The 72,089-nt window shown below is 38.6% G+C and overlaps 1 protein-coding gene across 1 annotated transcript; it reads right to left on the minus strand.

Annotated features, from left to right (window-relative positions):
* Positions 1–3,023: 3,023 nt before the first annotated feature.
* LRIG3 (leucine rich repeats and immunoglobulin like domains 3) lies at positions 3,024–50,408 on the minus strand. Its single transcript, XM_008003862.3, has 19 exons — positions 50,061–50,408; positions 44,291–44,362; positions 44,012–44,086; positions 21,961–22,092; positions 21,123–21,266; positions 19,952–20,095; positions 19,448–19,591; positions 18,911–19,054; positions 17,929–18,009; positions 16,954–17,025; positions 14,669–14,740; positions 14,019–14,182; positions 11,742–12,062; positions 10,000–10,281; positions 8,276–8,728; positions 7,320–7,478; positions 5,296–5,439; positions 4,923–5,198; positions 3,024–3,691 (listed from the first exon to the last, which is right to left on the minus strand). Exons 1-19 carry the CDS (start codon positions 50,294–50,296, stop codon positions 3,447–3,449), a joined length of 3,360 nt encoding a protein of 1,119 aa, XP_008002053.3. The 5' UTR covers positions 50,297–50,408; the 3' UTR covers positions 3,024–3,446.
* Between the last annotated feature and the right edge of the window lie 21,681 nt (positions 50,409–72,089).

Below are 72,089 nucleotides of genomic sequence, written 5' to 3' on the forward strand. Positions count from 1 at the left end.
TGGTATTCACGGGTATCAACCATCACATAGGCAGATATGGAATCTAGATCTGACACTAAGAAAAATAGGAATGAAAAATGAACTTGTAATTTTTACAATAGTGAGAATGAACTTGATAAATTATGCACATTTTAATCTACAATATAGACTTTTTTTTTTTTTTTTTTTTCATACAGAGTCTGGCTCTGTTGCCCAGGCTGGAGTACAGTGGCCGGATCTCAGCTCACTGCAAGCTCCGCCTCCCAGGTTTACACTAATCTCCTGCCTCAGCCTCCCGAGTAGCTGGGACTACAGGCACCCGCCACCATGCCCAGCTAGTTTTTTGTATTTTTTAGTAGAGACGGAGTTTCAATGTGTTAGCCAGGATGGTCTCGATCTCCTGACCTCATGATCCGCCCGTCTCGGCCTCCCAAAGTGCTGGGATTATAGGTTTGAGCCACTATGCCCGGCCTACAATATAGACTTTCATGTTTTATCTTAATAATATACCTTGAGTAAAATAGAATTTCTTTGTCAAAAGACATCCCATTCAGTAACAGATTTTCCAACAACAAAAAACCAAATGGCCCAAGTTATTGAGATAATTCAGAAAATATGCGGGCAAAACCGCTTCTCTATTAAAATAAAATACCAATGAAAATACTTCTGTACCATTTTAGCTCACATTTGAGACCAAGCAAGATAATTATTTCAGGACTTTCCTATTACACATTTGTTTAAGAAATGCTCCATGAAAAAGGTTAAGTTCTGGCACCTAGATATTTCTGGAGTATGAAAATTATTCAATTCATGAAGAAACTGTACCTCTCTTTGAAGACTAATTGTTTTCTTGGCAGGGTATTGTGTTATCCAATGTGTTAATAGAATGCTGTCTTAAACGATGAGTTCTAAATTATCCTATTACATAAATCTGATCACTTCAGATTGCAAGAGTGGGAAGGACAGCTCAGGTATTTTGCAAGGACATGTGGTTCCCATTCTCTTGAAGAATACCAGTATAGCACATCTATCATAATATTGGGTATAAATTACTTCCTATCACATTGAATTGAAAGAAATAAAGCCTCCCAAGTTGTGTACAAACACCAAACCACTTTCTTTTCTTCTGTCAATCTTTAAAAAGTAGTACGGCTCTATTGTGACCAATAACTTTTGGTTTCTTTCTGTAGAAAGGCTGTGAAAATAAATTATATATATTCCAGATACTTAACTTTCATAAAATTTTGCCAGAACTAAGGAATGCTTTTCCCCAATATCCTACAATTAGTGCTAATAGTGGAATTAAGATAAAAACAATACAGAAATTTTGTGAACATCTTTTAAGATATGTTGTACATGAACTCGTATCAAAAAGCATAGGATGATTAAACTGGAATTTTTAAGCATTCCTCCATGCAATGTGACATTTATCTACATTAGGCTTTTTACATTGAGTCTATGTTATTTTAGGCTATCGTACCACCTACTAATTCATTTTAATTCAATATGGAGTCTCAAAATTGTATATATTCTTTTCCTGGAAATTGTGAAAGAGAAATCAAGTTCCTACTCTTTCTCCAGACAGTTAAGATTACATCTAATTCATACATTTCAGCACATACACACAGTAAAAGGGTAAAATCATATTGATGTAGAGTGAATCTAATTTTTGAATTTCAAGCATTAATGATTTAAACCTTTGTGCTGAAGTATGGAAAAATTAAATCCTTTAAAAGAAGTTCATAATAACTGAAAAAGGCCCCATCTGGCAATAATGAAGACAAATTAACAATAAAATTTTGAAAATCTGGCAATATGATCAAGCCAAAGCATACCAAATTACTTCTCTGTACTTAGTCACTGGTGGCCCAAGGAAGGATCAACTTCCTGTCTTGGACTCTGACTCTGGCGTCTAAATTAAAGCAGGAAAATCGACTGCAATCTGGGTTCCAGGCTTCTGGCTCACAAGCAACAAAGCTCAAAACTTACTAAAAGCTGGAAGACTTTACCCTTGACATATTCTCTAAGAAGAATCCGCTTTTTGAATAGCTGCTTTCAGTTTAGTTCAAAGACAAGACAATGGCATAAATTCACACCTTGAAGGTTAGCTGATTTTTAAAGCTTATTGTGCTATATTAACTCCTTTTGTGCCAATTTATATTGAGCAAGAGGGTTTTTCTTTAAACTACACATATGAGCTAGAATTTACTAAAGAAAGTTTGATAATCTGAATTAAACTGAATTGCTTTTCCATTCAATTATTTTGAATTGTGTCATCTAGTTTTGAAACTATTGTTATATTCATTTTTCTGTGTATATATGCCTGTCATGTAATTACATTTTTCAATAAATACTGTTTTAAAACAAATGTTTTAAATAGTTTTATGTGCTTAAGTAACAAATTTTATACTTAGTTTTTAACCAAACCTTGATGATCAAAGAAAATATTTCGGTAATTGTTCAAGAATAGCTTAGAAGTACCATTTATATACAAACTGCTCTTCCAGCAGAAAATCAATAAAAACAGAAAACAATTCTAGCAGCATCTCATTATAACCTGGAACAGTGCATGAAAGTCCACCTCTGCAATAGCCATTTTAGCTATAGACATGTGCAATAAACCACTCGCTTGTTGTAAGAAAAGGGACGGCAAAAGTGAAACTACTTGATAAGCATAAGGCATTGGACCATGTAAACCATTATTATAATTAAAGAATCATGAATTGAGCAGTGATTGATGGAATGGTAGTTGTACTATATTACACCAGATTATAACAACAAATCTTTTTTTGTTCATAGGTTTAGAAATAAATTAATGTACCTTAAATCTCTGTAGCTCCTTCTCGTTTACAATTGTGCTTGCATATGCACAATCTGATTTCAATCTGTATTACAACAATCCTGGGAGGTAGAAAGAACGGACATTTTTGTTCGTACTTTAACGGGCTAAATAAAATTCCCATCAGTTTGAGACGTCATAATGTGAACTAATTAAGCCTAAGTTGTGTTGAAAATAATAAAAATTGTTATTGTATAAATGGGGCTTGGCATCAAATTGACACATTTTATTAAATATAATGTGCAAAATATAATGAAGTAATTTCTATTTAAAAAAACGGTACAAGGCAGATATTATTTAAAATGATTTAGTAACTCATTTTCAATAAAAAGAAATCTGGCATTATAAAAATACATAAAATAATCATGATTTATAGCATTAATTTATGTAAGATACTTTTTTGCATAAAAAAAGTTATAAAATAGTTTAAAAAGGTATTCTTATATGAGCATCATTCCTAGTATAAAAATTTTCATAACTTTTTGTAATTTTGGTTCATCTGTATAAATAAAGCATTTTTATCCTTTTAAAATTCATAACTCCATTTAAAAAACATAAGATTCTCTCTCTTTTAAATAAAAGTTCACTTGAGGTAGTATGTTAAGCTTTTCCTTTGGTCTCATTCAGTCTATGTGTCCAAGTCATACGACTGAAAATTTGGAGTCCTGTAGTTCTCTAAAGTCTGTTTAAAGGTACAAATGTGATTGTCTTCCTGAAAATCTGTCCTTTCTTTCCCATCTTCCTCTGACCCAGAGTCCAAGTCTGGGGAAGAATGAGCTTTCAAATAAAAGGCTCTTGGCTGACAATCTGATGACTGTCCAAAGCTTGAATAGGCATCTAGGTGAGGTCTCCTGAGAGCTTTTCCAAATGTACCTGAAAGAAAGAAACACCTTGAGCACAGGGGTCCCTTTGCTAGCATGTGAATCAATAAAACCCATTGTAAATGAAGAAACATCTTACCCCATGAATATGAGTAAGGGTTTTCTACAAGTCCACATTGTGGCACTTATACATGTACATCTGTGTTACAGACAGATCACTTCTAGAATGGAGCAAAAGACATTTGCCCTCCCTCATATTTACATCCACTGCACAAATGCATCTATTATTTATCACTTCTCGTGACCTGCAGTGATGTTAATGGTCATGCAATAAAGCTCCCCAATATAAGTTTCCCCATATCCTAGCTGAGAGCCCACCAATTTCGGTGAAGGGTGCGTTGGACAGTAACATCCAATTAACTGGAGCTAAATAAACAAATTTTCTTTCAAAATAAACCTATGTCCTGCCCTTGCTTCATTAACTGTAGCAAAATATTACTCAATTGAATCCAATTCTTGCCTCAGTCATACAAAGAATATTATTTTAATTTTTTCCAGAAAGGAATATAAATAATTACACTGTGATAAAACATAACATTTCACAGAAGTTGGGTAAAATATTTGAAAATTCTCCCTTTTTTTATTGTCAACATGGCAAGTTGTGGCTGATTTTCCCATCTCTCCATTCAGTGAAAAGATGACCTCAGCTCTTCCATCCTATTATCCCCATGCATCAGACGAAAAAATTCACAAGCTAATCTCAGTGCCAGCCAGCATCTAACACCACCGACTTGGACCTTAAGGCTGGTTTTCTTTGCCAAAGGTAGTACAGCTTGTCAGACTAACAGTTGTTGCTAGGTAGGATGCTGTTTTCCACCCTTCGACTGCGGGTTCAGTTGGAAGCCACCAGACATACTAAACCACAATCATGCAGAGCACACAACTCCACCCCAAAGGCCGTGGGAGCCCAAAACCACTTTTTCCACATGGCTGACAAGCTGAGCTCCTAAGTCCTCCCCAAACCCTTGTCTTGGAGTAGATGCCACACACAGTGCTACCCAGAAAGCTCCTGAGGCTTAGTTACAGATTAAACACATCATCAAGTAAAATCCCACCTCTGACTTTGCTTTTAGAGGCATTTACATGACCTAGTCGGATGTCATGGCCGCCTCATTCAAGAAACCATTTTTTAGCAGTTTGACATTCAAGGCTCTCATTGCTCTCTCACACACAACTTGGAATACGGATCCTCAGACGAGGTACCTGAAACTTAATAAACTTACCCATGAAAGAATTACTCGAGGCAACTGACGCTGGCTCTGGATTTGTGCTAAAATCTAAAGAGGACTTGTTTGGACACAGATTTTTCATTCCGGGTCCTTCATTTTGAGAGTAACTAGTGTTAAGTAGCTTCCTCACATGTGAGGGCCATGCTATATCACTGAAGCTCCGTTCGCAGGATTCTTCTGAAGGATGAGAACACGGGTAGCACTCCTTTTTCCTTAAGTACCTGGGCTCATAGTGGTCCATTAAAGCTGTTCTTGGATCAGGACTGCAACCTTTTTAATTTGGGGGTAATAACAGAAGGAGATTACGGTTAGCACATCTAGAAGTCTCTAAGAAACAGAACTGTACTCAGGCAAGAAAACTACCTACCTGTATGATACGTTTCAAAAGGATCTGAGCCATACAGATTTCCCTTCAAATACACAGGGCCTGTAGATCCCAAAAAGGGACAAAGGAACGGGTCTGTGGCAGCTTCCACGTCAGCTTCACTGCTGTTGTCAATATGGCAGGTCCCTGTGAAATGAAAGTCTTAGTTACTGATCCAATTATTCAAGTGCCATTCAACATTCTCCCTAATTTTAGCATTTTCCATATTTATAGATGAAAGTTTGACTAGAACATCACATAGACCAAAAAATTGCAAAAATTTACAGTGGGGTTTTAAAATTTTTATTAGAGGACTTGATTAGCCACTGTGCTAGGTGTGTCGGCCTTATTGCTCACCTGGTTTCTAAGGCAAACTGATATATGCGGATCCTGCAGCCAAGGCAGCCATGGTCTGAACCACATACCATCAGCACTGCCCCCTTCTAACAAAAGGTCCCAGATGACCAGAACCAGGATTGACACTTGGTCAATGACCTCTTAATGCCCATCTCAAAGATAAGCTCAGCTAAACATATCATCTCATGGGTATTTGAACCAAACAACACAGAAATGATATGCCATTTACTGCTGGACACAGCAGGCGAAGAATAAGTGATACCAGGGTTAGAGATGTTACGATGAGGCATGTGTCTGGGAAGCAGAAACTGGGCAGTCAGAGGTAGTGGGCTGAGAGAAAAGCAAATATGCAGAATGTGACGCAGTAATGCTGGTAGCCCAGAGCTGCTCTGGGAGCAGCCTCATCTCCAGCCCCAGCATGTAGGCAGCCTGGCATTATTATGCCCCAGTTCTGTCCCTTTAGGTTTTCCTTAAGTGTCTTTTCAGTTAACCCCATTATAGTTTAATGAGCTCTGCCACTAAATGGGTCTAACCAGAATACTCACTTCTATGCTCAGATCCTCTAACTGTATGCTATCTGTGGCTTGCCAAGCACTTTTAATTTATCTCATCTCTGATGAAACTGTGAAATTGAAAACAAATATACTTCTCTCCCAACTACAATGTCTAGCACAGAGCATATAATAAATACTTATGGGAAAAGTTGGTCATATATTTTAGAATAACATCGATGGCTTCCACTTGCTGAGCCCTCAATATGTGCCTAGCACCACATAGTTTTCCATTTTCATTTCATTTGCACAAGTACCTCACCAGAAAGTACTCCACATGCCCCACAGTACATGGAGTAAGTAGTAGGAATCGGTCTTGTACAAAACCTGTGCTCTTGTATTATGCTGTCTCCATTATTATTCTCGAAACCATGCAGCATTGAAAGCAAGGGTCAGAATTAGACTTCTCAAAGAGGCTGGGCGCGGTGGCTCATGCCTGTAATCCCAGCACTTCGGGAGGCTGAGGTGGGCAGATCACCTGAGGTCAGGAGTTCCAGATTAGCCTGGCCAACATGGCAAAACCCCACCTCTACTAAAAATACAAAAACAAAAGAAAGCATCAGCCAGGCATGGTGGCACACGGCTATAGTCCCAGTTACTTCGGAAGCTGAGACAGAAGAATCTCTTGAACCCAGGAGGTGGAGGTTGCAGTGAGCCGAGACCACGCCACTGCACTCTAACCTGGGTGACAGAGTGAGGCTTCATCTCAAAATAAATAAATAAAAATAAATAAATAAAAAATAGACTTCTCAAAAGAAAATAATGTAAGCCATTTGACTGTTAAGCCCATTCATGTAACCAGTTAATATCATTTAAGGAAGGAGAACATTCAGGGCCAAAGAACATTTATAACATAAAGGATATACGGACATCCTTAATATATGGAATAATTACATTTTTTTAAACCTACTCGTCTTTTTTTATTGTTAGAAACAAAAAATTTTTTCCTAGTACTTAAGAGAAGGGTATAGAACTATACAATTTCAACTTCGCTAGTGACCTTGGGCCAGGTCCTAAATGTCAGTGTTACCAATGTCTTGTGAAAATGAATATCATATCTGAGTCTTCCACCATATGACTTCAAAACAATTACAGCCCATGTTCATTTTAAACACTTACCACTACTGTCATGTTGTGGTAAGAAAAATCCAGCACCTGAAGATGTGACAAACTGGTGGTGGCTTCCACTTTCTGAAGACACGTACCCATCCTGCCTGTCAGCTAACGTTCCCTGAGATGACAAATAACTAGGAATATCTGCTGGCAAGTTGGTCTCATCTGTAATAAAACAGCAGCATTTTATTAACCAAGAATGATCGTAATTGTCCCATAGGCATCCCAGGGGAATGGCATAGACTATTTTGGTTTCTGTGTACATCAAATTAGGGGGGATCTACTGTGGCAAAACTATCTCGATTGTACAGTATTCTGGAATGGCAAATTAGGACTTTGCTGCTCCGGGAAGCGTAAGCTGACTTTCTATTTTATCACCCGTTGGATGCACCTCCCAAATTTCAAAACAACAAATGTTTAAAAAGATTTTTTAAAAGGCTGAAGGCTTAAGAATTTTCATGGGACAGTATCTAAGCTTTCGAATTAAGCTTGATTATTGCCATATTCTCTGCTTAATATTATTAATCAATATCTGACTTTGTACACACTAATCAAGTCACAGCCCCTCTTCCACTAATAAAATCCAACCTAAGTACATGCACACACATACACAACAAGACACACAACTACTGCAGAAAGTAAACCTCATCCTTAAAGGGCTGTTTCTGGTTCTCCATCACTATCTTATGAAGGAGTTAGAAATATTTTAGTAAGTGACTTGGATTTTATCTCACCGCCACAGGATATTCTGATGTCATTTTAACAGAGAGTATTAATCTTTAAACATCAGCTTTATTTGGGGCTGGAGTGTTATTTTTAGCGAACCATATTTCTGCAGCTTGAAAAAAATGAGTCACCCTTCTGAGATGAACTCAGACTGCAAGACACACGTTCTAGAAGTATTTGCAGAACCACAAATACACATGACTCCCGTGACCTGTGCCAAGCTTCTGTTTACACACCTGTGTTGGTAATGCTGCAATCTTCATTCCTCCGCCTTGTGTGATATATGATGACCACCCACACGAGCGACGTGCCCACCACACAGCAAACCACGGCTATGATCACGACACCCACAGTGGCCCATCCGTCATCGTCTAACGATGGGGCAGTCATCTGAGGGGAGTCGCAGGTCGGAGTGGGGATCACACTGAGGCGCACGTTTCCTCTCTCAGTGCCCAGGGTATTAGACATCTCACATGTGTATTTCCCAGCATCACTGACATCCGAGTCCACGATAATCAGAAGCTGATTGCCTGCTGCAAAAAAGTGCCTCTCGGTTACCACCAAAGGGCTATCATCTTTGGTCCAGTTCAATCTGGGGGGAGGGCTTCCTCCAGCAATGCACTGTAGGACGGCCGTTTCTCCCTTGGTTACCGTTCGGTCCAACAGAGGCCGCAAAAATGATGGCGTTTCTGAAATAATAAGTTATGCTTTTAATTTCCCAAATAAAATTTAGTTTCCATATCATAAAATGTAGCATTTAAATTTATTCAAATTGCAACCTAAAATTTTATTCTCCCACAACTTACTGGATAGGCTTTTTTAAGAGCCTAAACATATACAACATTCAGTATTTTACTATTCTGCTGTCATTAACTCATAACACCAGTTAAGCATAATATCTACTATTTTTAAAATCTCAACTTCCCTCACTTTTGCAAAAGTCGGGAAGCTGGTGGTGGCGGGGAGAGTGGGAAACAAAACCTTTTTTAAAAATAGAACGTATAAAAATAATTTCAAGCACAAGGGTATGTTGATAAATAAAAAAAAATCAGAATGCTTAAGTTTTTTAAGTGCAACTTTTTTGGGCCGGATGCCCAGGCCTATATTAAAACTCTGACAATAATTTACTTTTATTATTTAGTATCTTAATAGGTTACTTTAATTAGCTCTTTCAAAGACACATGAATAATAACTGTGTTTACATTTTTAAAAAGCATTTGTTTAGGTAAAAGATGAAAAAAATTTCCAGAGAGGTATGGTAGGCTGAGCGAAGAGAGTAAGGCCTTCCCAATTTGTTCCTACATTTTTAAAATATGTTCTTTATGGTGTTAAGACTACCAACATAGGCCGGGCGCGGTGGCTCACGCCTGTAATTCTAGCACTTTGGGAGGCCGAGGCGGGCGGATCACGAGGTCAGAAGATTGAGACCATCCTAACTAACACGATGAAATCCCGCCTCTACTAAAAACGCAAAAAAAAATTAGCCTGGTGTGGTGGCGGGCGTCTGTAGTCCCAGCTACTTGTGAGGCTGAGGCAGGAGAATGGTGTGAACCCGGGAGGTGAAGCTTGCAGTGAGCCGAGATTGCGCCACTGCACTCTAGCCTGGGTGACAGAGTGAGACTCCATCTCAGAAAAAAAAAGATACCAATATAGATAGCACAGTGGGAAAATTATAGGAGGGTGATCTCCCCTAAAAGGCAAAGCATCACAAATTTTGCTTGGCCCCTCTCTTCAGGATGGAGGGGACAGGGATTCATCTCAGTGGCCAGACTTGAGGCTGTCATGCAATCCCTAACTTCAAAGTGTTCAAGAGGCCATTTGCATTAATACTTCCTAGGGAAACGCAATGCCCCATAGATCTTCATCTCTCATTCTCACAACTTCTGGTAGTTAGAGACCTTGGATGAGCCAGTATCTTCAAGACTGATTTATACTACAGAATCTTACCAAATTCACCCACCTAGGACAGTCAGAGTTGCATTTGCAGAAATACTTCCTGCACTGTTCTGAGCTGTGCAGCTGTATACCCCAATGTCCTCTATCTTCACGTCCACGATAAAGAACACGTCATCCTCGGGCATCACATGCATGCGTCTCTCCCGTGCAGCTGGGAAGTCTGTGCCCCCATCCTTCTGCCAGGCTATCTGGGGGGCTGGGTGCCCCACAGCAGCACACTCCAAGCGTGCCATGGCTCCAGCTCGGATGGTGAGGTCCATGGGGGTCTTGGTGAATGAGGGAAGCACTGAAATCAGAGAAACAACATAGGCATTAGCCCAATGGAGTCTTAGAGATTCACTTGCATTCCTTTTTATTTATTATTTTTGTTTGTTTGATACTTACAGATTGTCCCTGACATAGATTGGGCAGGGGTTAATTCCAATTTCAAGTCAAGGAAACTAAAGTTGAGATGGAAAGATTAAAAGCCCGCTCAAGGTTACAGACACAGAAACAATGAAGTCAGGATAAAACACAGGTCATCTGATTCTCAGAATGAAGGTCTTCCTGCTATTTTCTGCCGCTTTTTAGTTTCCTCAGTAATGAACTGTGAGATCTTGGGCACATCAATTAATCTCTTTGTACCCTGACCATTCACTTCATCTATTTTTTTTTTAAGTCCCTCCTGGTAGCTCTAACATTCTGTGACTTTTGATACATGTTTTATTCTACAATTTAAACTCTAAACTGTTCTATGTGCCAGGTCACAGCCATTATTTGCTGAGTGAATGCATTAATGAATCATATTCAAAAACTTCTACCATGGCAGATACAGACAGTTAAATGATAAAGTGGCAAGCATCCTACTGTAAAACTGTATACCTACCACACAAAGCAAACAAGAATAGACTTCCATTAACAGTGGCTAACAGTGCATTAACTGAGTACTACACCTTGTAGCCATTTTGCTACATCCTTTACACACATTATTTCACTGAATGAGCATAATGCCTCCAGGGGGCAGGTCCTATTATCCCTAATTAAAAGATGTGGAACTGGAGGCAGAGACGTAATCTGCTGAAAATCACGCAGGAGTGGCAGGATTCACACACAGATCTCTGAATTAAAGGCACTGTGCGTCCAGCATGACGCTTTGCAGCCTTCCAGATCAGTATACTGCACTGTAAACTCTCAAAGAACAAAACATGGCCAGGCACGGTGGTTCATGCCTGTAATCCCAGCCAGCACTTTGGGAGGCCGAGGTGGGCAGATCACGAGGTCAGGAATTCGAGACCAGCCTGACCAACATAGTGAAACCCCGTCTCTACTAAACATACAAAAAATTAGCCAGGCATGGTGGCACACACCTGTAATCCCAGCTATTCAGGAGGCTGAGGCAGGAGAATTCCTTGAATCTGGGAGGTGGAGGTTGCAGTGAGCTGAGACTGCAACACTGCACTCCACCCTGGGCGACAGTGCAAGACTCCGACTCGAAAAAAAAAGAAAAAGAAAACAAAAGAGCAAAACATGTCTGGTTCATCTCTGTGTTACTCACCACACTGAGTACGGTGTCATCTTCAACATAATTGCAGGTTTAGATACAAATAACCAAGAATCTTAATTTTGTGGAATGAAAGGTAGGGAAAGGAAGAGTCAGGTGGGGAACTGTGAGAAGAAAAGACAGGGTTAAGATTAAGAGAGAAAAATAGGTGCTTTCTATTTCTAAAAGGTATCTTCAAATGCTAAAGGAAAAGTCGGATCACATACTATTTACTGTAAGCTTGGCTTTGACAGAGTAGGATGAACCAAAGTGATTGGAGATGACACACTGATATTTCCCCTCACTGGCAAATTCCACCTCGCGCAGCCGAAGGATGGTGGTATACTCCATCACCTCGCCGCCTTGGGCCCGGAGGTGTGCATAATTTTCCATTTCGGCGTCATGCAGTAGTTCATTGTCTTTTTTCCAAGCAAAAGTCATTGGGGAATCACTGCTGCTGGCAGCTGAGCAGATGAAACTCAAATTGGAACCTTTTATTGCCGACTGTGTTTCTGGCTGCACCGTGATCTGGGGTTTGGGAAAATCATCTGTTCAAAATGGAGAGGAGGAGACAAAACAATGTTAAGGCTCAAGAGTCCAAATACTACTCAAATCTGAACACCAAGAAATGCAAAAACAGCAGCCTAGGTTTTACCCTTTGTGTATGTTTTCCAGATGGACTAGCAGTCCCCGTGTTGAAATGAGAGTTTATAAAGTAACTCATTCATCTCGAATACAGATGGAGATCTATTTATCAATCACTATTACCTGAGAAAAGACTGTTACTTTGGGGCTATCAGAAAACCCACAGTTTATTCCTGACCCCTTATGCTGTGTATAAGTACAAGAAGAAAGCAGTTTAAAAACTTCCAGGCTCATGGATCATTTCTGAATGCTACTACTATCACGAAACTGCAATTGTTCCCATGTTCTCCCCAGATAAGGAGCAGCAAAATTAAGAAATCAAACATCAATCATGATTACTGAACAAAGACAGCCATTAACACTCCATTTACCAAAACAGAACCACTATTAAAAAGCAGTACTTTAAGTAGATCCAAAAAAAAAGAAAGCTGATAGCAAAAGAAAAAGCATCTCTAAAACAAACTGTAAGACACTGGCTTCGGCCTGGAGCTTTGAGTGGCCAATCATGCTGCTGTGCTACCCTGTCAAAGCTACATTATAATTAGAGCTAAGCAACTCTTTCATTCTAAACAGTTATTTTTAGTTCTCTGTTACTTTTTGGAAAAGTTACCTTTTCGAACTTCGGTTTCTCAGTGATGATGATGTAAACTCAGAAGGAAACATCTGAGATCTACCAAAGTGTACTATTTGGGTGCTACTACTATTTGAAAAAACTTTTTATGTGTGTTGAGTGGGTTATGGGGAATGCGTTGATAACTCCAATGCTGCTATTTTTCAATGTCTGCATACTGTAATCGAGGTGGTTTCTTTTCTGTATTATTCTGAAACTCTCATCTAATAAATCAATGTTCAGATTCACAAGGAAGTGAAAAAAACTATGGACACTATATATGTGTTTCAAAGTAATAGGGGGATCAGATCGTGGGACCAAAAAAACTATGAAATAAGGACCATGGGAAAGGAGCAGTTCAGGCCCTTACAGATGAATGCCAAAAGCTTATTCAGTTCCAAAAGCTACATCAGAGGTTTTATTTCCAGAAACTACTGGCACTGCTTAATGCTGCAACCTAAAAATATATATCGTGGACAAAGCAGTTTTAAGTAAATTTTTAAATGCCAATGCAAAAGAAGGTTCTTAATATTTTAACACCCATACTTAAATATAAGCAAATTCTGATTTATTGTTTTATAAAACATATTTACTTTTACAGAGGTCTCCATGGTAGCTAATAGTAAATAGCAGCATCATGTAATAGATAGAAAATTGCACCAGAGATGAATACTTTTCTTTTAATTCCAGATCTGCTACTAACCAGCTATGTAAAGTTTAGGTAACTAGATTTCTAATGCTGAGATTCTTGGATGCTAAAACAAAGGACCTTAAAATTATTTATAATAAATTCACATTTCCTATTACTTGTAAATGTTACCTACCAATAATTTTTTAGCACCCCATAAATCATTAATAATTATCTCTTTCATGTAAGCCTCCCAACAAGCCTCAGAGTTGGGAAGAGAAGAAAAGAGAGTCCCCACTTCATGGATGCAGAGACTAACATTTAGGGAATTTAAGTTAAGTAGAAGGGCTGGGATTATCCATCCATTCTCTCAAGATCCAATTTCATTCTTTTTCCACCACACCACCCTGATGCCAAAACAAAGATGAAGCAATTTTAGAAAACTCTCTTTCCCATCTGTGAAATTAAAATAATCAGCAAACTGTAGACCCATTTTCCTCCACCTCAGCAGAAATAAAAGCTTTATAAAGAGATCATAAATCTATTCGAAACCATTATTTGGATAAATGGGAGGGGAAAAAAGAAGAATAAATAAAAGGCAAGGGCAATACTTATACTCACCACACACAAAGCCATCTGGGCTAACAGCAAAAATGCTTCTTCCTTTTAGTAGCTGAGGATGGGCACAACTGGCATTTACAAAGCTCTGGAAGTTGTTTTCCGCCACCCACTGCGGGAGCCATTTTAGTTGGCAATCACACAAAAGGCTTGATGTATTTAAATGCCTGAGGAGAGTAATTATATTCAATTTGTTCTGTATGAAATGCAGATTTCTACAAGTAAACTAAACCCAAGTAAATATTAACAAAGCAATGAATTTGGAAACTGAATATACACATCCCATGGAATAAGTATTCTACGGTCCATTTTAAAATACAAGAAATGTATCTAGCATGATTTTCTGTTGTTCTTACTGTCCCATGGAGACAGAAGTGTTGATTTATCAAAAGTTCCTTACAACTGAAAAACTACTACTATATTGAGTGACTGTACTATATTTGCACCCACAAAGTTGCAAATTTAAAATAGAAAGAAAAACTCATTTCAACAAAAAGAACAAATAAATTCCTTTTTTGTTGTCTGGTATAAAAATTAAATAATGTTAAGAATGTGCCAGGCACTTTTTATAGATACATAAGCTAGGGTGACACACCATATGACAGTTTTCCCCTCTATACTTTCAGACTCCTAGAAGGAAAAGAAAAGCTTACAATTGTTGCAGTTTCTTCATTTGTGAAAATGCATTGCCTTGTAAAGACATGATTGCGTTGTCACTCAGGTCTCTGAAAAATCACCAAATCAAATGCATCAGAGCAAACTACCATCATTTCGTGCTTTTGGACAAAGTTTGGGCCCACACTGCCCACCCCATTTGCCAAACAAATACTCCCTCTATGTGTTGAAATACATGACTGGGGCAACCCCAGAAGAATCCACTGCAAAGCTTGTGCTGAAGAACCAGGGCATTTTGTATCACAGATAGGTTGTGTTTTAGCGAAAAAGATTCACTTTATGTCATCACTTACAGATTATTTTACTCATTAGGGCCCAAGCTGTTCTATTATTTTATTCTACTACTCTTTATTCAAATTAGTAACTATTAGAAACTTCTAAATATGCAAACAAAATTTCTCATAATTATGTTTTTATAAAACACCATTTGCACAGTATTTTTGAAGACAGGCACTCAGTTCAGTGATTTACATGTATTACTGCATTTATTCCTATAACAACCTAAAATATGATGGTATTACTATTTAGCTCAGCACAAAAGGGGAAGGTAAGGGTTGAAACAATTATTTTCAATTCCAAAACCTGTGCTTTTAACCATTAACCTAATTCTGTCACTCACAGCTCACTAACATAAACGCAGTAAGACGTTCAGACAAGATACACTTGTTAAAGCAAATACTTCAGGCAGGAAATTCATAAAATGAACATATATTCTGGGTTAATTCTCTTTTTACAGAGACTTATAAGCAGTCTGCATTGAAGTATTCACCAGAATGATTACCACTCTGTTTTTCTTACAGGGGTCAGAGTATACAAAGGGAATACTGAGCGAGACAAGGGGAAGAGAAGACAAAGAAAGAAGGGACCAGACATGGCTAGACGAAGAGGCTGGGGCAATCAAGGGAGACTTAAGAAAACTGAAGTAGAGATTAATACTCCACTGATCCACTAATTCCACTTTCCCAGAAATGGACTGGGCCAAATGACAAACCCTTTTGGCTAGTTTTCTTTTCAAAATAATTGGTTTCAATAAATACTGTAATGTAGGTCTGCCCTTCCAAAACTCAGCTTTGCAGAATCATTCTACTATAATTTGAACTGCTGCATTCACTGTCAGGATGGCTCACGATCCAAGTCTCCCTCAGAAGAACCGGTGTGCAGTCAGAAGGTGACAACAAAGTGGTTTATAGATAACAGCTAAATCTTCACTCTCAATACATAGCTCACATGGAAGAACCCAGTATGTATTTTAAATTGTAACTTCTTTGGTCCTGGTTAATAGATATTAAAACTTCTGGCTACAAGCATTCCTTAACAGTGATACATTACTTTGTACTTTTACTGCACAAGAGTAAAACATACAACCATGGTTATAAGCAGCTGGTTGATTCCCTTAGTTAAAGCATGCAAAATTTTGATTCCTATCAATGTTAGCTAGCTTTCCTCTCTTAGTGGCTGAAAATTTCTGAGCCCCTAAATGACATTTCAGAAATGTGTACCAGGAGTTACGAGTTACTGGGAGTAGCAGCAGAGTTTGTACAGGCAAGAGCTAGTGTGATGCAGGGGCACTGTGAAAGTAGGGGCAGCTCTGGGTTGAGTCCTGCTTCTGACAGTTACTAACTGATGGGTCAAGAAGAAACAAAAGAAAACAAACAGAAAAAAAAAAGAGAACAATGGTAAGGGGGTTGCATGTTTCATAATTAAACAACAATCAGAGACCAACAATTCTCAAAGTAGCGCTAAAACTCTCCTATGTCACCCTTAAGGATTGTGGAACATTGTTCTTTAAAAGCCAAGTCATCTCTTTAACTGTCCAATGGAATCAATAAACTCTTAGAACCTCTGCTTAACAATAAAGATAATAATAGCTATTGAATTGCATTCTGATTAAAAAGTAAATGAGACAACATACGTGAATATGTGGTACAATGCCTGACACACAGTGAATGAACTACATCTAGTAGCTTTTTAAAAAAAATTAAATAATCACTGTTTGAGAGAAACAATTAAAAACCCATTAAGGAGATACAGCTTTTGTCCTTAAATACAAAGGAAAGCATATACCTGTACACTTCTATATAGGTAGGTGGGTAAGTAGGTAGACAGAGAAAGAGATAGAAAGACAGGGAGATGTTTAAATATATTTTATGGAACTGGAAGGATGCCAACAAAATCACATTCCAGTTTGTTTTATCTTTCATGACACATAAGTAAAAACCATCTTAGAGATTCTCTTTAGGGTAACTAAATTCTAGCTACTCACAGATGCTCCAATGCATCCAAACCAGTGAAGGCTTTTTTAGTAATAGATCGGATCCGATTTCCTTGGAGTATCCTGGGGAAAAAAATTACATTGGAACACTTAATTTAAAAAGCCATTTTGGGGGTGGAACTCTCATAAACAGAACTGATTTTTAAATTATGTGTGAGCAATTCCATTTTCTTCAATTAAACAATATATCCTGTAAAAATGTGCCCACGCCATCTAGTTCAATAATGTAGTTCAACATGGTTTTCAAAGCATTAAACAAAGAGCCCAACAAAAATAGGTATTCAGTAAGTTACTCTGCTGATTAAGTTAAATTGTTTTTCAGAGTCCTTTTAGGAAGAGGCAGAGACTTTATTTCAAGTAAACTGTCTCAGAACACTAACAAAGCAGATAATGGTGAATGTTTTCTCCTTCCCCTCCTTCTCTGTGGATACCCTCCATCCACAGGAGTTTAGGACTCTAGGGAAGTGAATTTGAATATTGCTGGCTTAAAACATGCAATATGACCATCTGCAAGACCGTTTTATGGCTAATTATAAGATGTTTTCATCCCGTTTTGCTTGTAACCTACCACAGCATTATCAGTCGCTACTAGATTACTTCATTAAAAAAATTCCTGCGAGGACAGTACAAGATTGAGAATTTCAAAATGTGGAAGTGCATGCACTAACTTTTACGCAACGATAATTCCAAAAGTCTAAGCCCTCAACATAGATGAAAATGATTATGAGGATATTAAAGTAAATTACACACACTAAAGTGTTGAATAAAACACTTTCACCTAAGGAAGAAAAAGTTAATAGTATATATCGTGTGCAACAGCAGGCATTTGGGGAGAGGATAAAGGGTAGTAACCAGATTAAGCACCGATTTCATCTCTTCATGATGTCAACTTGTATAGCTGACTTCAGTGAAGACAAAATTTTTAAATCGAAGAGTGAGCTAAATTATGAGGCAATTCATACTCACAGCCGCCTCAGTTTGTCAAGCCCAGAGAAAGCACCATTCATGTCTTCAATAGTCCAGGAAATTTCATTGTTCTTCAGATCCCTAATTTTAAAAGAAGCATTCCCTTTGAGTGATAAGCTCAGAAAGCCTAATATCACCACCCAGGTGGCTTATCATTTGTAAAAAATTTCTCCTAATTTCCCACATTATCTCCACCTCTTTCAAAACAATAGAAAACTCTTTTTCTCCAACTTACTTCTTACACCCTGCCTGACTCCCTTAACCACATTTTAAGTTTTCCCCTAAAATCAGAAAAAGTTGACACTGGCCCTATTAATTCCTCTATCAAAATGACTACATTCTGAAAGATCCGAACAGTCTGAAAAATACATTAAACTTTAAAACCACTGTTCCAACCACACATGCAGAAGTTCGCCAAAGTATACAGCATGTCTTTCAATTATGTAATGCTTCACATCATGAACAGAGTAAAAGTTTCTGACAGAGCAAAAATCAAAAGCCCATTGCACAACCTTAAATTACCATTTGAGAAATTTTTCAAAGGTCAATTAATTCAACTCCCTTTTCTTTCTCTTAGGACGGAGATCAGGTTCAGGATATAACCGGCATGATAAACAGTATCTTCCTTCACTGCCCTTTGTAGACCTTTGTGCTCTAAGTAATTTTTAATCTGCATTTTATAAAGAAAACTTAGTGGACTTAAAATTGTTTCCCTCTTAAGCGGTGACCAATTTCCTGGAGATCCTGAGACGGTTAACTGTAATCACCAAAACAAACTGATTACTGTCCTTTGTAATCCCTTTACGAAACACATATGGATGAAAAGGATCCATTTTAATCAAACTGATCTGGGAAAGATTAAGACACTACTTCTGAGGCTGTACGCATTTCCTTGACAACAAAGGAAATCTGCTAGGAGAAAAGTGGGCACATTTAGGAACCAATTAGGTTCGTGTACTGACAGCAAAATGTGTTAACTTACAAAGTCTTTAAACTGGAAAGCCCCCGGAAGGCACCATCAGCAATGTAGCTGACTCTGTTGTTGCCAATGTGCAGTGTATTTAGTAAGCTGAGACCAAGGAAGCTTGAATCATCTAACCTTGACAAGTGATTGAAAGTTAGGTCCCTGTAAAGAAAAAAGAGAAAAACAAACAATAGCTTTTATTTTTCAATTCAATGCAATGATTCCTTTTCCAAAAGACAGGTAGCGTATGAACTACACTAATCCTTATTTTTAAATTCTGCCTTAATAATACCCAAGTAAATATTTCTAATCTCAGGAATTAAAACAGTACATTCTCTTTGCTTGAAAATAACCATCATTGCTTTTGCCAACGCACCACAGAACTGCAACAGAATTGGCTTCAACTTACCACAACAAAAATAAGACTAGGTTGCATGTGAAAAAAGCTGTCACCTTGGAAACTTTGTTATGAAAATTTCACAGATCAGTGGTAAGAAGCTCATGCCCTGGCATGATCCCTGCTCTCAAACCTGAGGAGAATAAAAGGCAACTCACAGCTCACTGAGCTTCTGGCAGAACTCCCAGGCATCAGGGCTGATCCTGTTGATGGCATTTTGGCTGAGATGAAGCTCCTGTAGCATCAGCAAGCCGTAAAGCCAGCCTTTGGTAATCTCTGTTAGGTTGTTATGGTCCAGGTGCCTACATTTACAATAAGAATCAAAAGCAGGATCAAAACTTCATTATCTAGTCTCTTCAAAGGGGACATATGATTACAACCTATTACATATTCCTACTGTTGTTAGATGTTTAAGCTTTTGTTATATGAAGACGTCAGCAAAATATATATATATATATATTCTTATAATTTAGGTGGTTATAAATTTAGGTACTTATAAATTATCGAACACATTACCTGAATCAAAACTGAATACTACATTATAAATAAGATTGTGGATAATTAGATTTTTAACATAGGATTTCACATAAGACCTACTGAATGTACACTGAGCATTCTATGATCATATTACCCGAGCAGGAACTGTGATAACCCACACTTACAAAATTTCCATGTTGCTCAGCCCCCAAAAAGCTCCATCCATAAGTTTTGTTACTCCATTTCTTTGCATTTTCAGAGACTTCAGAGCACCAAGCCCTTGGAATGTCAGTCCATCTACGTTTTTAATCTTGTTTCGGTTCAATTCGCTGCATTGAGTATTACAAGAGTTAGCTTATATGACAATTAAATTCTGGAGGTAGTAATAAAATGTGTCATTACTACAATATAGTTAAACCAGTCAGTGTTCAATTACATAGAGTGTTTTCAGTTTCTAAACATTTTTATTGCAAAGAATTTCAATTAGTTAAGCAGGGAGTGAATTTCCTACTGAAATGGGTCATGTGTTTTTGGAATAATAAAATACTGAAACTAGACTGCATTTCAATGTCTAAAGTCTTGTCCACTCAGAATAGACACAAACAAATTAAGATTTGTTTTTAAACAATCCAGAATGAGATTATTAAATGTTACACTAAAATATGAGGTCTATCAAGGAGCTGGGCCTCAAATTTATCCTGTACGATCTGTTTACAAGTTGGTTACTATCTTTCACTATTCTTTTTAGGCTTAATGCTTTCTCTTTATGCCAGTAGTTCTCAGCCTTAGTTGCATACTGGACCCAACCTGGGAGTTTTAAAAATTTCTGAAGCCTGGATCTGATCCCCAGAGGTCTAGGGTGTGGCCTGGGCAGTGAGATTTTTAAAAGCTCCCCAAATGTTTGCAATGTGCAGCCAAAGTTGCACTATTGCAGGAGTCTGTTCACAGATCGCTCTACCATTATTAACGAGACAGATCTTTACAGCCACTTAAGCTATCAGAGACTCCTGGAGTTGCCGGTATTATTCTCATAAACCACAGTTGTTGAGAGACCGCGGATGTTTTCAGTGCCACAATGGCACTTTTGTGCCGGCTTTGGTCAATGATTACACTGTTCACTCTTTCAGTAACAATCTAACGTGTCTTGTCAAGCAGCAGCTGGCACAAGGTGAGGAGGTGAGGAGGTGACATTTAAGACTCTTTCCAATTTGGAGATTCTATAGCTCCAATTCTCAAAGGAAAGGCAGCTACATTCTTGTTTCTAAACTCCTTTTTGCCACATTGTGGATTTTAAGGAATAGACACCAAGGGTTTGGAGGAGGTGAGAAACAGTATCTAAGAGAACATTTTACTTACAGGTGTTGTAGTTGGGGCAGTTTAAACATCTTGGGTGGGATAGCTGAGATTCGGTTCCTGTTCAGCTTTAACACAAGGAGTGTATTGGCCAAACTGTCAAAATACCCAGGTTCCATTGATGTGACTCGGTTGCTGTTGAGATACCTGTTGAAAGTTTAAAGATGAGCTTCTCCTTCTGATTTATTTGCAAGTTAAAGTGCAGGCCATCTCTGTATTAGAAGGAGTCTCCAGGGGGGAGGGGGGAGGGATTGCACTGGGAGTTATACCTGATGTAAATGACGAGTTGATGGGTGCAGCACACCAACATGGTACAAGTATACATATGTAACAAACCTGCACGTTATGCACATGTACCCTAGAACTTAAATTAAAAAAAAAAAAAAGAAAAGGAGTCTCCAGAGAACCTAACCATCAACAGAAACTTAAAAAAATTACTTTTTAGGTCCTCAAGGACAGATGCTAAGATTCACACATACTGCTGGGAAAAGAGTGATTAAAATATGTGACGGATGCAACTTTTTTTTTTTTATAAATATCCACTTTTTAGTACATTCATTTATTAATAAAACATAGCAATGGTCTGATTTTGATTTTTTTTTTTTTAAATGAGCACTTTTCACACCATCTAGGTTTTCTAATAAAAAATATGTAATTTTTTTGTAACCTGAAAGTATAAGAATAAACTGAAGATTGTGGTCATTCAAGCTTACAGCAAATTTCAAGTCAATAAATTATACTTTTGATCCATCAGTAGTAACGTAGACAAAATTTGTTATATTTTTTCATTATAATATTTTCATTACAGGTGAAAGTTTTTGCTAAAGAAAACTTCACTTACAGATATTTGAGCTGTAGGGGTGGAAACGCAGTTTTGAGCTCTGAAATATTGTTGCTGCTAAGGTCCAAAGTTTCAAGGGACTGAAACTCTTTCAGATGTTCAGGTAGTATTTCAACAATCCTGTTTCCAGCCCTAGAATTAAAAGAAAGCACCGTTAACCAGGTTAATGGTGCAACAATCTGAAAGAAGAAAAATATTTTCTATTCCTGACTGGTTCTTCAGAAATATGGAACTGACTAAACAGTACTTTTAAAAGTTAAACAGCAATACCATGGCCATTTTAAGTTACTCATTAAATTATAAATCATAATATTTGAATATGTAGAAAACATTCCTATATAAATCTGGGGTACTGTTTAGCAGCTATGGCTGTCTAAATGCTATGCACTTAAAGACAACGGTTGGATGTTTCTTTATTCTATTTTTCTTTTTTAAAAAATTTTTTATTTATTGTTATTTTTTAGAGACAGGGTCTCACTCTGTCACCCAGGCTACAGTGCAGTGGCACACTCATAGCTCACTGCAGCTCAAACTCCTGGGCTCAAGGAACACTCCCACCTCAGCTTCCAAGTAGCTAAGGCTACAGGTAAGTGCCACCTCACCTCGCTAATTTTTTGTACAGTGGGGGTCTCACTATGTTGTCTAGACTGGTTTCAACTACTGGCCTCAAGCAGTCGTCCAGCCTCAGCCTCCCAAAGTGCTAGGATTACAGGTGTGAGCCACCACATCTGGCTATTTTTCTTTACAGCTCTTCTCCCTTCTCCTTAGTATATGGTATACAAAATGCCTAACACCAAGGTGGCATACCAGGCACTGATGAGTTAATTCCCTATTCCTTCTTCTTGATTCCTAATCTATTTCTAATTCTTCTGTTGAAAAGTGCCCATATTACAGGTGCTAATGAATTTAAAATACTTGTCAGATTGGGGATTTTTTAGAACCATTCTAGAGAGATCCTCTTTTCTTTAAGAAACAGCAAGTTTTGCCGGGCACGGTGGCTCAAGCCTGTAATCCCAGCACTTTGGGAGGCCGAGACGGGCGGATCACGAGGTCAGGAGATCGAGACTATCCTGGCTAATACAGTGAAACCCCGTCTCTACTAAAAAATACAAAAAAACTAGCCGGGCGAGGTGGCGGGCGCCTGTAGTCCCAGCTACTCGGGAGGCTGAGGCAGGAGAATGGCGTAAACCCGGGAGGCGGAGCTTGCAGTGAGCTGAGATCCGGCCACTGCACTCCAGCCTGGGCGACAGAGCGAGACTCTGTCTCAAAAAAAAAAAAAAAAAAAAAAAAAAAAAAAAAGAAACAGCAAGTTTCAAAGCACTGCCATAGTCTTCAATAGCAATGAATATGCTCCAGCCCTTTCAATAGTACAAAAGTATTACATAAGAGCACTCCAGTTTGAATAATCCCTTGGCATAATTAGATCAAAACATGTTTTACATTAAAAGTCTTAAACATAGACCATGATGTCCAGTATGGCAGCCACGAGCCACATGAGGCTCTTCAAATTTAAATTAATTCAAATTAAATGCTAACAGTTAGCTCCTTAGTCACAGCAGCCACATTTCAAGTGCTCAATAGCCATACACTCCTGGTAGCTATCAAATGGTACAGCACACCTACAGAATGCTTCTACCATTGTGTAAAAGTTCTATTGGTGAGTGTTCTACTGAACAAATGGAAAGAAACAAACAGAAAAAAAAGAGGTCATTTCAAAGTTCTTAAAAAGTCATCAATCAATACAGTAACTCCCGAGGGAAAAATGCAGCATTAAATGACAATTTTGTTAAAACAGCAATCAAATGGATATGCAAGCCATCTTGTCATATTAGATCAGGAAGTTTGGTCTTTTTTAGACCATCTTTTGGCAGGAGAAAATAACATCAAGGTAGAAAGGATATCTACAAATCATAGAAAGTTCTCCTCTTTACAACGCAAGGAACAATGAAACAATCTGAATGCTCTAAACAGAATTCTGTGTCTTATGTAAGTCACACACTGGTGTTTGTACATGGTCTGCAGTTAATCTTCAACTAAAAAGAAAACTTGCAAAATATATCTTGTGTGGTTTTTGTACCCACAACTGGATTTCTATAGTGTTCTGAGCTCTTCCGCATTATTTTAACTCATCGGTCTCTCACTATCGCAGTAGGTTTCCAAGCGAGCTGTACCTCTTATATATTTTCACAAAATCTTGTGCTGCAAGCTGATGTTGAACTTACACCACCGGTCTTCTCTGCCATACTGAGATATTCTTAGAAGCAGAATCCTCTCTATGTATCACCCTAAGAATGTGTATAAAATCTTATAATATTGAGGATCGATTAAGTGCCAAGCCCTCTGCTAAACACTTTTCATATATTATACCCTTTAATGATAATAACATTTCTCTGGTACAGACATTACAAAACATTTTAAAACCAGGGCTTTTCACCTAACAAGTTCAAGCATTCCCGAGTCAGCTCAAAGAATAAGCCCGATTGTTCCTGAAGCAATCCCTTAAGGCATCTTTCATAGAATACAGAGTATGAAAGATACTCTGGCATTTAATTTCTTATACAGGTATGTACCTCCCTTGAAAAGGCCCCTACTTCCCACCTTGCAAAAATGCTGAACTTCTGGTTTTAAAATGATCTGGGAATCTACCCTGGCTCACTGAGCCATCATCATGCCAACACTAAGAATGCCACAGAACAGAGACCCTCCCAATCTGTGCTTGCCCACTTTGCAGGTGAGAGGGGGCCCCAGGGCTTGCATGTATTTACCATCTACTAGCGTCAGATGGCTGACTTTCTGTCAGGTGCCACCTTCTTCACAAGAGAATAAGGGGAGAAAACGGGCACACATCTTATATTTAAAGAACAAATTCAGAAAGCTTCTCGAAATATTGTTAAAACCCTTCTGGCACAGTATTTTTAAGGACTGTGGGTGGATTGTCTTTTTCCAACTTTAAAATCCAAGTCATCAGAAAATCTAATGTCAGGTAACTAGCACAGACAATGTGTATCTTAAGAGCTGAACTTTATGATGATAGTAAAGTTTTAAAAAAGAGATGATTCAGGCCGGGCACGGTGGCTCAAGTCTGTAATCCCAGCACTTTGGGAGGCCGAGACGGAAGGATCATGAAGTCAGGAGATCGAGACCACCCTGGCTAACACGGTGAAACCCCGTCTCTACTAAAAAAAATACAAAAAACTAGCCGGGCGAGGTCGCAGGCGCCTGTAGTCCCTACTCGGGAGGCTGAGGCAGGAGAAGGGCGTGAACCCGCGAGGCGGAGCTTGCAGTGAGCCGAGATCTGGCCACCGCACTCTAGCCTGGGCGACAGAGCGAGACTCCGTCTCAAAAAAAAAAAAAAAAAAAAAAGAGATGATTCAGCAGTACTACGTACAAGTCACAAACGAGTATCAAGCCCTTCAGATTCCCATAAAGTCTTACAGGCTTTTGTTTAGAGTCAAGTCAGCCATGACCTCTGATTTTGACCATTTCCCACATCTGGATTTGCCTGCGTATAAAGTCCTTGATCTAGCTGTGAGGTATAGGGTAATGCAAGTGAGACAATTAGTCAATTCCTAGGTCCCGGGGATGGATTCCATCCAGAAGACAAGCCACAAGGCCTTAGGGTCAGGGTGTGTGGGTTAAATAAAACCACACTGCTCTAGGGGACCAAAGTTTTCTCTTAAATGCATAATCCAAATGTTTGCATTAGCAGGATGTCCTCCTACAAACACTGGAGTCACTCTGAAGTGCCCGAGTGCCCTCCCTCTATCCCCTCCCCCATCCCTAGCTCTATCTCCCTTCAAACTTTGCATCTGGTTTGGGTCCCCAGGCTGTCTCAAGCACATATAGCTACATTTGTATTTAACAACAACAAAAATAAAACACTCAGCTATGGATGCGTGCAATAAATAAAGCAAATCAGTTGGTGGTGGGGGCGGGGAGGCCCACAGGTGTCTATCACGTTGGTCAAATAAGGCTACGAGTTAGATAACAGACCATACAATCTTTGGTTTATATATTCGTTTGTTTATAAGGTAATTATGAACAAGGTATTAAAACTGCCAATTACTTGAGTGACGAATAAAATTTTCCTTGCAGTAAAAGTATGCTCCAGCCAAAGCCAGCAATTTCCTGAACTGCACACCTCCTAAATTGCAGTGTGAAAGTGCTCAGTTATAGATGGCGCGTGCACAGTGCTGTCTTTGTCAGCACTGCTTCCTAGCACAAAAATCCCTTACAACTGCCAGAATAATAGTCCTTGTATCACAAAAATTTAAATCTGTCCTAATGGAACTGAATTAAATCCAAATACCCGTTTCTTATTAGCTCTCAGACTAACTAGCAAGTAACCACCTGATATATACCACACCAGTTTAAAACAAAACGAACAAACAAAAAACTTGCTTTGTATAATGAAGAGCGCTAAGAATGGGAGACAACTACCTTAAAAAACTAGATTAAAAAATCTTTTTTATCGTCTAAAATCCTCAAAAAAAAAAAAAAAACATTTATGGAGTTGGTCAAAAATATCCAGTTCTAGAAGACAAAGATTCAACTCAACCCCAGTTTTCATTTTTCTCCAAATAGGAATAAAGCCCAAACTTGATCAACACATTAAAAAGCACTGTAGTTAATTAATATTTTTGGCAGGAAACGTGCAACGCTTGAACAAAAACAGAACTCCAAATACCTTTTTCCATTACTGAATGTGGAAATACCATCTTTCCATTGTTCAAAAATCACAAAACAAACTCTAAATACTGGAAGGTATTTCAGTCTCGTACAAATCCATCTTAGAGACTAGGAATATTTTGGTCTTCTATGTTTGTTGATAGTACAGGGAGTTCCACGGTTAAATAATTTCTGAAGTGAAGTATAATTAGTCCCTTGTGGACACACAGACCTGGGGACTTGGGTTGGTCAGGAATGCCAGATGGTTCCCTCAGGCTTCTAAGAGGCCACTGGAAAAACAGGAGTCCCAGGTATTTTAGCCTCGGCTTCTTGGGTCCAACGATAATGGTTTCATTTTGCTGCCCATTTCACTTTTCAGCCGACTTTGCCAAATACCTTTAAAATGCAGAGGCAAACATGGCTTGCCATTTTCATCTGATGATATTTAACTCTGAGAGTGCTGGAGTTCTACATGAGCAAGATGGACATGCCCCTTGACCTCACAGAGCTTAGTCTAGTGGGGAGAATAGCAGGCAACAGGGAGCTGTCCACAGTGTGGTAAGTGCAGCAACAGGAAAGGAAGAGTGAGCAGTGGAGGTACTGTGAACAGACTTCTATACAGCGGTAGGGAGAATGTTGGAGGTCAGCAAAACTTCCCAAAGGAAGGGAAGAAACGGCCACACTGAGATCTGCAGGATGAGTTGGCTCAGCAAGGGACAGTAGAGGCTAGTGCTCCAAGCAGAGGCAAAGATTTGGGCAAGTGAGAGCAGAGCAAGTCTTCCCCTTGAAGAAATGAAGGAACACCTGATGGCTGAGTACAGAGTGCACAGGTGGAGACTGGAGAAACAAGAGGCTCAAGAGTGAGGCCGCTGGGAGACGAGAGCTGTCAAGTTGGGCCCTGGAAACCACATCAGGCATTTGACCTTTATCTCAAGGTCAACTGTGGGGAGGGGGCCAGAGGATGTCAAATGGTGGGGTGACAATATCACATGTACATTTTAGAAAGGCTACTCTGAGGCTGTGGGTGGAAAGACTGGGATGAGGAGGGCACGACCAGGTGCAAGGGCACCAATTGGAGGCTCCTAACTCCACGCAGGACAGATGACAGAAGGATGATGGGTGACCTTGATGCCCACTTAGGGGGCGAAGCACCACACTTCCTCTGGTTTCCAGGGCACACACTGTGCTTTTCTCCTTCCCTGACATACAGGATCAGTTCTTCAAGCTCTGCAGCCTCTGGCCACAGGGACCCAGTTCAGCTCTACTGGAGTTCTCATTCACTATCCATTACCATTGCACTTGGTGCTTCTGATATGGGAGGTTTTCTAAGACACAGAGTGCAGACTAGGGTCCCCTGTGCTCAGGTGTGAGATGCTACTGCCCAGAACAGCTCAATACTGGCATTTTAATGCGTCTGTAATCACTACGAAAATGGATAAGTGCGTTATTCTCACATATAAGAACTGTGCTAGTTTGTCTGGATACCCTTAACACCTGCCTTGAATCTAAATCTGGACTAAATTAACAACAGTAAAATATAACTTATGAAGTTAGTGATATGACCACTTAGTGTGATGATTGGTTCTACTTCTTGATTCACTGTAATCTCCAGAAAGCATAACTGTCTCAAAAGAACCTTCATGCTCTCTTAAGTGGATATGAATGGTGTTAATTTAATTCCAGGGTCTGAAAGGAGAACCACAGAATGGAATATTCTTTGTCAGTGAGGAACCAGAATATCAGGTTTTCTCACGCTGGAATTTCTAAACCAACCAAAGTGTAGCTTCCTGTTGAATAAGGGGTATCTGTCAATAGTTTTAGCTGTCTCCTCCCTAGTACGCGAGATAACAGGCAGCTTAAGACCTTGTAGCTGTGATGTGTAAGGACATGCAATCTAGGCAATTTAGAGAAGGTATCTGCATGCAGCATTTTCCTTTTAGAGGATGTGTGCACTGAAATTTAATGTGAAGCCATTTTTTATGTTTGCAATACCGTCTTTTCTTAGAATGCATCACTCTAACCACATCCCCTAAGTCCAATTCAGTGACTGCAACTAACGAATTGCTGAATCTATGGTCATCCCATACAAACAACCATCAAGCAAGCAGATTAAATGTATGGACTGGTACAGTCAAGCCTGGCCCCAAGGAAATACTAATTTCTATATATAACTTGCAAACAACCAGCTTAGCACCATTTATAAAGGAATTACAAACTGTTAAAGAAAACACTACATTCTACCAACACATTCAAGGTCACTTATATTTCCAACAATAACCCCCACTCCCTTCCGAAAAGCTTCCCTGAAAACTATCTTGGCTGGAATAACTAACACCCCATAATATCAGGCAACTTTTAACAGAAATTTGGCAAGCAAAGAACTCCTCTCATATAGATAAAAAATAAACAGTCTCTGCTCATCTCTTTTCTAAAAAGATAATTAAGAGGTTTCATTAAAAGAACACATGTTTAGACTGGTCCATTGGTACTGTGGCATCAAAGAATAAAGCCAATGGAGGAAACTTGTGTAAGGAGACAGATTCTTGATGAAGAATTAAGGACACTAACCAGCAAACGTGTGTTGGTGTAAGAAGCAAAGAGTCAGGCCGGGGATGGTGGCTCACGCCTATAATCCCAGCACTTTGGGAGGCCGAGGTAGGTGGAACACGAGGTCAGGAGTTCGAGACCAGCCTGGCCAACATGGTGAAACCCCGTCTCTACTAAAAATACAAAAAAAAATTAGCCGGGCATGGTGACATTCACCCGTAGTCCCAGCTACTTGGGAGGCTGAGGCAGGAGAACTAACTGCTTGAACCCAGGAGGCAGAGAGGTTGCAGTGAGCGGAGATCAGGCCACTGCACTCCGGCCTGAGCAACAGTGTGAGACTCTGTCTCAAAAAAAAAAAAAAAAAAAAAAAAAAAAAAAAAAGCAAAGAGTCAGTTCTTTCAGCAAAAAGCCAGGTCAACATAAAATATAATTATCCTTTGGATCACAAACATAATAAAGATGGCCACATATTAATATTTTAATATAGAGGTCCAGCAATAATCAGTGTCTTATTCATGCACTAGTCATAACACATGTTAAAAATGAAAAAAGAAATATGAGCCAGGCTCCACGGTGCATGCAAGCAATTCCAGCTATTTGGAAGGCTGAAGTGGGAGGACTACTTAAGGCCAGGAGTTCAAATTCAGCCTGAGCAACATAGCAAAACCCTGTCTCTTAACACAACAACAACAAAAGATCAATAAAAGAAAAAGAAGTCAAAAGCCCCATTCATACCACATAGCAAACAGCCCTTCTTTGATCCCCAAGTATAAATTCAATCTAGTCCTTTATGTAAATGGGAATTTAAAAAGCAAATCCTGGAAGACAACAGGATAAAGAAAACATTGAAAAAATATTTAATCTGAAGTAATTTATGTACAATAAAAATGGACTCTACTCTGATTTAGTAAACTTAAAAAATTTTCCTATTTCTTCTTTGGGGCAGAGGCCTTCCACAGTCATTTTCACAGTTCGGACCATTGATCTGGTTTGAGTCTCCCCTACTAGGCTTGCGATCTACTTGTGAGTGGAGAGAACCTCTGATTTATCTTTGGTTCCCCAGAATTCAGGATAAAATAAATGAGTTCAAGACCCTAGAGTGAACAAACTAGAGTTCAGACACTCAAGAGCAGCTGTAGACTGCACCATAAGGATTTACCTTAGCTATTGTTCAAAATGCATATGAACATCAGAAAACAGAATGTCCATTACTGCTGCCAGCCAGAAAGTGTAAACATAAAACTGTGATACTCTACATTAATCAACCTGCTGATAAGATCTGACACAATAACTCAAACTACACCTCCCCAGACAGGAATTCTATTCCGGGTTTTGTGTCTTGATCTATTACGTTTTTGTGAACCTTAGTTTTCTGTCCTGTAAACAGAGGGAAATGAAATGAAATGAAATGATATCTTCCAGCTCTACTGAGTTGTGACTCTAGATCTGGATGAGAAACACTGCGAATGACCAGATTTGCTGCTGAGAAGTCATCCAGCTGCATCATGTAAATACTGCAGCCTCTTGTAGAACCTACCCTCCCTCTTGGGGGTTTCTTTCACCTCTCTTCTCCTAGGAGTCCCATTACCTGGATGTCTAGTCTTCCTCTTTCTCAGCTTGCTCCTTCATTTTCCTGGGGTCTATCTTTTGTTAGTTTTGCAAGAAACCACGTGTAAAAGCTGTCACTTCCTGTTTGAAAATATCCTTATAGGATTTGGGTGTGTATAGTTTAGGTTATCAGTCCTTTTCTCTTAGGATTTTTTTTGAGATGGAGTCTGGCTCTGTTGCCAGGTTGGAGTGCAGTGGCACGATCTCGGCTCACTGCAACCTCCGACTCCCTGGTTCAAGCAATTCTCCGGCCTTGGCCTCCCGAGTAGCTGGGATTACAGGCACACACCACCACACCCAGGTAATTTTTGTATTTTTCGTAGAGATGGAGTTTCACCATGTTGGCCAGGATGGTGTCAATCTCCTGACCTCGTGATCTACCTGCCTCAGCCTCCCAAAGTGCTGGGATTACAGGCGGAAGCCACCGCGCCCGACCTCTCTTAACATTTTGAAGACATTGCTCATGGATGATTCCAGCTTGGAGAGCCAGAGGCCGTTCTGACTCTCTGCACCAGTGTTTTGCAAACTTTAGCACACATCAGAATTGGTGGGCAGGGGCTTCTGTTTCACTAGGCGTGGGTGGGGACCAAAGAAGCTGCATTTCTACCAAGTTCCCAGGTGATGGTGATGCGCTAGGAGCACAGTCCTCATAGGACCACCTTTGCCTTGTTTTCATTGAGACGTCACTCAGCAGGTCCTTTCAATCTAGAAATGTATATTCCTCAGTTTCAGGAAATTCAAAATTTTGTATCTTTCATAGTTTCCTCCTTTCTATCTCCACTGACATCTCTGTGAAATTCCAATTAGGTAACGGCTAGCCTTTTTAGTTCATCTTCCTGTTTTCTTATTTTTTCTTCCCATGATTTCCATCCCTTTGTTTTTTGGTCCTTTTTTCTGAGATTTTCAACTTTCTCCCAACATTTTTATTACCTTTTTAAAGTGTCTGGTATTGTATTGTTAACTTTTCTGAATATTCCTTTTACTGTTTTTTTTTCACCATGTTTTTCTGATTTTGTGGACATAGTACCTTTTCTTTTCTCTCCAAAGATATTAAATTTGTTTTGATGTTCCTTTCTCTTTCCATTTGTCTCTGATTCTCATTCCTCGTTTGTTTCAAACTCTGACTTCATTGTTAGAAATATTCTCAAAAGTCTGATGATCACTGGCTACTCATTTATACTTAATAAAAAGCAGCACTAAGAGCCTCCTGAGGCCTGTGTGTGGTATGGGCTTGCTGAATAGTGAGTGCCAGCACAGGTGAAGGAGGGACCTATTTCAGGATGAAATGGCCACATGTCAATTTCTGTGAATCTTCTCTCAAATTCTCCAGTCTCCAGTCTGGTGAGGACAGCTTGGATGCTACCATCTGGGAAGGCTAACAGGAAATAAACTGAGGGGTGGGGGTGTTGTCTTCAGTATTGAAATTTGACTTAATTTTCCTGATTTTAGAAGATGTGGCCCCCCTCAATCATTACCCCAACACAGCTGGGCCTGTGTCCTGAATCCCAGAGACTTTCTATTTAAGGTCTCCCAAAATTAAATTTCCAAACCTCTGTGTCATGGGAAAGATAGTTACTGGGCTTTGAGTTTTGGAGGAGAAACCTGGAGGTCTGATTACTTCTATCTTGCTATACAAAAGTTTTAACCAATCCTGTTTTCAGTCCTACTCTGCACACTATCTTTACAGGTTCTAAATTCCTAAGCCACTTTGAGGTTCTGAAGCATCTTTTTTCTTTTGTTTGTTTTTTTTGGATCAACTTCACTTTTTCTCACTTTTAAGTCAGTTACAAGTTATCCATTTGCTTGCAAAATTTGTATGGCATCTTCCATTTGAACTATATCCTTTCTTCGTGTTCTCTATTTTCTCTTTGCTCACATTGGTATGCACTTTTTTATTCCTTTACTTTTATTTTAAAGGGATTTTTAGGAAGGAGCAGAGTGAAATAAATGCACTCAGTCCATCACGCTTAATAGCACGCCTTCAACAGAAATTCAATGAGTAAAAACTAGTTTTTCTCTAAACACCAAAATAAAACCATTAAGTTACTGTAGTCTGTTTTACTGAAAAAAAAATCAACTTAGATTTGTATGTATTTTTTAATTAGCCTAAAGAATTTTCACTTCAGATGATAGTACAAACCAGAAAACACTGCATCAGTTACCATATAGACGACTGATTCCATATAAACACATCCAGTTAAACTAATTTCATTTTATTTTCTGATATGGTGCACAGACCAATGGACTAGAATGCAGACACAGAATAGCTTTATTTCACCTGAGTATTTATCTTGTCCTTGTGAATAAGACATAGAAAATGTGGTGACAATTATCATACAGGCAGGTGAGTTCATATCCCTAGTCTTTATTCACAGGCTGGCATTAACCTTTAGGGAAGCAGCTAGTGGCAGCTACTGTGGCCCTGTGCTGTCGACATTTGTATGAACATAGAGATGTGAATGGTCAAGTGCAAACACCAAAAAACTAAAAGTGTAATTCATATGTTAGATGAATCGTGATCCAAAACCTCTCAACGTACTAAACAGCAAGATGAGAATTGAGCTGGGATAAGGCAGTGTTTTAGAATTTTAATCAAGCGCTTTTACAAGGCCTATGTGAAAGCAATTCTTGTGAAAAACGACAACAAGCTTACTGACAACAGCTGACCACAAACTCAGTATGAGCCAATAATACAACATGGTGCTTAAAATGCTAATATAATCTTAAGCTTCATTAATGGTCGGTATTCTGGTCGAGATGACCCCACCACATTCTGTATAAGTCAGACCACATCTCAATTATCTTGTTCCAGCCATTGTGTTTATACTGTCATGCCAGACAGGTGTGTGCTGGGGCGGACTTTAAGGCTCCAGACTTGCATTTTCCAGTATAACAGCCACTAGTTATGAGTGGCTATTTAAATTTACACTGAAAATTCAATTCCTGGGTCACACTAACCACATTTTAAGTGTCCGATATTCACATGTCTAATGGCTACCACCAGGTACAACACAGATACAGAATACCTCCATCATTGCAGAAAGTGCCATTGGACAGCACTTGTCTATACCCCATGTCATACAAGAAATGGGAATGAGAATTTGACCCAGGAGAAGGGAATGCTTTAAGAAAATCTTGTATTTTAAGACTTACAAGAATTACGCAGAAAAGAGAAGTTGCTCTCTCCAGCACACAGAACTACAATAATAGGGAGAAGCTGCTGCCGAAGGGCAGACCTCTGCTTAACGTATAAAAAACCTAGCAATTAGAATTAGTCACTACAGAAAGCCTGCTCACCAAGAATGACCTTCTATTCTTAGAAGTGATTAAGGAGAGAGAGGTCAGACAACCACCCTTCCAGGGATTTCTCTATAGAGGAAAATGTCTCTTCTGATTCCAAGTTACCAGAATTTGCAACAACACACTAACCTATCAACAAATGGTTATCACCAGTTATATAATATAATACAGCAAGCTGTTCCTAACTCCTTTCACCTTTGCTTTAAAATTTACATGGCAACTGTACTGAGGAAATTAAGACAGGAAAGGCCAGAGGAGAATAAGAGAGAGACTTATACAATTAATTCACTACTTCCCTGAGTCTGTAAATATCCATTCATCTTTGAAGAGTACTGTCCTCTATCCTAGGTTGATACTTTGTGTGGGATCACAAAGTGACGTGACTCAATTCAAAAGCATCTTATTCTAAAAAAAAAAAAAAAAAAAAAAAAAGGCTCATTTTGATTCTATTTCATAATTTCTAATTTTAAAAATGGTTAAAATTGCTCATGCACACTAAAAGTGACAGTCGAAGAATGTTTACCATGTTTATCCTATGCTGTATGGTACCTGCAGCATGAATATCACCTTAATATTTCATTTTGCCTTCCACCTCACTCTAGAGACTGCTCTATCTGCTCGATAAAGCTATACGAGAGACAGGGAGACAGCAGGCAGGTGATTTTAAGTATTAGAAAGGAGGTGTTTATATTTATAATTGCCTTTTCTTTCATGTTTTAAATTTAGTACTTAAGCAACTTTCAGCCAAAAAGAGAGGAGGTGGTACTGCTAGAGCTCTGTTTCATTGTTTGGGTCTCCCTATCAGATGAGAGCCCGGAACCTCTGCCCTATAGAAGTCAAATGAGAAACCAAAATAAGGAAGAGAAGAGGGAAAAATAACTAGGCCAGGATAGAGACACATGTTGAATCTTGCCATCCCAATCATGAAAAGAAACTAGCTGTAGCTTTATTGTCTTGTCGCTCTTGGTAGAACAAGTCTCCTTTTGGCACAGAGAAGTCTCTTGGTAGAAGTTGTACCTGATACTTTAAAGCACCAACTGAAATGGCTATTAATAGAATGAAGGTGAGAGAGGGCATGAGAGAATGGTGTAGGTTCAGGATAAATATTGGTAATACAAGAGTTTTTGTGGCGAGCTATACTGAAAAGTCAAGTCAAGCAAGAGGGAAAGAATTTTACGGGCTTCAACACCACAGAAAGGTTGCCCAAAATGGGTCACTGTCAAATCTAAAATTGTCGTTACCTTGGAAAAACCAAGTCTTATTAAGGAAAACAATGGATATGCAGGGACAGAAAAGTTACCCATATATATTAATCTGGACTAAGCCATCCATTTGTTCATCCAACACACATGTACTGAGCATCCATCATGGGCCAGGCACTGTGCTACATGCCAGGGTTGCAATGGGGAAAATAATAGACATGATCTCAGCTGCTATAAAATTTCATTTTGGTGGGGGAAACTTTTTAAAGAATAACAAATAGATGAACAAAAAATACAATTACTTATATGATGATAAAGTAGACATTATAATAATGGAGATATAAAAATGTATAAAGGGAAACCTAAGGGTGTGATTTAAACAGAGTGCAGGCAGGGTGAGTATTCTAGGCAGTGGGAAATGCATATGCAAAAGGACCCAGGGCTGGAACAACCTAGCACATCTGGAGAACTGAGGGGTGACTACAGAGACTGCTCAATGGGCCAACAGGAAGCAGATCATGCAGAGCATTGTATATCTTGAGGATTCTTCTCTTCACCTAAGAGCAATGGGAACTGTTGAAGGGTTTAAGGAGCTATGCAACAATCACAAATTTGTGTGTCACATACGGCCATTCTAAATTGAGAATTCAAAAACCTAGCAACCTTGAATTCTGGGGACCAGTTTATAATGTGAAGATAAACTTACAGTGTTTGTCACAAATACAGCTCTGTGTATAGCAAACTCTCTTTTATGTGTAACTCATCTAGAAACATTTTAAAATCCAATAAAACATTACAACTTATCATATTAAGATGTTTATGTGTTTATTTTGTAAGACTTGAGCTTCACAAGTTTATTTCCATTAAACGTAATATCTGGTCTGTATGTACTGGTGAAGGCTGCAGTCCCCTGCTGTGGTTTTAACGTCGCTCCTCTCCAAAACTCATGTTGAAATGTAATGCTCAACGCGGTCGTACTGATAGGGCCTTTAAGAGGTGATTGCACCATGAGGGCTCTGCCCTGATGAATGGATTAGTCTATTTGTGAATTAATGGGTTAACAGATTAATGAGTTATCATGGGAGTGAGACTGGCAGCTTTATAAGAGGAAGAGAACCTGAGCTAGTGTGCTCAGGCCCCCTTGACACAAGATGCCCTACACGGCTTAGGGACTCTGCAGAGTCCCTACCAGCAAAAAGGTTCACCAAATGAGGCCCGTCAACCTTGGACTTCTCAGCCTCCACAATAAGAAATAAGTTCATTTTCTGTATAACTTAAAGATGTTATAGGTATTCTGTATAGCTTTCTGCAAAGGTTTCAGGTCTTCTGCTATAAGCAACAGAAAACAGACTAGGACAACCTCTAATACAATGATGTCCTTTACATGTGAAGGAAACAGCCCATTCATCTGCATCAGGACAGCACACGTTCTAGATACATCTGGCAGTAAAGATGGTCAAGTTCCATGGGTTTCTCTATACTAAGACGAGAGTATAAGGATGGGATATGGTTTCTGTCCACTTCATAAAAACAAAACTCCCCCATTTCCCCAGAAACTTAAGTTCTAATTGTGGCTAAAGCTGCTCCTCAACTTCCATAATTAATATGACAAACGACCACTTTTCAAATACTGAGTTATAAAAGTTCTGTTTTTTAAAAAAAGGTAGCAATTCTTTGAGCTCTACTGCACAACGTTACTAAGAGACATCATCACTTGAAAATACATTTAATGCTTGCCTTCCCTCTTTGCAACTTCACCTCTGAATTCAGAGTACATTAAAATATCAATATTACTTTAAAGTTATAGGTTGAGTGTGATGAATTAAATAAACTCTGTGCCATGTACCCAAGCAACAGTCTCTCGAATAAGAGTTTCCCAAACTTGTTTTTTTAATGGTCTGATTTTTGGAATGTAATGAGAAATGCATGCTTATGAATGAAATTCTCACTTAATATGGTGCTGGGTTCAGTATATAAATAGTGGAATATTGCAGATCTGATTTGTGATCACTCCAGCCAACTCTACCCTATTCATCATTCATAAGCCAACGCTCCTGTGACTCCCACCTCATGGCCGGTTTCCCTTTGTGAGAAAAAAAGATGTGGTCCTAACACACAGTAGGGCTCAGAACACTGAACAGCTCCCAGGGTCAATGGGTAAGAGGCATTTGGCAAGTCCTAATTATTTATTATCAAAGCCACATTTGTTTTTATCCACTTGATTTTGAAAATTAAATGACTTTAATGAATGAAAATGAATGACTTTTTCTTTAATGACTATCAAAGAAAAGGAGAAAAGCAGATTCTGTGCTTAAGTGTAGTCATTTTATTCCCGTTTTTTTTTTTTTTTAAAGTCTTCAATGAAGACTCTCCAAACATGCAAATCACCTAAGCATGGAAGAAGCTTCCTGAGCTGATCCCTACCAACTCACACAAGTTTCCTTCCTTCTCCTCCTCACTTCCCCCATGCTCCGCACATCCTGAAATCTATGCGGTGGCCCAGGCATCCTCCACTGTCCCGGGCACACCCCACGTGTGCTATGTCTTTACCATCGGTCTTCTCTCTTGTTCAGAACACCTTGAAAGTGGGGGCCAAATCCTATTTTTCCTTTGTTCCCTAGCACTTAGCACATAGTAGGCATTGTTGCTGGGCATTCTGAAGCGCTTGAAATTCACTTTATAGATACACAAGCCCTCAGGCTACAAATATTGCTGTTATTTATTAACTGAGTATCCACCAAAATTATTAGGAACTATTTGAAGAGAGTGGAAGTTTTCCTGAAAATTCACCCCCAATGCAAAGTGGTTTTTCCTTCCCTCATCTCTTGCTGCCAGGATAATGTTTCTAAATCCTGCATTCCTCCTGTGACCCTCCCATTGAAGAATCCACTTTGGCCCACTGCCTCCAGTCTCTGCTCCTCTGCCAAGCCCACCACAATGCAAAAGCAGCAGCTGCCTGTGCTCACACTTTCAGAACTCTTTCATGTACATTATGCCATTTGATCCTTTACCGGAACCCCAGGAGAGAGATGTGCAGACATCTTAGACTGTTTTCACAGATAAACAACGAAAAGTTAATTAAGTCTGCCTAAGGTCAGACAGGTTAGTAGCGTGAGATGAGACGAAAATCTGTGCTTCTGTGAGTCCAATTCCCAGCTCAGGGCTCCCCTCTATTGCACAAGGGCCTGTGATTTCTCTTGTCTACTCGATTCTTAGTGAGCACCTTTCTGTGCGTCTGAGACTGCAGTGGGCTGAGGGGATTGAGAGCTCGCTAAGACAGAAGTCGGACCCTGGAAGGAGATGTGTGACCATGCCATTAGAGACTACACATGCTATGCTTGTAAAAGCTTCAAAATTGGAAAAGAGAAATCGCCATTCTTGGGATTCTACAATAACCATTCATGACATACAAATTGCCAGTACTTCCTACCACCCAGTATTGATCTCTGTAGCATAGCAATGGGCATAACTGTCCTACTTTCCTGCACCCCCAAAGCATCTCCAATACAGAAGGATGCATGATGTGATGGAACCACATCTCGCGGCATTAGGTTCCAAACCAGCAGATGGGGGAAAACCATGTATCATCAACACACTCTTGAAGATCTCTTATGACTCCAGCAAGGTACTTTATGTAGACAGTCCTCCCCTCTCAATGACTCTAACATGGGCAGTTCTCCTTCAGTGTGGGAAGAGATCAATTTGGAAAGAGGAGGGTTTTGTCACTGTTGCGCATTTTAAATTTTTGGTTCAGGGTATGTCAAAGTAGTTCAGAAGTGTGAAGGGCACGGGGGCTGTGAAAAAGCGGTATGTCTGAACACCAATGTCACCCTCAGTGGGCTGAGATATTCATGCTTAGAAAGGCATATGGGAAAGGAGGCTTTTATTTCCCACCTCATACATACTCCAGGGCATGCACTCACCAGCTTAGGGTGGTGAGCTGAATCCTTGTGTTAAGTTACTTCTCTTGTTCTTTTTTTTTCCTTTTAATTATTATTGCTATTGTCAGAATTTATTATTGTTATTTTCTCAAGTGTGCATAGTTGAACACAAGTTATGTAAAACATAGGGATGTTGTAGCCACTGTAAATCTTTAGCCACTGGTTTAAACTAAGTGTACAGAAGGAGATCTGTCTGAATTACACTAAGTACAGCATGTGGTTATTCTATGAATATTCTTTAATTCATACATTCATAGATAATGTAATTCATACATTAATTAAGCACTAATTTATGCCATATACCTGCACTAAATGCTGGGGAAAAGAAGAGTTAGCTACTGAGGCCTCAAAATACAGCAGAGGAGAAAAATATAAACAAAATTATTTAATTACTATGTAAGTTAGATATACAAGGTAAGATGGGCCCGAATGTGGCAGGGCAGGCTTAGCAGAGATGACCCAATGTCCCCAGAAACACACACAACTCCCTCCCTCACTTTCAGTCCCTGATTCAAGTATCTTCCTCCTGGCAAGCCTTTCCCTATATCCCCATTTAAAACTGTAAAACCCCTCTTTGGCCACATTCTTCTGACACATCTTCCCTGCTTATCCCCTTCTGATCACATCTCTTACTTTTGTGTTTCTCCTTCCCTGAGAAGGTCAGCTCTATGAGGGCAGGGATTCCTGCCTGTTTGCTGAGTCCTAACCTCAGAACAGTACCCAGAACATAGTAGGATTTGGTAAATATGTGCCTTTCCTGACTACATTAAGGCACAACTGCCAGAGCTCTCTAATCCCTTTATTCTCCTTTCTTTTCCTTCATAGCATTGATCATGAACTGATGTTATCTTTTCTTTTGATGTTTATTTACTTATTTATTTTTCTCTCCTCACTAGAATGGAAGCCTCAGGCCTCAGGATAAGAGGGAGTTTGTATGCTTTTTCACTGGGTGTCCCGGCACTTAAAAGAGGGCTTGGTACATAGCAGATACTCAATAAATTGCAGTTGAATGAATCATCATCCTTATCACAGCTCACATTCACTGAGCACTCAGTACATGCAAGACAGCTTTACCTGTATTTTCTGTATCTTCACAGTAACTCTATGAGATAGACACCAGCATTATTCTCATTTTAGAGATGTGGAAACACGGTCAGTGAGTAACTTGCCCAAGGTTACAACCCTGGCAAAAGGTGGAGCCAACAGTTAATTCCAGGCCACCTGACTTGAGCTTTACTTTCAATCACTGTTCTACTGATGTGACTTCACTGGAGAACAGGCCACCATGGCTTCTCAACTATCACGTGGTTTCATTATCTGCCCCTCTAAACCATCCTCCTGCCACCTCCAGGTCATCTGCCACACGAAAGACAGTGTGACATTTTCAAATAGCAGATCTGATCATGTCACCCTGCTTTACATCTCTTCAATGGCTTTCCATTGATGGAGTACATGTTTTGGTGTCCTACCAGCAAAGGTCATCAATATATATAACAACCTCTCTGGAATGATGACAATGTCACCTCTGGAAAGATGACAGGCTATAAGACAATGATGGATTAAGAAGAAATGCTCTACTTTTGAGATAAGAAATAAAAAGAAAAGGCTTACTTGATTATGATATGACCCTTATCAGTAATTCTAGAAATATGTATGAAATATCTGATTAGAATATTGCATATGTTAAAATTGATACTCCTGGGCCCCACCCAAATCTACTAATTTAGAATCTCTAGGGATAGTGTCTGAGAATCTAACAAGTTCCCTAGGTACCTCTTTGACAGTCACTGACCTAACACTCTTCAACTCTAGGACACCAGGCCAGCATCTGCATGGTGGGTAACACTATGTAAACCATTAGCATCAAGACTAAGATCCAACTAGCTCTAATAACCAACAAGGCTCTTTTGTTCAACTACAATGTTGTAGAACTCACGGATTCAAACTTCCCTAACCCAGGGCACAGGTTTCAATCATGTCCAATGCTCGAGCAGGTCATTCCACATCACACAAAGCCAGAGTTCGTACCTTCAGAAAAATCAACTCCCTTATGTAAGCCAGGTCAATAGAGTTTTACTGTAAGATATGTTCACTCCAAAGATTATTCCACTACTTTTAAAATATCTCATCCTGCTATAGCTAGGATACTGGGAGAGAAAAATTTAAAAAACATACAAATCATGCCTTGCACCTAGCATATTGGTTGACTTCTCAGCTAGTTCTGTGTGGGATTCAAAGGAAAGCATTTCTATTCAGGCCTTGTACATGCTAAAAGATTCCTAAAAAGGTTAGAGATGAGCTTTGTTAATGGGAAGATTATCCCAGATTGCTATCATCCCAGATTCCCTGATATTATGAGAATAGGTCCCTAACTGAATTCGTCTCTGGACATGGGGTTCCCTTTGATCCAATTATCAGCTCCTGGCTTCTACAGCTATGAGAAGACAAAAGTCTCACCAGGACAGTCTTCTCTGCGTGCAGCCCCTCCAGCTGGGAGGGGTCTTCATGGCATAGAGTAGAAAGAGTATGGAGCAGTAATATTAAATCCTATGATTAAGACTTCAACTAATTACTCATTTTCTTTAAACACAAGTTTTCAAACTATTTAACCTGTGCAAATAACCCATAAAAATGTTTTCCTCTGCAAAATGTAAAAGACACAAAAAAACCCACAAAAACTCTTAATATGAAAGTCAAATCATTCTAAAAACTATTTTGAAAGATATGAGATTTCATTGTGGTGCTACAGCAAGTTTTCAATCTGTGTCATGTTATATAACTTAAGAGATTTTCTGTTTTAAGTCTCAGAAAAGTATTTCAGAACTCATTTTTAGCTTTATTTTCAAGTGTTTCTATATAAAAGAAAATGTTTTCCTCTACACAACACAGAAATTAAAAGCGCTGGAGAAACAATGACTGTGTATTACAATATCCAATGAAGCCTGCAGGAGGAAACAAAACATTTTTAGATGAAAACAACCAGAGAGGTAAATTTTTCAAGATATTTCATTGGTATAAAAAGAAGTTTTTACTCTCCACATTGAATTATCAGACCCATGATATAAATTACTCTTCGCAGAGTCTATGTAATCCAGGTAACACACTGGATGTATCATTACGTGAGATGAACAAAGCAATCACTGGCCAGACGTACCATAACTCAGTAAGGAGAAAGAAAGTGAAATTATTCAGGGTGATTTCACACCCAGCACTTGCTACAGTGAAACACAAAAACAATATGGAGAAGAGGACAAATTTTGAAGGAGCACAAATTTCTAACTTTTGAGAGATCACTGTAGCTTTCTAAGTATAACGTTAAAGTGTAAAACACTAGGTTACTTATAATTTTCTAACTTCCTCACAAGTGCGTAATGCTTTCAACACTATACCATGCCAAAGAATAGACTGCTTTCCCCACCCCGCCCAGATTACAAAACTGCACTGCGGATCCTCTCAGCCATGAAGTACGCCGCGACCCTCAAGCTCTCTTAAACATACTGACAGAATCTGCCAATATGCAGTGCGAGGACAGAAAGAGCAAAGTGGAATTTAAAAAGGCCACCTTGGTCAAACAAGAATAGCTGCAGATGTTTACGATACCAAAACCAGCACTCCATTTAGATTCTAACATTTTAAGCAATTGTAAAAAACAAAGAAAAAAGGTATTTATGCTAGCATAAAAATGTTTTTTAAATACAGTGTTTATTTGTCAAATACCAACTGCTTTTTCTTTCATTCCTTTCTGTTTCTGATCTTTGGAAAAACCACATCAGTATCAAATGTCACTTAGCTCTTATTCAAACAGAGGAAAGCAGACACAGCGGCTGCACCCGTGACTTGGCTGACCTGGGCCCTCAGTAAAAACAAACCTCTATAAATTACCAGATGTAAGCAATTGGGTAGTGATCACTCTATTAATTGAACAGCTTTCCTGAAATTTACTGTATAATTTCAACCCTCCCAACACCTCTCTCAGAACCAACTAACAATGGTGGTTTTTTCCCTAAGTTGCTTAAAGAAAAACATTTTTTAGCATCAGAAGCTTAAATATATTTTTAAATTATTTAAGATTAAGGTGGTAAGCTTATTAGATTTTAGAAATTAAACCACAGGCATTCTAAATGCTACCTTTAAATGCTGAAAGTCAAAATTATTCCAAAACCTACGTCGATGCATGTGTATACACGTTACCTACATTAAAAACACAGAAAACTTGGTACAACCTTAATTGTATTTGAAAACTCCTATTTGCAAAATAACCTGCAAAGTTATTTCTGTCTTCAGTCACATATTTACTTTTTTTGAGTTGATGTCTCCGATTTCCACTGCAGGTACCACACTTAAAAGAGGATACTCCAATGGCTTCTTCTCAACTCCAGTTTCTCCTCACAAAACAACTCTGATCATTCTCCACTAGGAACTAAGTAATACATAATCCACAGATCCCCATGTCAACCATTGAGCAATACCAGAATTAAAGTCCTAGTCTACAGAATATGATCAAATACACATTTCTATGGTGTAAAGCTGGCCTCTTTGAATCTTGAAGACCAGTTCGGCAATGACAGCAAAGTGTAAAGTGTGTTGTTATAAGAATACATGAAATTTAGGGGTGACAGAGTTAGAGGCTAGAAGACAAGTTAACCAATTTAAAGAGCGTATCTTTATTACGCCCTGAAGAAAATATTCAATTTTTTCTTCGAAGATCTCTATGCTAGTCCCTATGCAACTACTACTCAAGGTTCCTGTAAACATACACGAGGAATTCTGCTGATATTCACTTACAAGGAGAGAAGTGTAATATTTGCCGAGACTGGTCCCAGATTTGGAATGGTCTCCAATTCATTGTTGTTCAGTTTCCTACAAATGCCAAAAAAAGAAAAAGAAAAGCTGATTAGGTAATCTGTCATTCACAGAGGTGAAAACTTTACATATTATTTCAAGATACCTCCCAAGTTAAAAGTTTTGAATAACTCACTATAATCCAAGTATTCCTTACAGTTAAACAGCATAAGGGGTAATGTATTTTACTCAAATCTTAAAAGCAAAATAATGAAGACTCACACTTCTCGAAGGCTTTGAAGGTGGCTCATGGAACTTGCCTTGATGAAAGATAATCTGTTGTGACTTAAGTCCCTATAAGAAAACAAAATTAAAACTGTAAGTCATTTCTAAAAATCACTGATAGTGCTAAGTGGGCTCATGAAGTGTCTCTATGAACACTAGTGGGAGCAGGAGAAATAACTGGTCTATTATGTCCACAAATTAGATGGCAACCAAAATGCCAAACTCAAAAATACAAGCTCCAAGGACAAAATTAGTTTAAGGAGACTGGCAGATTCAAATACTTTAAGCCCACAAACGTTTTAAGAGATGTTTTTTGGCACACGGTGAACAGATCTTTTGTGAACTGGCAGGTCTGCTTCACCCTCCCATCTCCCCACTCCCAACCTGATATGATGACATCATGGTTTATGAAAAGGAGCTAATTAGGCAGGTTGCTGAAACTAAAGCCTCTATAGAATTCTTTTCATTGTTATACATTTAAGCATCGATGTCCTTATTGCAGTCAATGAAAACAGAAATTGCTTTGCATACATATTTGTTTCTCTGCGTTAAAGCACTAAATTTAAAGTATTATTTTGTGTGTGAGTGTTGAGAGGGTAGAAAACAATCTAAACCCTCTGCTTTCTTAAATTCCCCAAATTTCAATATCTGGTAATATATAATTTAAACCACATCACCATCTAACAAAGTTCAGCAGATTGCACAAAAACTTGTGAACAGATTTCAATCATTAAAATAAATGTGCTTCTTACTCAATAACTCAATTTAACTCAAGTAACAATTTCCATAGAACATCATTACTATTAAAAACAATAACAAAATCATACATATACAATACTCTAGGCTAGAAAGTCATCTCATTTAAGATTCAAATATGGAATAAATTCCAGCAAATAGTCTTGGTTATATTCCCCATATGTGTTAATACATTCACTACGTGCCTTCAAAACAGTGTGATAAAAATGAAATGGTTCAAGAGTGATGAAAAACCAGGCTAACAAACAGCATGGCTTGAAGCTTCCCACTGAAAGAGGTTATCCAACCCATACTAATCTTTTCAGTGTTTAAAACAGAGATTTTTAAATAACCAAAGTTGACTGGAGAAAAGCATGAATTATGTGTTACATGCGTTAAGTATACCCCTTCTAAAAAGTAACTAAAGAGAAACCACCTCCAGAGAAGCAAGTGTTACTCAGTGTTTAGTTAACAATTAGAAATCAGAGATCCTTTCAGTCTTTGAGTTTTTGTTTTGAGAATAAACCTGGATTCTCTTTTTCACCTAAAAAAAAAAAAAAAACTGCAAGGTTTATTTGAAATATGCTTGCCCAAAGACCTACCAGACAGTGACAGACATGAGTAGATTTGTTCTGGTAGAGTTACAACACGAAAAAAATCTGGCACAGTCTTTAAACTATAAAAATCCTGCAATTACAACCACTGCTGTGCATGCTCACCACGCTGGCTGGAGCCAGACACTTTCCCTCATCGCCCAGCTCAAGTCCATCTGGAGTTCATCAAGGAAACCGTGAGCCCAACAACTCACGTTAGGATTCAAACAAAACCTGTGTGCTTTTAGCACCCCAGACAGTCACAGATTTCCCACATGGTTTAAAAAACAACCAAGGAAAAGAGTCTTTCACCTGGGAGGTAGCCTGAGTCAACAGAAAGTCTCATTTGGACCCACTTAACTAAAGAGCATTGTGCCAGCGTAAAACTGCATCCCCTATTGTTTCAGGTCTTAAAAAGAAAGGGGGAAGCAATCTGGCATTAATATTTAACACAGGTGATTTTCTTTTTAATTAAGAATTAAAAAAAAAAAAAAAAAAAAACCCTAAAACTGAGCTCTCCATTTCGTTTTAAGGATTATTTCACAGGGCAATTCTGTGAGAAAAATGAGATAGAGTGCCTAACTTTTTTTCAACTAGTAATGGGATAAGATTCCTCCTACAAAAGACCTGTAAAAAATAAGAAACTGCCTTCAGAGACCAGTGCACATGCTGGGGACCCCTCATTTCTGATCCAGAAGCAGGAGCTGGCAACTATGAATATTTCAGTTATTGCAACACACTTCCATTCCTGAGTTTTGTGTACTATTAAAACTACATTATATGTAAGAGGAAAAAAAAAAAACGCCCCTTAAATGACATTTACTGCCAAATACTTACAGCTATGAAAGTTTTAGTGTACCTAAATTTAGATTTAATATAGTTTACATTTGAGAAATGATTACTTTCCAGTTAAAGGATGTCACATTTTCCTAAATCTTCCTTATATTGTTTTTACGGCTAGACCACTAAAAACAGATTCAAGTTGTACAATGTCGATGTTTTCTTAAACCCAGATCATAAAACATTCAATAAGAAAGGAGATTATTCATGTTTAGAGTTCCATTAATGAACATCTTCCCCACAAAACTTTTACAAAAGCTTTTTGTAGTGGGGTTAATGAATGGGAAAGGTAGTAAGACACAGAAGTGTTAACTATGTACCCAGAGCTCAGCTGGCCAAAACTTGAAAATCAAACTCTTTCTACATGGTTAGACAGACTTCTCTCTTCCTGCATATTAGCAAATGAATAAATATATATGAAAATAATCAATTTGCAACATTTGGTTCAAGCTATCATTTTCTTCCTTTTAGCATTTGGAAATCTGACTTCCAAGTCAAATTTTAAATGCAAATCCAGCACAGCTTCTTAATCAATCCCACTGGGGCCTGCAGAGCTGCTAATTCAGCAGAAATCTGGAAAGCTGAAAAACAAAAAGCCAAGCTATAGCTGTTTTAAGACACTGATCCAAAGTGACTCATAAATCAGCCTGTTATATTCAAGTTTTAGTCTGGAAAATATAGAAAAACAGCTGTGAAAACCATAAGGACTATTACCCCCACCCCACCCCCAATTCTGGTACGGACCAGAAGATTTATAACAGGTCAACACTAGAGAAGTCACACCAGCAGAAACTACCTTTGGGACTTTCGCCTGGGTCCTGTTGAGAACTCAAACATTTCTACATAAGACAAATAATTCTGAAATGCCAGTGGGAATTTAATAATACTGGAAGTTCTCATTGGCAATTTAGCAACTTTTCCGTCTCTGGGCTAAATAACATTCTAACAAGCATTCCTCTTTAGGTTGAGAACTGTTTAAGCACAAATTCTAGACAAACTCTAGCTTGCCTTTAATGGCAGTTGTGAGCAAGGCTTTGCATGGTTACTGGGTTGTTTTTTTTAGACAAAGGCTCGCTCACATAGTTACTCTTTTAAGAGGCACTTTCATTAAAGTACTAGAGGTTATTTTCTAAAAGGAGTACTGATACAGTATCATTATTTTACTGCTCAAACTATTCAACTTTTCACCCATGGGCCTCCTATAGTAATAAATCACAACCAAATAAAGTGGAAAAAATACATACACATGTAGAGATTTTTCTTAAACTTGCAAATTCAACAAAACGAAAGACAGTTACTGAACTTTTTCTAAAAAGTGCTTTCATAAGCCAGTCCAAAGACAAACTTCTACTATTTTGATTACCTGAGGAAAGAGAAGGTAAGATACGTGGAAGAAAAACATGCATTTTTCTATCTATACCTGAACTCGGAAATCATCTCGTTAGGACGATTTTTCTAATTAAGAAAAACTTTAGTAGCCTTTTGAAACTCCTATTCTAAAATACCAAATAACAGAGAAAGTAAAACTCAATTCCACGTGTTTTTCTGTCTCTTTCAAAAGTGGAGAGAGGAGGCCTCTAGAGTTTTAGGTACAAACAAAAAAAATATTTACAATAAAGAATTCAGACCACATGGTTTGGTGACACCTACAAAGATGGTTAAAAGTCACAGAAGTACAAGAATGACAGAGCTGTCCAATGAGTGATCACAGTGGGGTTCCTGACAACAGACCGAGAGCTTATTTATACAAGTGGAACTTATTTTCACATACATTTAAGGAATGTGGACTAGTATTGAGACAATTTACTGCTGGCGGAAATGTAATTAAAGACTGTGCTAACCAAATAAACTCTAATTTGTTTTTAGTGTGCCACCAAATTATCTGCAAAACAAAATCCTAATTAGGTCAGCTACTTTTAAGATAATGTTTAAATAGGTATCGAACCCCTTTTGGTTCAACTCAACTACTAATCAAGGGCACCACAGATTTTCTTTTTTCTAAACATCTAAATCCACGAAAAAAAAAAGTACTGCACACTAGCATGATCACAATAGACAACTTGACATTGAAAAACTATCGAATACAAGTTAGATGCCGTGAATAATCTAAGCATTTCTAAATATCCAGGAAGCACTGTATTCATTTTCTCTTTCTCATCACTCTATTATTCCTAAGTGTTCACCTCCAGTCATTTCCATGTTCAGTTCCATATGTTGTCAATAGAGCCATTCACATTTCATGAATAAGGCAGCATGACCTCCACAAGAGGCAATTGAACAGAATTAGCCACAACTAATTGAAAGTCTCCCTGCTTTCCGTTAAAGCCCTTATCTCCTCTTGCAATTGTAATAAAAACTACTAAATAAAACGTCCCATGATAAGAAATTAAATATCAATCCAATACTCTCTAATTCTACTTTATTAAACTAAGGCTTATTAAAAACACAAGGAGTATACTTTCTGATGGCCAACAATTCTACATTCACAGAAGTTATTTAGATTAGCACAATAATTTTAAAATATAAATTCTTAAACACCTGACCAAACCTCCTACCACGATTAGGGCATTGGAATAGTTCACTAGATTTGTTTTAAGAACTTAGAATTTTCATTGCAATTCTGCTAAGTCAAAATTTAAGATTACGTATGAACTGCACTTTATTTTAAACAGAACAACTACTTCAAAAAATACAAGTTTTGAGGGTATACTTCCTACAGTACTCCTCCAATTTTAAAACTGGGACTGAGGAAGAATAGAAAGATGACATTTGGAAAAGATCAGCATTTCCAACTAAATTACATTTTCTTTCTTGTTCTTCACGCAGTTGGCAGTGATTTCAGGTTTTCAGACTTCCCAGCTAAAATCCAAACACTTGCATAAGAGCACCCTGCGCTCTCCCCTAAACCGTCTGCTGAGGAGCTACAGAAATCACGCCCTTGATTCTGAATAATTGAGTTCCTTCCTTTCCACAGCTACTGACCAGTCTTTACAATCTGGTTGAGGAGTGGGAACTTACGGTCCGCTAATGTGAAAGCAAGCAGAGGGAGAACAAAAGTACGTCTACCATAACTTGGATAGTGACCGAATTCTGTTGAGGGGGCTTCCCAGATGAAAAGCCTGACTTCAGTTACTGGGTGGGAACAGGAAAAAGAGTCTGACGCAGCTAGAAACTAAAGCTGAACTAGACTCAGAACTCAGGGAGAACAGCAAACTCCTGATGTGCGCAGGTTGCCACTTATCTCGCCTAGGCCTGGCAGGAGCGCGCATTTGAATCCCTCGGCTAGCATAGGGCGCAGGACTTCATTCCCGGCCTATGGCGTAGTCACTGGCCCCCTCCCGTAGGCTACCTGCAGCCAGTTAGGACGCGCCAAAAGCCCACCTGCGCCGCCCGCAAGGCACGTGGGAGGGAAACTGAGGCCCAGACAGTTCTTTTTCCACGTCCACGGAGCGCCGATCGCGGCCTGGGCCAGAAGGAGATATCCGGCAAAAAAGGCAATGCACGCCAAACCCCAAGCAACCAGGCCCTCGCCCGCTCCTGTTTTCCCGAATCCCCAGAGGCCCGGCCTCCCTCCCCCCGTCGCGGGGAAGAACACTTACAGCCGAGCGACCCAGGGCGGGAGCGGCTTGGGAAGACGCGCTAGCCGCTGGCGACTGCAGTCCAGCAGGTCCCCGAGGCAGCGGCAGGTAGTGGGGCACGGGCACTCGGCGGCTATCCCGGAGGGCTGCCCAAGTGCCCCGCTGCCGCCGCTGTCGGACCGGCCCGCGCGCCCCAGTACCGCGCACAGCAGCAGCCCCAACGCCGCCGCGCGCGCACGGAGACTCGGCGCGCTCATCGCGGTCCAGCGGCCTCTGTCTCTGCCGGATGCTCCCAGCTGGCGCGCGCTCGGGGCCCGGCACAAACTTCCAGCCGAGGGTGCACGCCCGCCTCTCGGCCGCGTGCGCGCTTGTTCCTCGCGCTTCCCGGTCAATTCCTTCTTTTACTCCCGGCGGCGAAGCCCTTTCATGCCCCCAAACAGCAGGAGGGAAACTGAAAAGAACTGCCAACTGCAACAGAGTTGCAGCTTGAGCAGCGTCGGCTCGCCGAAGCCCCTTCTTGTACGCAAAAGAAACTTTTTCGCCTCCACCCCGCGGCGCTGCGCCAACTCCCCGCGCGACGGAATAGCGAGGCGGGGCGGGGAGAGGTCGACGTGCGCCCATTGGCCGGCCAGGCTGCGGGCGTCCCCGCGGCCACGTGACAATAACACCGCTCCAGCCGGGGGCCTACGCGCGGGAGAAAGTGGAGCTGAGATTGTAGGAAATTCAGAGTTATATTTTCCAGCCTCTCCAGCCAGAAGCCTCCACTGCGTCGTGGGAAACATATATCCAATGGAGTCGAAAGGCAAAAGGGAGTGAGCAAAGACTAGGCTAGTTCTCGGAGTTGGAGGTATTTAAGAGAACTTCAGGGAAGTAAAGTTTAATTAGCAGTGTTTTCAGGAAAACTTTCAATTCCAAATTAAAGACACTGATAAATTATTCTACCATCCACAGATAAAACAGTGGTTTCAATGAAAACAGCTCTTTTAACGTTAATGCTGGTGGGTTTTCCCCCATACATCGGTTTCAAAAGTAAAAACAATAATAAAACGTAAAACTCGTGGTTTTGTAAAGTGTATATTGAGTTACAAATAGCCAGCCTTCGTGCACTGGATAAAGCTGGGCGGAGTGGGGGATGGGGAATGACCTTCTAGTAGACCTCGATGGCAATCACGGATTCCTGGTAATAGTAATAATGAAAGTAGTGACAGTGACATTTCAAAATAAAATGAAAACTAAGACCTTCGAGGAAAATATTAGTATATGCACCTTGGGCCACTTGCGCTTTGAGTAATGACACATGTTGATTGAGAATGCTACCAGGGTAAAAGTGCTTCCCTGCCCCTTCAGTTGGGGGAGTGGATGTTTGGGGCTGGATTCAGGCTACAGGACTTCACAGTGAAGTTTGTTCCTTAACTTACAAGTGATCAGAGCCACAGGATGTTGAAACTAATGGAGACCACAGAGATCATGTGCTAAGGGGCCTTCCTCCTCCGGGTAAGGAAATAGACCTAGAGAAGGTAACTAATGTGTTTGTTGCAAAAAAAAAAAAAAAAAAAAAAAAAAAAAAAAAAAAAAAAAAAGGAAAAGAAAAATAAAAGCAAAACAAAAAACATGAACAAACCAAAAAACAAATCCTGGAAGCTTAAAGTAAGTTTTCACTTCTGTACATTGTTTATTGCATGCTGTTTGCCCAAGCTTGTCTGTCCTTGGAGTTACGTAAACTGCCCATGATTGAGGAGTGGAGATAGCTTGTGGAGTTGAGACTTTAACCCTGACTCTAATGCCCATTGATTTTTCACTGTAGCAAATCACTCCCATTTACAGGGGAAAGGAAAAGACTCACTTTGAAGTTAACACACCCTATTTTAGATACGGTATCCCATTTTCTTATTTCCACCTACCATTAACAACAACCTCACTACCTTTTTGGATGATGTATAATTATAATTAGAAAATATCTATAATGATAGCACCTTGATTTTGAATTTATGATTTTGTCCGCTTGAGAGTGGACAAGACACACTACAGTCATGGTAAGGATTTTCCAGCTCAGTATCCCCCATCTATTTTTATTTTTATTTTTATTTTGAGATGGAGTCTCCGTCTGTTACCCAGGCTGGGGTGGAGCACAGTGACGCTATGTCGGCTCACTGCAACCTCTACCCCCTGGGTTCAAGAAATTATCCTGCTTCAACCTCCCAAGTAGCCGGGATTACAGGTGCCGGCCACCACACCCGGCTAATTTTTTTGTATTTTTAGTGGAGACAGGATTTCACCATGTTGGCCAAGCTGGTCTTGACCTCCTGACCTCAGGCAATCCACCCACTTTGGCCTCCCAAAGTGCTGGGATTACAGGCGTGAGCCACCACACCTGGCCCACCATCTATTTCATACAAGGAAAATTAGGTATAGTTCACTGAAGTTTTTTAGAAGAAGAAAGATTCCATTATATACATGCCATTATGCCTAAGCATGGTGGCATCAGTATGGAGGCTTGCTCTTGAAACATGAGACATATGACAGGGATATAAATGTGCTACCATTTTGGGGAGTTTTGGCTCATTTCCTTTTTTCATTCTTTATTCTCCTTGTATAATTTCATCTTCTTCCATGAATTCCATTTACATTTACATGCCGACATATACAACATCCATATTTCCAGTCCGGTTCTTTTTCCTAAACTCGAAATCCCATATGCGCAATTACCCGCAGGTCATTAAAAATTGGATGCTCAAATGTAACATGTCTAGAATTAAATTTCACCACCCTTGAAACTGACTTGTTTCCTCCTAAATTCACTGTCTTAAAAAATGGATACTTTCCTCCATCCAATTGAATGTCCCAGAAACCTGAAAGTCACCTTAACATTACTTCATTCTCACCACCACCACCACCACATTCAATCAATTAACAAGTCCTGTTAAAGCTAGCTCCTAAATGTATCTTCTCTCTGTAGAAATTATGCAAATCCAGACCACCAGCTGCTCTTTCCACCTATCTGGCGTTCTACTCCTTTCTCCACAGTGCAGTCAAGTGATATCTCTGAAGGTCAAATCTGAGCCTGTGACTCAACTGACAAGTTCTTTTCATGGGTTCCTAGTGTCTTGAGAATAAAGTTCAAATTTTTTAGAGTGACTTTGACAGTTTTGTTTGTTTGTTTGTTTGGCGTTGAGCCTCTACTTACCTCTTTAGTTCATTGTCTTTCCTCATTTTTCTCCTACTCTAGGAGCTACTTGCAATTCTCTTCCCAGCTGTGCTCTTGCCTTCAGCCCTCTTGCAAATGGTTCTTCTGTCCAAATCATTCTCTGCTCCTTCTTCTGCCCCGTTGATGGCATTCCTCCTTTGGCAAAGACTTCCCTGAGTCAAGTTTAACTATCTGTACCTCCTGTGTACTCCCAGCACATCATTATTGACTGGAGTGTACTAGACCATTTTCACTCCAACCCCTAGGTAATACTATAGAATTTTCCCATAAATGTGTATTCCTTATCACCTTTAAGGCTTTTACTGGCTATGGTGAAGTTAAATTACTTAAGTTTTCAGTACCCCAGTTTCTCAGTCTGTAAATTAGGAATACAATAAAAAAAACTCTCTTACCTGGCTGGCTTCCATTTATGAGTTACTTCCTTAGCAGTCACTCTGTTCTGTCTGTACAACCTACTGACTGATGCCTATGACCAGCTGAAATCTAGAAACTACCAGCCTTTTCCTAGAACAGCTTTTGCATATTTGCTCCTACCTGTCAGGTGCTGATCCACAGTAGTTACAGACTTGTTAATATTTATTACTAATGTCACACAATATTGTGTAAACCAAATAAATACAAGTACAACAAGAAAATACCTTTATTTCTATGATAATGAATTTGAAGGTTGGGAAAGATTCTTTAATGGTGATCGCTAAAACAGTGCTATCCAATTAGATGAAGATAAGATAATAGTAAATGTGGGAAGAGGAGATTACACATATCTAGGAGATTTCTTTGGAAAAGTTACTTTGCTAGTAAGATCTTGTTCCACTTTAAGTGTATTTGGGAATCAGTCAACAGAGGATCTTTTATGGGTGTCGCTTAAGCTTACTCAGAACTTTATGTGATCGTTGAGACAGTAAAAGAGGATGATATGGAAAGAATGCAGCACACATTAAAAATCACTGTTCTCCATTGCAATATGTGCTTAACCATGTGGTCAATACAAAGGGGAACTAGTCCTACATGAAAACTTTATTTTATTTTTTTATTTTTATTTTTTTGAGGTGGGGTCTCACTCCGTCACCCAGGCTGAAATGCAGTGGCGGGATCTTGGCTCACTGTAGCCTCAACTTTCTGGGCTCAGGTGATTCTCCCACTTTAGCCTCCTGAATAGCTGGGACCACAGGCGCATGCCACCATACCCGGTTAATTTTTGTATTATGTGTGTGTGTGTGTATATATATATAGATAGATAGATAGATGGTGTTTAACAGTGTTGTCCAGTCTGGTCTCGAACTCCTGGGCTCAAGAAATTCACCCACCCATTTCGGCATCCCGAAGACAGGCGTGAGCCACCTGCCTGTCTGAAACTTTACATCAGTGTAATAGTTTCACAGGCTTCTCAAACCTTTCATGAACCACAGGGCAGAGAGAACTTCCACTGGGTATCTGGGCAGATGAGAGCTAATATCTTTTGAGGCCCCTCATAGCTCTGTTCTGATTCCTCTATAGTAGATAGAAAATAGGCATGAAGGCAGAGTGACAGCAAAGATAGTTGTAATAGAGAAAGAAGAGGCACATAAAATTCTGTTTAATCTCCCAAAATTTATCAATGAATAACAGTGACCCAGAAACAATGTATCACTGAATTCTCTGATACGCTTATGATGTCATTTTTTTTTTTTTTTTTGTATACACACACACACACACACACACACACACAGAGGACACGGTGCTATCAAATGTTGAATCTCAGTTTTTGTGGGTAATGTCTTACGAATAAGAATTTAGTATGAGCAAGTCAAATTCATTTTGACCAGAGGTCTTTTAACATTTGAAATAAAATGAGATGAGATGTTGGATTTCTCTACTCCTTCAGAGGTTTACACTGCTTAACCAGGTACTCGGAAGTTGACTTTCCATTGGAAATTGCTGAAATCACACCAGACAGTTTCTCATTTCCAACTGTGTCCCAGTGAATGGTAAGTTTCATCCATTTTCAAAAGGGTCTCCTACCGCCCATTTTGTAGTTAGCATAACCCAACCCCAGTGCTCTTTTTCGTTTTCCTGGTCTTTTTTCTTTCTCTGGCAAGTGTGAGACTTTCTTATCTTGAGTGCTGGCAAGGCCAGTGACTCACCGATAAAAAGTAATAGAGGTGCTAAGCTGTCAGTTTTAACATCCAAGGACAAGAATGAAAGCTAAACACTCAGTACTTGCTTTATCATTACAATGAATGACACAGTTTGTATAAGTGTGAGCTGTGAAAAGGGAAAAGAGATAAGCAAAGGAGGAAGAAAAGCACAAAAATCCCCAGATAATGATGCCAAAAGCAAATGTTGCTGTACTTTGTAACTTAACCATATCTTTTCCCATTCATTAAGGCATTTTAGAAGAAATAGATAACCTTCCTTTCTCTCTCTCTCTCTGTCTCTCTCACACACACACACACACACACACATAAACATACAAAATGCACAACTTCACTTAGAGAGATTACTTTACACAACGCCTGTTATGAACATGTCTTAACTTTCAGAAAATATTTAGAAAAATAAAGATAGCCACCCATCTGTTTTTCTCAAGTTGGCCAACTGTGTGATATTATTTGAATTGAAAACGAACAGTGTTATCTGAACTGCAAATTAATATATACTATTTTGTGTTTTACTCATTTCCCACATCACCCTCTGGTTATAATGTGAGCCCTGAGGAAATCTCATACTGTAGACAACACGGGATATCCTGGAAATCATTTTGGAGCTGCTGGGAGTCTGGAGATGGGGTAGGGAATGGGAAAAGGGGGAGGGCGCCTTCGGCTTCCACCAGACCCTCCTCAAGGCAGAGTGTCCTTCCCAGCGGTAGAGCTTTTGAGTGGTCTCCAGTTTTCCCATTCCTTTGAGAACCTCAGAACCCTTTCTCTTCTTTTTCCAATCCTTGCTGCTGCTTCTTGTCATCTCTTGGTTTTTTTTTTTTTTTTTTAAATTATTATTTTTTTTTTCTGCGGCCAACTGCAATCCTAAAACTCCACTGAGAATCTCAACTCATGTGAAATAGCCCACCCTGTCAGGAATACAGAAATCCAAATGCTTGAAAAGTTGTTAGCGAAGAAGCTGGGTGGTCAGAAGGTGAAACACTGTAACTTTAGATTTCCTCACTCTTCTATGCTCCATTTTTCTCACCTGTAAAATCCAGTGAAAAGCGATACCTTGCTGTACGGTGCTACAATATTTTGTGACTATAACATCCCATATAGATTCTAGTTCCTGTTACTTCCAAATTGCTATTTTCATTATGCAGCAAATAATGAAACAAAGTGAGTGAACTACAGAAACATCCCACTGCTAAGATTAATTACTAATGGAATGTTGGGATTAAGTAAACCTTTAATTATTAATATGAAATAGAATGAGGAAAATAATATTTAATTTTAAAATGAAAACAAAACTTAAACCACTTTTAACCTTAATACAAGGCTCTAAATCTGTCTGTTATGACAGCATACTATACATATTCTGAGATTTTTTCAGTAGGAATTTTATTATGCCATCTCAAGAAGTTACTGCATAACTCAATTTGTTATGATTTATGCCACGAGTTCACAGAGAATCATTAGGCGTATTTAGTAAAAAGACTTATATATCCCTCCTGGGAACTTTTTTGCAGAATGTTTTTCTCCCACTTCTTGGATGAACAGTTGGCCTATACACTATTTTAAGAATTAATTTGCATTTCACAACCATGAGAGCACTCATAAATGAGTTATTTATTGCTTTTATTTATAGTTTCATCCTCTTACACATATTACATTTACCCAGGCCTGACTATCAAATTATTAAGGTGACTTTGTCATAAACATTGTCAGAATCAAGTTCGCTGCACTAAAAACTCTGCTTCTGTCCCTAAATATGAGGATCACTATCAAGTTACAATATGATTCCACATATGTTTGTTCAGATAGACAGTGAGGGATAATTTTGGTGGAATGGGGTCAGTTTCAGCAATATACTGTGCACCTGTCACAGTAAGGACAATACAGATACTTTCTTGCTAACATCTTAAAATTTAACCCAAAGCTTTCTACACTTCTACTATGTGTATACATCCATGCAGAAAGATTTCCACTGAAATACTGACCTGAAGCATGAAGACGCTTTGCAAGAACACCTCACTCATCTGCTTGCCCCAGGCACAGCTGTGTCTACAGCAGGAACCCTCTTTTGCTCTCACAGTAGTTGTTTCAGACTCAAAAAACTTTTTTTCAGTCAGAACATTTATCTTTACGTCCACATAAATAAACTTATGCTCTCTTGTCTTTTTTTTGATCTATTTTTTTCCTGGGCAAAATCGAAGCTGTCACCAGCAATATTGCTTAGCTATCTCTTTGTAAATTAAATAATTACAATTCTTTTTTTTTTTTTTAAGATGGAGTCTCGCTCTGTCACCCATGCCGGAGTGCAGTGGCATGATCTCTGCTCACTGCAACCTCCGCCTCCCAGGTTCAAGTGATTATCCTGCCTCAGCCTCCTGAGTAGCAGGGATTACAGGCACGTACCACCATGGCTAGCTAATTTTTTGTATTTTTAGTAGAGACGGGGTTTCACCATGATGGCCAAGCTGGTTTTGAACTCCTGACCTCAAGTGATCCACCTGCCATGGCCTCCCAAAGTGCTAGGATTACAGGCATAAGCCACGGTGCCTGGCCTAATAATTACAATTCTTTCAAATACTTTTGCATGAACACTACTGTTCTTCTATCTCATACCCTCATGTGTATCAGGGATGTCTTTCTGCTTATGTGCCTTATAGAAATGAATATGGAGACATTGAGGTATGAAGCCCTTACAGCTATACAAATGATAATATTTGACATTTATCAAGCTCTTATTACTCTTACTATTCTCTAGATATTTTATATTATTAACTCATTTATGTTTTATAATCACCTTTTAAGTTATTATCCCCATGTTACCAGATAAGGAAACGGAGGGATGGAGATGCTAAGGAATTGACCTATGATGGAGTTGGGATACAAACTCAGTCAACCTGACTTCACAGTATACCCCTTGACCACTATGCTACTCTGCTTTCCACTACAGTCAGGAGAAGCAAGGGTTTTCACTGTCTTCCTTGGTGCTGAAAAGAAGGAGTTTCCAGTAGATTGAAATCAATAAGGAGAGCATGGACCTTCCCTGGTAATTTTTGAGGGTGGTCAGTTGCAATCACTCCCCCTTCTTTTTTTTCCTCCTTTCCTCATTAATCCAAAAAAGATTTGTTTTATGCAGATATATGAATCAATCACTTTAGGGTCCGATTTGTGAAGGTTGATGTCCTGCCCAGATATCAGAGTAGTCCTCGGAATCTAACCATTAGAGATGAACTATGGGTTCAGACATTACTGTCTTTCTAAAGTCCTCTTCGGCAATATCAATACACCCCCACCTCCAGGAGTGCTGCATAAGGTATCGTTGATATTTTAGGGTCAGTGTTCTATAAAACTAAGTTTGGCTCACAGGAGAACCTAGGTGGTTGGTAATCAGAAGAGGAAAAGGATGCAGAAAGGGAAACAGGCTTTTCTTTCTTCACAGTTTGTCTAGGGCTGCACCTAATTAGGGGAACCATGAATGGGGTGCATATGATCCCACAAGTCCAGGGAAATTAAATATTAATGCTAGAGATTATTTTTACTGTTGAGATACTTTACATGTGGTAATAGAATTTTTCTTTTTGTTTATGGGTAAATGCTAATTTTTATGCTTTTCTAACTTCTGAACAGCACAAGAAAAAAATTTCAAACAAAAGTATCCCAAATTGGCTAAGTTTACATTCTGGTTTCCCATTCAGCTTTTTATTTTTTAAGGCTGACCTTCAAGTCCACTGCCAAAGGAACATCTCAGAGGCTTCCGTTCTTTAGGAGACTACCTGAGTCATCTCAGTGAGTCTTGAGTTAGAATCTTCCCTTAAATTCAGACACAACACAAATTCTAAAAGTCATTTTATTCATTTAAGTTATATTCATTGTCTGAATTTAAAGTTAAGCCATTCAGTTACGTGACAAATATTTTTTGCTACGAATAACACAATACACATCATGAAAATGAACCTACTAGAATTCTGATAAAATCTATATTTTCATATAACAGAAAGTACTAGAGACATATACTTCTTGCATTAAAAGTTGTGAATTCATTTTTGAATTTTTATTATCATCCAATATTAAGAACTCTAATTATGATTTTATCAGTCTCTGCACAAAAGTAATTCATATAAAAGTATATTGAATTTTTCAGATAGATAAAAATATGTTCTTGAAAGTAAAGCTTATTTGGGCAGTTAGTCCTAGAACATTTAATTATTTAATGTAATGGTAATATTTTTTAAAGTCAAGGCAACTTAACTAAAATAGGAATTTGGATAAAACATTTATTTCACTTAATGAAAATACAGTATGAGGAAGTTAATGGAAACATGAATAATCAATTGCATTAAATGTCAGTAGATCTGTCCCAAAAGGATTCCATAGCGTTAACAGTTGATGGACATTTTCCTGAAGTTTGTGATTATTCATTGAAATTGATATGCTTGTGAAGTAAACAAGAAAATATACTATATTTTTTCCATAACTTTAGATCTTTTTCTATAGTGTTCATGAGAGTACACAACAAAATGTCTCAAGGTGAGGATAGTATTCTCCATCATGTTAATAATTACGCTTGAGTTCTGGTGATTTAAGACAAGAATGGTAGAAACAAAATTATGCATAATTTGAACATACTGATAGCAGCCACAAAAGCTATTTCTAAAAGTTTTGCCCTAGGCAAGTTTTTAAAATCATCTTTTATAAAATCACTCAAATGTAGCATGCTTGCCTCCATTAAAAATAGCTTCAATATCCTAAGGCAATCCATATTTGGTAACTATAGTTACATATTTAAGATGCATTTTATATGTGACTAGATCTGAGATTAAGAGCTGTCAACTTCTTATAACTCTGATATTTAAAAGAATAAAAAGAAGTTTAGGTCAGAGAATCTTTAAAATATCTTTCATCTTTTATCATCCTTAATTGCAAAACTTTATGCTGAATATGATTCCTCTGTCTACAGTTTAGAAGGCACAACACACTAAGATAAAACGGAACAATTTATGGATGATAGTGGTTCTCCAAGGGTGATCAGTGTAAATCTAGCATCAGACATGGGGGAAGAAATTATTAAACACAAAAACTATTCAAGCCATGTATGGTGGCTCATACCTGTAATCCCAGCACTTTGCGTTGCTGAGGTGGGAGAATCACTTGAGGCTAGGAATTCGAGGTTACAATGAGCCATGATCATGGCACTGCACTCCAGCCTGGGTGACAGTGACCCTGTCTCTAAAATAATAATAATATAGTAATAATAATAATAATAATAATAATAATAATAAACCATAAAGACTATTTGGCTCTTTCCCAACTTACTGAATTAGATATTCTACAGATGGGTTCTGGGGATCAGCATTTTAACACACCCTCCAAAATTTGAGAATCTGCAAGTTGCTACTCTGGAATTGTGAGGAACAAGTTCTATTACCATGTAGCTCTTCTTATGGTTTCTTTCCGTGGGTGATGAAATGCTAAGCCTGCATAAACTCTTCTCTTTCTCCATCTTGCTCCATCAAACAATATAGATGAATCTTATCCATCTATACAGAAAAAGACACTCTGATTCTATCTTGAGTAATCATCATTGCCTGGACAAGTTTGGAAATTTAGAGAAAGGGATAGGGAGAATACCTTCTGTGATGTGAAGGAATAGATACTTATATGGTAAATAACCATTAAGAATCTGCTGCTGTACAAACTAATTTGTACAGTCAGCCAGCACAGAAATATCAGATATCCACATAGCAGCAGACCACACCATTCACTTGTCTATTTATGGAACTGACAAAAGGAAAATCATTTAAATAAAAGTTGTGAAAAATCCAGAGATAAGGAAATTCCTGTGTATATTTTTATTACAACACTTGCTAGGGGTGTGTGTGTGTGTGTGTGTGTGTGTGTGTTGGTCTATTCCCAGTGATGTGAACTCCTTGCATCTTGAGTCCAGGGCCTGTCTTAATGATCTGAGTACCCATCTCAGCTAGCAGTATCACTTTTTATCCACTCACCCAAATTCTTAGGAATCTTCCTCACTCCTCTCTTTCTCTCACAGTTTACAAGCCACCTCCCACTTCAGCAAGCTCTGTCAGCTCTACTTTCAAAATTCATGCTGATTCTGACCAGTGTCAACACCTCCACTCCCATCACCCTATTTCAGCCATCATCGTCTTTCACCGGGATTAATGGGAAAACCCCTTACTCCATCTCTGATACTAGTCTCAAATCCTGTAATCATTTCTTCACCAAGCAACCATATTAAGCATGGACCAGATTCCTCTGTTCTCCCACTCAGAATCTTCCTGTGGTTTCTCTCACACTTGGAATAAAATCCAGAGGTTTGCCTGAGGTCTACAAGGCCCCACAGGATCCATTTGCTTTCTCAACCTTATCTCCCCCTGGAAATACCACACTTGCTCCCCTTCCTTTTATTTCTGGCAATACCAAGGCTATTATCATCTGAGGCCAGTTGCCCTTGCTGTTCATTCCACCTGGAACGCCGGAGACTCATGCCTCATTCTTGCCTCCTTAAGGCCTTTTTTCAAGTTTCACTTTCCAGAGAAACTTTCCTTACCACATCCTCAAAATAGCTTTCTTCCTCTCCCTGCCTCCAGGCGATCTCTAGTCCTTCTGGGACTTATTTTTCTTCTTTGTATTACCACTACCTGAAATTCTATCTGCATTTTGTACTGTTTATGCCCTCCACTAGAATAGAAGCCCCACAGGGTAGGAACTTGGTCCTATTTACCACTGAAACTCCATGCCCAGAGCAATGCCAGCCATGCCATAGTAATCAACAAAACCTTATAGAATGTCTAATCCCCCAGTGCTGATACATGACCAGAGCTTCATATATCTGTGTTGAGGGGCTAAATGAATGAATATTAAAGCTTTGTTTTTCTGGTTGTGAATATTCCCCTTGAGCAGAATGTACTCCGTACAGGTGGCCATCCTAGCCTAGTCCTGAATTCTATTTCCTTGACCATATTCTCCCATGGGAAGATTTATTTTCTCCTGTTTGAATGAAGGAAGTCAAGGAGCAGTCTAGTTCTTGTTAATTAAAAAAAAAACATTTGGGATCTATTTCATCCTGTAATCAATTTAATTTGCCCAACAGAAGGATACAGGGTGACATTCAAGTTACCATGAAGCAAGTCAATATGAGTGATAAAACAACAGAGAGTTAATAATGGGCAATTCTCTACTTGTTTCTATCTTACTCTTCTCCAGTGAGGACCTAAATATTCTAGAACAATCCACCTATTTTGGTATTCTCTTTGCTTTAATTTCAGATTCCTCATGAGATTACCAGGGGACACTGAATTAGGTTTTAGACACAAGCTGTCTTACTGTCATATTTCTAAACAGAAAGTCTTTCTTTATGGAACAAAAACAGTAGAACATGTAGCTGGAAAGCTAGCACTTTGGTCTCATGGAACAGTGTCTTTCTATCAGTACCTTAAAAAGTATCCTCAAAATATCATCTGCTTTCATAGGAAGAGAAGTATACCCTCTGATAATGTTATCCAAAATGTTTTGGAAACTGACATTAATGATGAATGCAAAATAAAATCATACAATTGCTTTATGTTACCGTTTCTTCCCCACCTTAGAATCAGTCTGTGGAGAATTTCAATTTGTAGACAACTGCTTCCCACATGTGAATTATAGTTAAATTATACCAGTGATGTCACTGATGTGGAATAAAAAGTGCTGTGAATTTTAGTGATCGCAATTTCACCACAGCTGTGAGCAATGTGTTCCATAAAGACTGGTATAATTCTCCCAGGAGTCATGTTAAAACCTCACTCTTGCAACTTGTAAGCACTAATGCTTAAAAATGTATGCAAAAGACATTTACCCACAAGGTCAGTATTTTATGTATTTCCTAGTTAACAAGTTGTTTAAAGTTCTTGTATTATTATATCCATTAAATGTTAGGCTAAAGTCCAGTGTATGTTATGTAAATAAGCAAGTCTGCAAATTAAAGTAAGAGAGTGATCAAATACAATAAAGGTGATTTTCTGCTTTGAAATAAAAGCATAAGCACACGATGCCTTTGAACTTTAAATATTGAAGAAAAATAGCCTGGGTCAAAGGTAGAACGAGATTTTTCTTAAAGAGCTTTAGGACTGCCTACTCTTATTTTGGTTGGATTAAAGCAAATCGTTTGCATGACTGTAACCTGGGTCAGAGCTGGCCTGCGGGGATGGCCGTGTGCCCAGCAGACCCACTCCACCAGGGAACTGCCATGGTGGCCCTATCCACAGGTGTCCCATGGAGCACAGCCCTCTCCATGGGGGGTCTCAATGAGTCACCATTGAATTTTCATTGAAGAGAAAGTTTCCCAAGAGAAAAACAACAACTGGCAACTAAAAATAAGCAACTGTATTTAGTGTGGAGAAAGTGAAATTATTTCTTTTTTTTTAAATTTTATTATTTTTTTAAATTTAATTTTATTATTATTATACTTTAAGTTCTAGGGTACATGTGCACAACGTGCAGGTTTCTTACATACGTATACTTGTGCCATGTTGGTCTGCTGCACCCATCAACTCGTCAGAACCCATTAACTCATCATTTATATCAGGTATAACTCCCAATGCCATCCCTTCCCCCTCCCCCTTCCCCATAATAGGCCCCAGTGTGTGATGTTCCCCTTCCCAAGTCCAAGTGATCTCATTGTTCAATTCCCACCTATGAGTGAGAATGAAATTATTTCTTATATCCAGAATCCTTTACCTTTTTGCCCAAATCTGATGTGGTATGACTCTTAACAGATTACAGTCTTTGTCTAAGACATCTGTCTGGGTCCTTCTTGTTCACATTTTGCAAAAGGAGTATTTATTCCAGTCATTGAAAAAATAGAGACTCTTGGGTTGAGATTGTGGGGGTGGGGGGAAGGGTTATTTGGGACAACAGTTGATAAAAAGGTTATCAAGAGTGAACATGGATAATGCCTTTGCTATGTGTCCCTACTATTATGAGCACTGGAAATGCAGAAATTATTCCTAAGTTATTTATCACCATACTCCCTGAACCTAGCTAAGTGTCTAGTGCCTAGAACATTGTACATGCTCAAGAGGTAGGGGTGTGTGTGTGTGTGTGTTTTTGTGTGTGTGTGTTTGTGTGTGTGTGTGTTGAAATGAGTAAAGGGAGAAGGGAAAAACTTAAAGAGGGAAAATAACCGTGATACTGAGTATGAGGTCTAGATAGTGATAATATGGCCATTTTCAGAGGAACATGTAGATCCCCGAGCTTGAAGAACTAGGCTGTTGAACAAAGAACAAATCAGTGTGGATGTTAAGAACTAAGATGGTGAACTCTACCAGGACAGTGGGTGCCTTTCTAAAAAGTCCCAATAGTGTGGAAACAGGGCTTCCCGACAGCTTATGGAAACTGTTTATGACAGCTACAAATCCCCAATGGACATATTTGCTCCTATGGCAAGTCCCACTCAGTAACACCTGACTCACTGGCCAGTGCTCTCTTTCCTTGCAACACTCCCTCCTCCTGCTCTTCCCACTCGAGTGTACGTGAATCTTAAGAGCAAGTGGATCAGTCTCTAGGCCTGGAAGACATAGAAAGATTTCCAAAGACACTTCATTTACAATCAGGAAGTCTCTCAGACATCAGGCTATTTTGGCTTAATTAAGAAAAAAGATCCTTGACAGCTACAAGTGGAAAGTTCTTGGGATGGGACAGCCTTTAATAGCCCCAGACTTGGCAATCTTCTAAGAAGAAATCCTGCCAGTTCTTAATTTTAAAACTAAGGCTATATTTATGCAACACTTAAACAACTGGTTAATTCAGTGAAACTATTGCCCCAATTTAATTTGATGACATGTAAATGAACAGACCTTTGATTAACTAATTCACCTTCCAACTGCTTGTCAAGATCTTCCAAAAGTGGGCTGATTTCTATTGCACATAGTGGAGATTTATGATATCATTAAAGAGCTAAGGTTCAGTGACTTTAAACTATGCTTGAATTACAACTTAAAACAATGTCTTTCATTAATAATGGTAGGGATATGAAGATTTGCTTTCAAACTTAGTGCAACATTTCTGGCTTTTAAGTTTTAGTGACATATTTATCAAGGGCAACTAGGTGCTGAGTGCTCAAACGCACCTGTAATCATGCTTTCATCTTATGTTCGGAAAACTATAGCAGCCTTATTTTTTTTCTACATTTGATGACACTAATCTGTTTCCTCCAATCTGTTTTATACTACTAAGGAAATCTCCTTAAATATTATTTCATAGTTTTCCTCCTCAGAAAACTTCAACATTATGTATGTATACATATCTCATTATACCCAATATAATTGAACCTATAGAAATAATAAAAATGTGAATAGGTACACACTAGAGTGATGCATATGGAAGTGTTTTAAAGATTCTTGTTTATTATCTGTGTTTTAATTTCTGCAATGTGTCTTGCCTATGTAAAATAAGTTCATTTCCTTTTTTTTTTTCCGAAGATTCAGTAACTCAATTTTCTTGATTTTAAAAAAAGAAAAAGGTGGAAAACATATATGAGTGTAGAAATAATCAAAATATAATGGTAATCACTATTAATGTAAGTAGACTAAACTTTCTGGTTAAAAACAGATGTCATATTGGATTTAAAAACAAATAAAATACAAAAATCAAGTTGCATTGTGTTTACAGGATATATACTTAAAACTTCTGGATAAAGATTTAAAGCCAAAAGACAGACAAACTTTGTTTACCACTCATTGATAAACAAAAGAAAGTTAGTGTAGTCATATTATTATCAGAAAAAGTAAACTTTAAGAGGCATTCCTAGAGATAAGGAATTCAACCACTGTTAAGACATAATAGCGCTATTCTTATATGCACCTAATAATATAGTCTCTGGGTGTAGCCAGAGATTTTATACTACATCTCTCAGTAACTGATAAATCAAGCAGAAAAAACATCAACAATTCCATAGAAGATTTAAACAGTACAATTAACAAATTTGATCTGTGTAACATTCAGAGAACATCATACTCCACAATTGGGGTATAAATATTCTTTTCAAACACAGGAAAAACTTTATGAAAGTTGATTACATTCTAGGACATAAAGATATATTCAACAAATATTAAGCCATTGATAACCATATAGCTCACATTTCTTAAATACCACCCAAGGAAGTAAAAAATCAATCTAGGCATACTTCTAGAAAGAAAAAGACAAATATCTGAAACCTTAAAACTACATTTTCAAATAACTGATAGGTTCAAAGAAAGAAATCATAATTGAAATGTTAAGTATTTAAAACTAAATAATAACAAAAATATGTTACAAAACCTGTGGGTTGAAAGTAAAGCAAATTTTGGAATGAATTTCACAGCCTTAAATATTTTAATTATACAACAATGCTCAGAATTAATGAGCCAGACTGTTTATCCTAGAAAACCAAGGTTAATTTAATAGAAAATTAATTAATTTAATTTACTGCATTAATAGGTTAAAGGAGAAGTGCTTAATTATATTAATAAATACAGAAAGAACATTTGGTAAGTTCAATATTTATTAATGATAAAAAGATCTTAGCAGGCTAGGATAAAGGGGAATTTCCTGAATCTGAAAAAGGTCATATCCAGAAGTATATTATAAATGTCACACTTGGTATGAAATATAGGAAACATTCTCTTTATAATCCAGAACAAGACAAATATACTCATTATCAGAATTTCTAACCAGCTTAAAAGAGTTTTGCAAATGTATTTGATACTAAAATCTATATATAAAATTCAATTGTATATCCACATGCCTGTAACAATCAGGAAATGTAATTAAAATAAAACCAAAAAACTTTTTTCTAACAGCTCTTAAATCAACAATAACAATAATAACCACCACGAACAACAAAAGAACTATTAAAATACACTAATGTCCTTTATTGAGAAAATTATAACATTTTGTTGTAAGATATTAAGTAATACTTAAATAAATAGAGACATATACAGGTTGAGCATTCTTAATTGAAAATCCAAAATCTGAAGTGCTTCAGAATCCTAAACACTTTGAGCACTGACATAATGCCACAGGTGGAGAAATTTTACACCTGATGTCATGTGACAGGTTGCCATCAAAATGTAGTCAAAACTTTGTTTCATGCACAAAATGATTCAAAATATTGTATAAAATTACTTCCGGCTAATTTTATATAATTATATATATATGCATATAAGGTATATAAGAAATGTGTATAAATTTTGTGTTTAGATTTGGTTTTCATCCCAAGATGTCTCATTATATATATTCAAGTATCTCAAAATTCAAAAAAATCCAAATGCTTCTGGTCCCAAACATTCTGGATAAGAGATGCACAATCTATGTACCATGTTCTCAGGCTGTATATTATAAGGAAGTGAATTCTCTCAACTTTGATCTAAAAATTCAAATTAATTTCATCCTGGTTTTTCATGGAATTGGACAAACTAACTCTACAGTTTGTGTCGATGAACAGAGAGATCCATGTGCCACTTGCCCAATCAGATATTGTGACAGTGTGGTGTTGTCATAGTGAAAACAAAATAGAACAGTAGGACCAAATAAAGAACCTAGACAGAGATCCTTTCCTATTTGGTATTTGGCTTTTGAAAGAATAGACATTGCCAATTAGTAGGAAAAGAAAAAAACAATGTAATTAACGATGCTGGAAAAAGTGATGACCCCTGAGGATGAAAAGTGAAATTGAAGCCTTATCTCATCTCACATTCAAAAATCAATCCCAGCCTGGCACAGTGGCTAACTCCTGTAATCCTAGCACTTTGGGAGGCCAAGGCGGGTGGAGCATGCGGTCAGGAGATCCAGACCATCCTGGCTAACACGGTGAAACCCTGTCTTTACCAAAAATACAAAAAAGTTAGCCGGGCGTGGTGGCGGGCGCCTGTAGTCCTAGCTACTCAGGAGGCTGAGGCAGGAGAATGGCGTGAACCCGGGAGGCGGGGCTTGCAGTGAGCCGAGATCGCGCCACTGCACTCTAGCTCGGGTGACAGAGCGAGACTCTGTCTCAAAAAAAAAAAAAAAAAAATCACTCCCAGTTGGATTAAAGACCTAAATGTGAAATGCAATATTTAAGAAATGTACTTTAAAAAGACAATATACCTCAATATATTCTGTTGTTGGGGTGTAGAAACATCTCTTAAAATATTTAAATGCATTTAAATTAAATATTTCTGGACTGGATGCCATGGCTTATGTCTGTAACCCCAGCATGTTGGGAGGCTGAGACGAGTGGATCTCTTGAGCTCAGGAGTTTGGGACCAGCTTGGGCAACATGGCGAAACCTTGACTCTCTCAAAAATGCAAAAATGAGCCAGGTATGGTGGCGTGCACCTGTCGTCTCAGCTACCTGGGAGGCCAAGGTGGAAGGATCACCTGAGCCCAGGAGGCAGAGGTTGCAGTGGCCTGCGATAGCACCACTGCACTGCAGCCTGGGCAACAGAGCAAGAATGTCTCAAATTAATTTATTAATTAATTATTTCTGTTCAGAAAAAAATACACTGTTTCAAGAACCACACACACACACACACACACACACACAGAGAGAGAGAGAGAGAGAGAGAGAGAGAGAGTAAAAGATAAGCCAGGGACTGGGGGAGAATATTTCCAATACATGTCACTGAAAAATGTTTGCTAACTAGTATATACAAAGAATTCCTATGGTTTAAAAAGGGGAGAAAATCTAACAAAAGCTAATAGAGAAATTGGCAAAAGGCATGAATAAACATTTCACAGAAAAGGAAATCGGAAAAGTCCATAAGCATATGAAAAGATGATAAACATCATTAGTAATGAAGTAAATGTAATTTAATATATGTACATGTTAAATCACAATGAGGTATTTTATTATGCACCAAATTGGCAAAGATTTTCAAAGTCAGAAAATATCAAGTGTTTACAAGGATATAGGACAGAGGTTGGCTAACTTTCTGTAAAGGGCCAGATAGTAATTATTTTAGGATTTGCATAAATTTTCTCATAACTACTTGACTGTGCTGTTGTATTACAAAAGCAGCTGCACACAATATCTAACCAAATGAACATAATTTTCTTCCAATAAACCTTTATTGACAAAAACAGGCAGCAAACTTGATTGGGCTCATGAGCTGAGATTTGCTGATCTCTGATGTGGAGGAGAAGAGAAATCACATGGGAGTATAAATTGGTATAAATCTTGGAAATAATCTTTGAAAATAGTTTATGTACAATGTATCCTGGCATGTACTATACAGGATCTCCAGCATATGTACACAAAAGGAATGTACAAGAATGTTCATGGCAGTTTGCTTACAATAACAAAGTAACAGAACAACTTGTTTTAGCCTATTCAGGGTGCTATAATAATATATCATAAATTGGGTAGCTTGTGTGCAACACGAAATTTATTTCTCACAGTTCTGGAGGCTGGGAAGTCAAAGATCAAGGTGCCAGCAGATTCAATGTCTGATAAGGGCCTGTTCACAGATAGCACCTTCTCACTGTGTCCTCACTTGGCAAAGGGTGGGAGTCTCTTTTGGATCTTCTTTATAAGGGCACTATCCCATTTATGAGGGCTCTTCCCATGTGACCTACTCCCCTCTCAAAGGCCTCACCTCCTTGTATCACTACATTGGTTATACACATTCAGATTATATAGCATGATATGGTTAGGCTTTGTGTTCCCACCCAAATTTCATCTTGAATTATAATTCCTATAATCCACACTTGTCAAGGGAGAGACCAGGTGTAGGTAATTAAATCATGGGAGACCATTCTCCCGTGCTGTTCTTGTGATAGTGAGTGAGTTCTCACGAGACCTGATGGTTTTATAAGGCGCTTTTCCCCCTTCACTCAGCACTTCTCCTTCCTGCTGCTGTGTGAAGAAGCTACCTTGCTTCTCTCTAGCCTTCTGCCATGATTGTAAGTTTACTGAGGCCTCCTCACCCATGCAGAACTGAAAGTCAGGTAAACTTCTTTCCTTTATAAATTACCCAGTCTCAAGTGTATGTCTTTATTGGCAGTGTGAGAATGGACTAATACATAGCATAACTCACATCATATCATCAATAACATAGATAAATGTATTTTGTAACATTGATACAAAGAAATGCTATGCAACAGAGCTAGAGGCAGTAACCTGGATGCATCTGAAAAACATAGTATTGAAAAAAAGGAGTGATCACCAAGGAATATGTACAGTATGAACCTATTTGAATAAAGTGCAGATAAACAGACAACACTAAAATACATATATGTGTGTGTGTGTGTGTGTGTGTGTATATATATATCACTTGAGTCGCATGCTATGTGACCACACTAAAGTGGGAAGCAAGACAATAATTAATGCAAACTTTAGGAATGTGTTCACCTATTGGGGGAAGGACAGACTGAGATCTGGGAAGGTCAAACAAGGGCTTCTAAAATACTGGGAATGTTCTCTTTCTCAGTCAAGTTAGTAGACCTTTAGTTGTTGGTTTCATTTTATTCCTTAAATGACAAGTATGTGTTTTATATATTCTTGTATATGTGATATTTCGTAACAATATATCAATTCAACTACAGTCTGAAATCAAATTAGATTATGTTTCAGGAAGATCACTCTGGTAGAGGTATTTGAGACTAACCCGAAGAGGAAGAAAGTAGTGTCAGGAAGACTAGGTTAGGAGAATGTTATAGTATTTCCTGCATAAGGAGTGGTGGTTGTGTAATTTGAGAAAAAGGAGTGCATTTAGTAAAAGTTTTGAGGTAAGGATGTAAAGCTATTATGTAGAGGTGATGGTAAGGATAGATAAGCCTAGGAAATTATTGTTGTTGTTGTTGTTAACAATTTGGACTTTTTTAATAGTTTTTGAGTGCTGAAGGAAAATAGTTAAGAAAATGAGGGGAAAAAGCTATTGGAGAACTTTAGAATGATCTAACCAAGTAACTATGCCCCCAGAGGAGCCTAAATGAAAGGTTTACTTGAATGAACACAAAACAGAAGAAACAAAACAAAGTTTTGTTGTAGCAATTCCCAAGGAAAGTTGAAGAGAAATTATTTTGATATAAAATAATGAAAGAATGGGTCACATTAATATTATTTAATGAATAAAGACCAAATACCTGGTACCATGCAATTAGTAGCTACGTAGCACATGAAAAGGTAGGGAGAAATGCTGTCAACTTACCATGGTGGCTCAGCCCTAGGTTCAAATCCTAGGTGATCTTTGGCAATGATTTGAGAATTTCTAAGGCTCGGTTACAATCTATAGAACAGATATAATATTTCAGACAGTTTTTTGTGAGACTTAGTGTTTTGAATGTGCTCACTATATTGCATAGCATACAATCAAAATATAAGTGACAACAAAAATACAATGATTTTACATAATTAGCAACAATTGTGCCATTAGAAGAATAACTGTTAGGTTTCTTTTTCTAATATCATTTTGGTTTGTTTCCAGATTTTTTACAAGTGGAACTATCAGCCACCTGGCTTTTCTGCTTTGTTTTGCTGGTATTGCTCTCTTCCTCTGTCACTTTAGCGAAACATTGGCTAAAATGTTGAATTCGTTTTATCTCATGCCTTGATACATTTCCTTATCTTTCAATTACTTTTGAAAGGGTAAATTCACTTAGTAAGGCTGGTTATAATTTCACAGAAAATGCCTTTCACTCCTGTGACAGGGGCATATTTTTAGGAAAAATAAAAAATAAGTATACACCTTACTTCTA

Source organism: Chlorocebus sabaeus, chromosome 11 (genome assembly GCF_047675955.1).
Source record: "Chlorocebus sabaeus isolate Y175 chromosome 11, mChlSab1.0.hap1, whole genome shotgun sequence".
Taxonomy (NCBI): Eukaryota; Metazoa; Chordata; class Mammalia; order Primates; family Cercopithecidae; genus Chlorocebus; species Chlorocebus sabaeus.

Bases quoted from the DNA above. Each gene is read 5' to 3' on its own strand.
- LRIG3 (XM_008003862.3), bottom strand. From the start codon at position 50,296: ATGAGCGCGCCGAGTCTCCGTGCGCGCGCGGCGGCGTTGGGGCTGCTG. The intron at 14,183-14,668 runs GTAAGCTTTTCT...TACTCTCCTCAG, and splicing joins ATGAAGAAACTGCAACAATT to GCATTTAAATACATCAAGCC. The intron at 8,729-9,999 runs GTGGGTGAATTT...TTATTATTTCAG, and splicing joins TGCAACTCTGACTGTCCTAG to AAACGCCATCATTTTTGCGG.